The sequence below is a fragment of the Cervus elaphus genome, chromosome 12 (assembly GCF_910594005.1).
Source record: "Cervus elaphus chromosome 12, mCerEla1.1, whole genome shotgun sequence".
Classification (NCBI taxonomy): Eukaryota; Metazoa; Chordata; class Mammalia; order Artiodactyla; family Cervidae; genus Cervus; species Cervus elaphus.
Genome location: NC_057826.1, coordinates 74,116,835 through 74,188,923, shown reverse-complemented (window position 1 = coordinate 74,188,923; position 72,089 = coordinate 74,116,835). Strand labels below are relative to the sequence as shown.

The window sequence follows — 72,089 nt, the reverse complement described above, 5'->3', positions numbered from 1 at the left end:
TGGCACTCTACTAGAATGCCTGCTTGTTTCAATCTATTGATGTTGGGCAATATGCCGGTTCAGGCTCCATCCATAGCAGGTACCGGCGCCCTCTAACCGGGATGGTACCTGGTTTGAGTTCCATTATCACTGGGGCGTGATGTTCAGCCAGCCTGGGGGGAGGGGGTGTTGTCTTCCACCCAGACCTCAGGGAATAATTGAGTTAGCTCCCTCATGCTCTTCTGGCCCACCCGGTTCTGCCTTTAGAGGCTCATGCAACCTCCACTCATCTTGGGTTGGTATTGAGAGAGAGGGCAAATAAGTCATAGAGTCCGTCCAGAAGGTGGGCCTCTCCTCAGGGGAGAAAGTCACCTGTGCTCCTAGTTTGGAGAGCAAGTCTCCTCCCAAAAGGGGTACTGGGCACTCAGGAATGTCACTTGGTACCCCCCCCCCCATCTGACATTTTCTGGGCTGGCAAAACGATTTAATCATCTCTTCTCCCGATACCCCAGTAACAGCGGCAGTCTTTTTGGACAGTGGTGCCACAGGTTTTGTTACTACCGACAGTTCTGCTCCTGTATCCACCATGAAGTCAGTGTTTTGGTCCCCCACTTTTAAGGTCACCGTGGGCTCTCAGGGACCTGATATCTCTGAGCCCTAGCAGCCCTAGTTAATTTCCAAGTCAGCAAGCCCCACAACTGCAGGAGCTTCCTCTTCCTTCCTTGCCTTAGGGCATTCATTCTTCCAGTGGCCAAAAGCTCAGCACCGGGCACACTGGTTTGGCTGTAACGGGCCCAGGGCCTCCCTTGGGACCGGCTGAAGGACTGTCCTGTCCCTGGGGCAGATGAGGTTTTCTGGAGGGCCCGAGTTAGACTTTCCCAGAGCAGCAGCTTGCACTGTAAGTCTCTTGTCTGTTCTCTTTCATTCCCTCCAGCTCTCTGGCAGAGCGCGGTCTCTGCTTAATTCCAACGTCTCCCTCCCCCTCTTGTCAGTACTCACCGGGAGAGGCGGGTATAGCTTGGGCGGTTCGGTTGGAGCGGGATCCTGGAAGTGTTGGCCAGAGGCTTCTGTCACCGGGATCGGAGCCTGCCCAAACAGCGGCTCTACGAACTCCGGGAAAGCTGGCGGAGTTGTAGCGGCTGTTGCAGAAACTTCACCTGGCCCTGGATCGGGCATTAAGGCGGCCTCCGGTCCTGGTGAAGCACTGGGAGGCAGGCGTGTCATTATCCAGCATGGGGGAGGGGTCAGGTCATCCCCGTCCAAATCCTGTAGAATTTCCTTTTTTATCATCAGTCAATTTTTGTGCCCTTAATATTTTTCCCTTTCCCTTCTGGATACAGAACCTTGTCCAAGCAGGAGGGTCTCAAGCTAACCCTAGCCATGAGTCAATAGATGGATATTGATCCAGGTGTCCTGGCTCTCCTGTGACTACTGTATAGATTGCTTCCACTATTTTTAAGTTCATGGTGTTTTCTGGTGGCCATCCTGCTCCCATAGGGGGCCGTTCGACCTCACAGAGTATGTGGAGGCAGTTAGGCTTCATCTTCACCCCATAGTCTCCTCCTAATCCCTTCTTTAAATTTTTAATCATGCACTCCGATACAGTTGCCTTAGATTCACTTTCCCCCATCTTGCTTACCTTCTCAGACCTTCTTCTACTTTTCCTTTTCGTTCTGTCTATGAAGTTCTCAGTACCCTATGTACTTCTGATATTTCCACTCAGTGACACTTAAATTGCCATTCTGCCTCCTTCCTAATTGGGGTGAGAAGAGCCTTACCTGCCATATCCCAGAGGGAGAAGGGGGATCAGCGTGTCTTCACCTGCCAGTCAGCACAGCTGAACCAGAACATCACATGGTCTGAGACTGTTTCTCCCTTAAAGTCCATTCTGCCTTGGTGGGCTTGATCAGGTGTGGATGAAAACACAGATGGGTTAAATATCTCATGTCCCAGGCCATCTCTGGAAAAACCAATTCATACTCACTTCTGTTTCCCCCTCCTTCTAGCCTAACAATTCCGGGGGAGGGGGGGTCAAGAATTTCACAGCAGACGGGACACCTCCTGGGGGAGGGCAGAATACGAGCATACAAGGACCAGTTTCCTATCCTAAAAATCCCCTGGCGATCGCTTGGTAATAATTTTCCCCAAGACGGCATGGACACACCTCCTAAATGTCCTTCACAAATTTCCTTCCTAAACCCTAGCACACTCGTCGACCTGTGTACCAAGCAATCGCCACCTGCCTATTCCAGGCTCCTGTGGGTCCCCGCTCCTTCTAGTCCCTCCCAGGGGGGTGATCAGGCCCCCTCTTCCACCCTGCTGGGTGGGCTCCTCCTCACCTGAGCGCTCAGTTCCCTGCTGCCGTCCACTACCTGCCAAAGCGAAGAAACCGGGCTTTGAAAGGCTGAATTCTTCCAGAGGGGCGAGGCGCCTTCCCCCTCTAGGAGATTCAAGCCACAAAGCCTCGGGGTGGCCTCAAATGAGACCTGTCTCCTCAAAGTGAGGAGTTTCCCGGCCAGTGCACCAAATGTTATAGCCACGCTTTCCGGGAAACAGACTCACTCAGAAGGACAATGCAGATAGTGGAGTGCAGTTTATTACACCAGCGGGCCCAAGGCACAGTCTCCTCTTAGCCAAGGACCCCGTCCAGCATTTGTGAAAATCTTTTATACCCCATGCGAACGTGTCCAGACCCACCACCTTCCCCATGTGTACGTGTCTAAACCCACCACCTACCCCATGTGTACGTGTCTAAACCCACCACCTACCCCATGTGTACGTGTCTTAAACAGTCAATAGTCAATAAGCCCGCAGTTACATTCCAACCAGTTAATAATCGATAAGCCTGTGATTACATCTTGACAGATACGAAAAAAGTTTATGACCTGTCTGGAGACAGGTGTGATTACGGTATGCTTCCTCTTAGGCAATGAGTAGCCTGGATGTGATCTTCAAGAATCCTCTGTCTGGAGGGGGTCTTATCCTTCCATTGTCGTCCTCACAGGCACTAAGCAGAGAGTTCAGAGTCCACTGGAGAGGCAGTCGAGCACAGCCAGCACGGACAGGCCTGAGATGGAGTTCAGGCCCTATGAATTCCTTCTTCAAGGGATTGAACCCTGGTCTCCTGCATTGCAGGCAGATTCTTTACTGTCTGAGCCACAAGGGAAGTGGACAAGGGTGAGATGGGAGACCTTTTAGAAGAGCCAGAGGTCAGCAGACATGACTGAAATTCTGAGAATTATAACCTAAAGGAAAAGTTAAAGGCTTGGAGAGGGTAAAGTTTTGCAACACTAGAGAGTCAACATATAGTTTGTTTTTATGTTCTACCTCCTCCAAAACAAGAACAAGCTGAATAGGGTCATAATTGCAGTACGTTGGTCTCAAAGGCATGCAGACCTATGAGAAAGCATTCTCCAGCAGTGACTGTGTAGATGCCAGAGCAGAAATCTGGGAGACCAAGAAAGAGCTCTACAATAGGAGAAGCCCTGTCATCACCCTATCATGCTGTAAATGGCTAGATGGCTGAGATGTCTGTTTTAGGGACTCAAGCATTTTCCTTTCACTTAGCTGGTGGCTCCATTTCATTTGGTAAAGATTTTCTTAGCAAGAGCTATGCAACATGTATCATAAGTGAAAGTGTATCCTTTACTTCAGTTTTCCAGATGAGGGATAACGATTCTTGTCTATAGGCCTGTGGCAGATCAGAATGGGGTCTGAACCACAGGGGTAGCCCTGAATCTAAGAATGAGGCCAATCAGGGCTGAGTGGTCAGGTTGAAAGAACCAACTAATAGAAAAGCAAAGACCTGGCTGAGTGAAGGGATGGCCCAGCAAGCAGGCTGCAGTGCGTAAGGCTGATGAGGCATTTGGAGAGCTGACCCAGAGTGTGGACTGTGAAAAAAGAGTCTCAAAACCAAAGCTCTGGCTCTCATGGTGAAAGGAGAAAAGTACTAGGGCTTTTCTTCATGGAGCCTGGGAGAGCATTAGAGGGAGCAGGATTGCCCATATAGTCAACATCAGTCTTTTCCTCAGATCTCAGCTCCTCCTCTTGATACTTTCCATCCTCAGGCCCTCTTCCCTTCCTTCCAGCTGTCTCTGAGAGCCTCTTCCTCACTGGGAATCTATGAATATTCTATTCTCCAGACCCATTGATTTCCTGGCTTCAAATTAGAGAGCCCCAGGGCTATTTAGGGGACAGGACAGTCGGTCTGGAGGCTGACTTGTTGCTCAGACTGGGTTGCATTTGGCCAAAGGATTTATGCTTCCTAGTTAGGCTCTCTTCCTCTTTACCACTGCCCTTCCAGATGACATGAACAATCAGACTCCTTTCCCATATAACCTGTGGCAACAAAGAGGCCCAGGAAGAGGAGAACAATTACCTGGAGAGCCCAGAAACTGGGGCTGCCTTCCATTCTTTCCACCCTCCAGTCCATGCCTGGGTCTGATTTCCCCAGAGACCCCTGGCCTCCTGCTATACAGTCTCCGCATATATTGCTTGAGGTCCTATTATTTGAGTATCAAGACTGAAAGTCTCAACTTTCATCCCTGGAAGATATGGGATAGTACGCTTTCCTCAACCCCACTGCACCCAGTTCCTCCCTCCCCCGGTGATATAACAATACACTTTGGAAGGAGAGCCCCTCAACATCTCTCCAGCCACAGACTCCTCAACTTTAACTGCCAGAACCTCAGCCCGGGGCCAAGTAGAAGGGGCTGCAACGTGTGAGATCAAGACTGTGGAGGGGAGGACTCTCATTCGAGGGTTGGCAACAGTTGTGACCCTTCTGTGGTCCTGGGGAGAAGAGTGGGTAAGGGGGTGAGGGAGGTAGTTAGAAATAAGGCTAAGTGAGCGTGAGAGGAAGAGGAGACTGGTCAGGCTTTCTTAGTTTGCAGCATGAGGCAGGTTTCTTTTCGTGGGGACCTTTATTGAATTTGAAGTGTTCATCATTATTCTAGGCTGTCTCTCACCTTTTAGCTGACTTTGGGCAGGTCACAAATTTCAGAGAGTCATTTATCTCTTTATAATATGCGGTTGTAAAAATGCTTGCTTTAACTCATAAGGTGGTGGTAAGGATCACATGGGGGGAAAATGCTTTGTAATCCCTGTGGCACTTCACAAACGTAAGTTATGGCAATTACTGAAGAGGGGTTAGGTGAGGATCATAGATCCTTTGGGATAAGATGGAACCTCTGCACCAGGTCTAGAGGGAGGGGGGAACTTGGCCCTTTACGTGTGTGACAGCTCCCCCCACCTCAGTTCCTTGAAGAAAGCCAGACTCCAGCACTATGATCAGGAATGTGCTGGGCCATGGACTTCCCTGGTGGTGCAGTGGTGAAGACGCCTGAGATTCTACTGCAGGCGTTGCTGGTTGGATCCCTTGTGGAGGAACTAAGATCCCCCAAAAAGCTAGGGGAAAAAAAGCTGGGCCAGATGTCAATACAGGAAGGGGAAGCCCCAGAAAAGAAAGGAGATGGGTCAAGTAGAAGAGGGTGTGGCCAAGCCAGTGAGCTGATGCAGAAGAGGGAGTGTCAGAAAATTCCCTTAGAGAGTTGTGAGAACTTGCAGTACTACATTTCTTAACTAGGAGAAGGGCAGGCATTCTTATCTCTGGAAAGAGACTAGCCCTCACAGTGTGTCCTTCACGGAAAACATAGTTATCACATGGACACTTCTCCAGGTTTCTGCTGCTCCATCAGACTGTTTTCTGGATTCCCCAGCATCCACAGGACTGCCCCAGGTCCAGGATCCCATATGGGTCAAGTTAGTACCACCACGTGACGATGCAGCACAGGGGGATCGTCTCTAGGGTCTGCAAGTCCCTCAAGACCTTCTTTCACTAGAGCTTGCAAGGGATAAGTGACATGCAGCGCCAAGCCTACCAGGTGCCCGGAGGAATAACTGGTACGTCCACCTCTGAAAACTCATCACCCAGTGCATGGTCTCTCTGGGGTCCGGGCCCTCTGACTTTCCTTAGAGGTCTAGGATCTGGTCCTGGTATATGTCATCACTCAGCAGCTGGCCTCCCAGGTCACCAGGTCCTCATGGACGCCCTGAGGATCTCAGCACACCAGCGCCTTAATTGGGGTGCCTTCTGTGGTGCTCCCTCCGGTTAGACTCCTTCGGAATCTGCACCCATCACTGACCCGGCCCGCCATCTCTCGCACCCTCAGGGCGCCTCATGTGACAGGGAGTGGGGTGAGGAGACGTGGGTGCACGACGGGAGACGGGTTATGCTGTCTCCAGCAGGCGTGATTGCCCTTCCTGCCAGATGAGCGCAGGGGCCCCGCGACATCCTAGGCAGACATTGCTACTTTCCCAGCTTTTCTTGGTCCCCCTTTCACCTGGGGACTCCGCAGGTTCGCAGTGCGTGGGGGTGGGAGTGGGGCAGCATCTACTTCGGGAAGCCCCAGGGTAATGCTGAGTCATGCAGCTCTTTTGTTCACGAACGGTTCTTACAAATCTGTGGTCCTGGCTGGCAGCCTTTCTTCCGGCGGCTCCACCCTCTTTTGCCGCTGAGGCGCCTCTCGCTGCACAAGCAGGCAGGGGGTGCCGTGTTGCTTGCTCTCCGCGAGTCAAGAGCGCGATAGAGCAAATTGACCTTTTGGCTCTGCTTAGCAAGGCTGAGACCGGCTGTATCTTTTAAAAGCGTTTTTGAGCCCGAAGGGGAACAACAGAGAAATAGACCCATAGGATTTAAATATCTTAAAACAGATCAGCTGCCAAAGTACAAGATTTTCACCTTTCCGCAGCGACCTGGCTCCAAGCTCTGTCTCCTTCTACCTTCTGCATAGTCACAGGTTTTCAAAACAGAGAAAGGCAGCAACAGACACATCTATTGAGCCTCCCTCGTTACCGTGCGCCTCCAGCAGTGGAGAGAAGATGGAAGAGGACCAGGGGAGGGGGAAGAGAGCTCAAGAGAGCGCTTCTCTTCTCTGTTCCGAGAGCAAGCGTTCTCTACGATGGCCTGTCCCTATCGACTGTGTGTCTGTCTCTGCTAGTGCGGAGCATATGGTAAAAATGTAAACTCAAGGGTCTTCTCTGGTGGCTTCAGTGGTAAAGAATTCACCTGCCAATGCAGGTAACACAGATCCATCTCTGGTCCTGGAAGATCCTATATGTCGTGGAGCAACTTAAGCCCCTGGGTCACAACTACTGAGCCTGTGCTACAACTGTTGAGCTTGTGCTCTAGAGCCTGAGAAGGACAACTAAGGATCCAGCAGTTGGAAACTGCTCAAGCTGAGTCCTCTAGAGCCCCTGCTCCGCAACAGGAGAAGCCACTGCAATAAGAAGCCACACGCTACACCTAGAGAGTAGCCCTGACTCCCTGCAACTAGAGAAAAGCCTGCACAGCAATGAAGACTCAGCACAGCCAAGAATAAACACATAAATTATATATATACTCAAATATATATATATATGCTCAAACTTAGTGATGTGTATCCACTGGAAAAAGTATCTTCCTCTAATATTTGTCTTTTAGGCACTAGTTTCTTTTCTAAAAGCAACAAGTATTCAGTTTCTTTGTATCCTTTCACAGTCTATACATAATACACACAGGTATATAAGTATGTAAGTTTACCGGCGTGTATAGAGGTTCGTGTGATTCTCCTCCATTGACATCACACATAGCAGTATCCTTTACAGTGTTCTGCACCTTATTTTTTAATTACTAACTATGTTTTGGCAAAGAATATACCTCACTCTAGTTAATGGCTGCATGGTATTCTGATCTATGGCTATTTAATCATAGAAACAGTCGAACAGCTTGTTCCAGTCTTTAACTGCTATCAATAAGATGGAATGTATATCCTGGAACAAAAGTGCAGGAACAAACCATATGTATTTATCTGTTGACAAATTCACTCCCATACATGATGAATGTTCCCAGGATCTGAGCATTAATGCTCCTGCACGTTGTGGGGTTGGGGGAAGTTGTGAGTTGGCAATGTCAAGTCCAGGTGCATCTGGCCTCACTGGCCCCAAGGAAGCCTGGGAGACTATTATTCTTCAGAGCATAACAACAAGCCCAAGGGATGTTTCCTTGTATTGAGAGCCCAGTAACGTATCTGCATATGGAAGTCAGCATTATTATTTCAAAGTTCTGGTCCTTTAATACTAGAGAAAGCACATGCTTGTTTGATGTGTTAAATAAATTAGATACAAGTAAGAACAACAAATTTAATTTCATATGGAGAAAATTTTAGAGCAAATTGCAAGCTCTCATTTTCAAGCAACTTCTATGGGGTAAGCACTTCACTTAAATTGACTCATTTAACCCTCAGGAGAACCCACAAGATAGATAGTATTATTCTCACTTTAAAGATGATCAAACAGAAGCCCACACAGTTAACAGTGGCAGAACCAGGAATGTCTTTCTCAAAAGTCAAGTGTTTCCATTTATTTCGGGCTGCCTCCTAGAGGGAGCTGGGGTGCACAGTATACTAAGGTATCTTCTTTGGCAAAAACCTTTGTTAAAGAGAGCAAGCTGGTTTCAGAAGAATATATATTTTAAAAAATCTGGCTGGGTAGACACTGCCAAGTATCTCTACAGATGTGATACAAGGGAGCAAAGGGACCTCCAGTCCATGTAGCATCACAGAGCAACTCAACTCTGCATGGATGGCTTGAATGGATCTCTGACATCCACAGAACATGAATCTTATACATACAGGAGCTTCTCTAGAGGTGAAAAGGATTGGACACCCAATGGGAGTATCCCATTTCTCTTCTGAGAGCCTGGGACTTTGACATGGGCATTAGAGTGGCCATGGCAGTGAGTGGATATAGAAGTCTTCCTGTTATCAGTTCATGACTCTTTGAAGGAAATTTTAAAATTATCCCAAATGTAGTCATCTGGGTCAGGGGCCTCCTTTGTTCAACAACTTATTTAGCAGTTTCCATTCCAGATTCAGGAGAGGAATTCCAGATTCAGGAGAGGAATCCCAGGAAGGAAACTTGCCTTCTAGAAATACTGTCTCTAATATACTGCCCTGCAAGAGGAACTAAGTCAAGAGAGAACTTTCTGGAAGGACCCATCAGTGTTTTTGAGAATTACTAGAAGCCAGCTTGGCAAACATATCTATCTAGCCCATAGCCTCATAGCCCAGGAGGTTGTCCAGAAAATGAAGAAGAAATGGGTGAAGAAAAGGAATAAAAAGGAGAAAAAAGAGAGAGAGAAAGGTGTATAATGAGAAAAGGTATTTATTTATGATATAAGAATTAGTTTTAATTTCTGAATTAGTGGAATCCTTTACTGACTGCATTAAATGTGCCAAGCCTTGTGTTAAGGGCGAAAACCAGGAGAGGAGTGGAATATGTTATGAGAGGTGCTGTCTTCTTTTTCTTGTACAATCTTGTTCCAAATTTGTATTTTGAACTCACTAAGGTGTCTCAATTCAAACTCTGAAAGTACTATGGAATCAGATATCAGTAAAATCTCCTAAGATTCTACTGGCCAGTTCAGACTTCCCCCACCCCTCTCCAACTTTTTAATCCTACTTCAGCCCACTAAAGAGCCATGTCATATAAAAAGAGGGGAGAATTCCCTGGGGGTCCACTGGTTAGGATTCAGCACTTCCACTGCTGAGGCCCCTGGTTCAATCCCTGGTCAGGGAACTAAGATCCCACAAATGTGTCCAAAAAAAGAAAAAAAAAAAGCCTAATACCCAGGAGAAATAGAGCCAGGGAAGGCTGTTTGCAAAGGAGGAACCCAGGTTCCTTTTTATTTTTAGTAATGTCACTTGTTTTTAATTCACTTAAGCTTTCTCCATCTCATCATTTCCCGATGCTAGAAACTTAAGTCTTTAAACTTCTTGCTGTTCAAAATCATGCAGAGGTTAGAGGTTTGTTAAGTGCTTCTTGAGCTCTTCCCTCTGTTTCATTTGTATTGGATTTATTAATTTTCAGTCTGAACCTGATTATTGCTCCTACTCTATGTCAGCCAACAACCTGAAAAAACGCAGAACACTTTCTGTAAAAGAATACAGTCTCGGTTTCTAGAATCTTGCATTTATTCACATTTGTGCTGTTTTCTGGTCTTCCCCAGTGGCTCAGCGGTAAAGAATCCACCTGCAATGTGAGAGATGCAGGTCTGATCCTTGGGTTGAGAAGATCCTCTGGAGGAGGGCATGGCAACCCACTCCAATATCCTTGCCTGGAGAATCACATGGACAGAGGATCCTGGTGGGCTACAGTCCATAGGGTCGCAAAGAGTCACACGCAACTGAGCACGCACGCACAGGCTGTTTTCTGCACAACTGTCATGTACATTCCCAGTGCTTATATTTCATTATGTAAATTGGGAATTTTCTTTTTGAATATCAGTCATTTATGGACAGTGCACTCTTCCTGAAACTGTGTTAATCACAGGATATATCAAGATACATGAAATGTAGTCTAGATTCCCAAGTAACCTATGGGAAGTAGAGAAACTGAATTTGTGATAGAAGTACAATAATATCACTTGTGTAAGCAAGGTTTAGTGGGAGTTCAGGAGGTGGAGGAAGCTACTTTCCCTGATGGGTACAGGAAGGCTTCTAGGAGGAGGCCGGAAGCCTCTTCTGTGCTGGGTCATGAGGATGAGCAGGAGTTTGCTGGGCGTTAGGGAAAGGATGAGCATTCTGGACAAAGGAATTGGTGTGCAACAGTGCACAAACATATATATATGGAATTTAGAAAGATGGTAACGATAACCCTATATGCAAAACAAAAAAAGAGACACAGAAGTACAGAACAGACTTTTGAACTCTGTGGGAGAATGTGAGGGTGGGATATTTCAAAAGAACAGCATGTATACTATCTATGGTGAAACAGATCACCAGCCCAGGTGGGATGCATGAGACAAGTGCTCGGGCCTGGTGCACTGGGAAGACCCAGAGGAATCGGGTGGAGAGGGAGGTGGGAGGGGGGATCAGGATGGGGAATACGTGTAAATCTATGGCTGATTCATATCAATGTATGACAAAACCCACTGAAATGTTGTGAAGTAATTAGCCTCCAACTAATAAAAAAAAAAAAAGAAAAGAGAAAAAAAAAACCAAAAAAAAAAAAACCGTGCACAAAGGCAGGGAAGGCCTAAGTGCTGAGAGACATTAAGTCACTGGTCCAGCTTCCAGGTGAGAAAAATTGGAATCAGACTCTTAAACTGGCATAATATCATCTTTCAACAAAGTGAATTCATGTAATTTTTTACTCCCTTTCTGTATTCTCATCTGCAAATGTGTTCTTGTTACCACTGATGTCCTTCTATAAATATGGACAAAAACGTTGACCTGGATAGGACTGAAGGCCAAGCTATAAGCACTATGCTCCGTCATCTTGTTTTGTGGAATTCCTTAATTATTTTGAGTATCAAGTAGCTTTATATACACATACTGGGTGTGAAATATTTCTATAGGTGCGTGCATGTGTGCTGAGTTGCGTCAGTCATGTCTGACTCTTTGCAACACTATGGACCATAGCCCGCAGTCTCCACTGTCCTTGAGATTCTCCAGGCAGGAATACTGGAGTGGATTGCCATGCTCTCCTCCAGGGGATCTTCTCGACCTAGGGACTGAACCTGTGTCTCTTACGTCTACCTCCATTGGAAGGCAGGTTCTTTACCACTAGCACCACCTGGAATGCCCTTTTTATAGGTGTTCAGCTCAGTTCAGTCACTCAGTCATGTCTGACTCTTTGCGACCCCATGAAATGCAGCACGCCAGGCCTCCCTGTCCATCACCAACTCCCAGAGTTTACCCAAACTCATGTCCATTGAGTCAGTGATGCCATCCAACCATCTCATCCTCTGTCGTGCCCTTCTCCTCCTGCCCTCAATCTTTCCCAGCATCAGGGTCTTTTCAAATGAGTCAGTTCTTCACATCAGGTGGCCAAAGTATTGGAGTTTCAGCTTCAACATCAGTCCCTCCAATGAACACCCAGGACTGATCTCCTTTAGGATGGACTGGCTGGATCTCCTTGCAGTCCAAGGGACTCTCAAGAGTCTTCGCCAACACCACTGTTCAAAAGCATCAATTCTTTGGTGCTCAGCTTTCTCTATAGTCCAACTCTCACATCCATACATGACTACTGGAAAAACCATAGCCTTGACTAGATGGACCTTTGTTGGCAAAGTAATGTCTCTGTTTTTTAATATGCTGTCTAGGTTGGTCATAACTTCCCTTCTAAGGAGTAAATGTCTTTTAATCTCATGGCTGCAATCACCATCTGCAGTGATTTTGGAGCCCCCCAAAATAAAGTCAGCAACTGTTTCCCCATCTATTTGCCATGAACTGATGGGACCAGATGCCATGATCTTAGTTTCTGAATACTGAGCTTTAAGCCAGCTTTTTCACTCTCCTCTTTCACTTTCATCAAGAGGCTCTTTAGTTCTTCTTCACTTTCTGCCATAAGGGTGGTGTCATCTGTATATCTGAGGTTATTGATATTTCTCCTGGCAATCTTGATTCCAGCTTGTGCTTCATCCAGCCCAGTATTTCTCATTATGTACTCTGCACATAAGTTAAATAAGCAGGGTGACAATATACAGCCTTGATGTACTCCTTTTCCTATTTGGAACCAGTGTGTTGTTCCATGTCCACTTCTAACTTTTTCTAAGTTCTAGTTGCTTCCTGACCTGCATACAGATTTCTCAAGAGGCAGGTCAGGTGGTCTGGTATTCCCATCTCTTTCAGAATTTTCCACAGTTTATTGTGATCCACACAGTCAAAGACTTTGGCGTAGTCAATAAAGCAGAAATAGATGTTTTTCTGGAACTCTCTTGCTTTTTCGATGATCCAGCTCATGTTGGCAATTTGATCTCTTGCTCCTCTGCCTTTTCTAAAACCAGCTTTTATAGGTGAAAAGGGTATAAAAGTGAATTAAGAATAACATACCCCTTCTGCAATGATTTAGAGTCTCAGTGGGTAGCAAGGCTGTAGAAAGTGAAAGTTGCTCAGTCCTGTCTGACTCTTTGCAACCCCATGAACTTTACAGTCTATGGAATTCTCCAGGCCAGGATACTGGAGTGGGTAGACTTTCCCTTCTCCAGGGGATCTTCCCAACCCAGAGATTGAACCCAGGTCTCCCACATTGCAGGCAGATTCTTTACCAGCTGAGCCACAAGGGTACTCAAGTGTCTATCATATGAGGCAAACCTATATACTCCAGTTATAGGGGTCTGTCTGGTTCAAAAGCAGATCTGATTGGCTTAGTCAGTGGGTTTTGTTGTTGATGTTATTTTTTAATGTTTAAACTAATTTTTGGAGTTTTTCCAAAGAAGGATTTTCATATAGAAAATATGATCCTTGGCTTGCCTTAAAATAGCCTCAAAGTGTGGCCATTTACCATCAGCTAGAGCTGAGTATAAACGGCCACTTCTAAAAAGCTCAAGAAGTCTCCCCTGGCTCTCTTCCTCCCTCCTGACTGCCATCCTGTCTGTTCACTCAGGGATGATACCTATCTGACTCTTGCACACATTTGTGTTTATGAGCCATCAGACTTGTTAAGTGTCCCAAGGGGAGTCTGGCTGATACTCTGCCTGATCCTTGACTGTTCTTCTTTAGATTGTGTTCAGAGAATATCCCCAAACATATTTTCTGATAGTTTCTTCTATAGATTTTCTCTGCACATTTTTAACTGCCCTCCATTTCTGTCAAATGAAACCCAAATCATTCAGTTGACAAGAAAGATCTTGGGCTGAGGATTTGTTAATTTGAGAAGGGATTAATACAAACCCATAATTAAACTGGAATTCTCAGCATGATTTTTCTTTAGTATCAAAAGACTGCTAAATGTGAGCTCATTCTGTTATTTCGTTAGCTTAATCGCCCCATCTGTGTAACAGCCACTGAATTAGCAGCCAGTGTCATTATGCTATTATTTGTAATTGAGGGACATTGTAAGATATAGTCTTGGGAAAAAGGTCTTTTGCATTGTGGTCACAGGGTTTCTCAAAGCCATCTTGATGTGCAGTACTTGAAATTTCTTCAGCCCTAAGGAGCTCTTGCAATGTGTGCCCTTAACCTTCTGATAGGGAGTTGCCGACTGTTAATACATTCCTGGACACAGCTTTCCTAATGCAGTGGAAGTTACGGGGGCAACAATGAACACTGCTTGCTGGCAACACATGAAGGACTGTGGTAATAACATTTTATAATTATGAACGCTGCTTGGAGTAGCTTTTCTTTTGAACAGAGTTGATTAAATATGACCAAATCTTTGATTTTGGGGTTCGTTTTTTCCTACTGTGCTTGGGTTTTTTATTCTTCTGTGAAAGCATTTTTTCCAGGTAGAATTTTTCACTTCAACCTCAAGGTACAGCTGTTTGTAAAAATATGAAATGTGTACAATTGGTGAGAAGTGAGCTCACTGATGTCAAGGAGTACACAGATAAATATTTAAGATGCTAATTGTTAGGGATTTATTTTAATGTGATGAATAATCAGCGTGTCAAATTTGTGTTTTCATATGTATTATTGCTTAGAACAAAATTGTGTGAAAAACTGAGTTGATAAAAGGGAAATGTTAATGAGTAATACAGTTGGAATGGAGCTATCGTGCAAGATATCTGAAGTCTGGGAAAGCTCAAGATAAAGTCAGGCTTACCTGGGTCTATGCCCTAATTGTCTGGCTTGTCAGTTTGAGCTAGTCCACTTGTTTTTCAATAATAGATGTTACTGCTGATAATTTTTAGCAGTTAAGGCTTTCCCTTTGATGCCATTCAGAGGAATTTGGGGCTCTTAATTGTTAAGGTATGTTCTTCCTCCAAAGCCAGGATATTTTCCTGTGTGGGCTGTTATCCCATGCTTCCTCTTGGTCTCACATGAGAGGAACAAGCTTGTTTGTCTGTTAAAGTGCATGGCTTTTTAAAAAAAGAGAGAACAAAGTTTGACTCACAGCTCTGCCCCTCACCAACCATGAGACCTCAGCCAAGGAGCTTGCCTTCCCTTATCTACCAGAGAAACAGTAAAATTCCTTCTGGATACCGTCCACAGACATCTAGGTCTACTAGTGGGTCATGCTGGGTCTTGAGTACAAGTGAGAAAACACGAGAAAGCATAGGGAGCGTTACCTATTGGGCAGCCTTATTGGGAGGCTTAATTCCAACTGCCATGTATGAAACGGGTGCATCAAAGAGGTGGTGGCTTTCTTATTATTTTCAACATATTTTGCTTTTATTTTCAGCACTCCATAAGTCATAAAAATTGTGAATGATGCAGAGATATTTTACAGTGCATAGCACCCATCAAAGCTCCCTGTTAGGTTTAACGAGTTTCAGGCCTTTTGCTTTCCTATTAGACTAGAGACTGGTGAACCTCGCTGGAGACAGCCAAGAATGGAACTGCTCTGCTAATCTGTGCTGACTGACAGCAAACTATCCAGGCCTTCACTTGACTGGATGAGGGCTACCCACATTAGGGTGAGGAATCTGTTTTACTCAGTCTACCAGTTTTTAATGTTTTTAACACTTATTTTTATTTATTTGGCCATGCCAGGTCTTAGTTGTGGCACATGGGATGGTCAGTCTTTGAGAGACTGACATGTGGCACATGCGGGCTCTTTAGCTGAGGCATGGAGACTCTTAGTTGTAGCATGTGGGATCTAGTTCCCTGACCAGTGATCAAACCTGGGCCCCCTGTACTGGGAGCACAGAGTCTTAGCCACTGGACCACCAGGGAAGTCCCCCTAGTCTACCAGTTTAAATATTAATCTCATCCAAAACCATCATCACAGAAATACCCAGGATAGGGTTTGACTGAACATCTGCGCACCTCATGGGCCAGTCAAGTTGACAGAAAATTAACCATCACATATACACACATGTATGTATATATGATTATTTTATTTCAGGTAGTCGACCTATTTCCTATGGGTTTAGGCATAATCTTTTAAGAAAATAAAATTTACATAGTAGAAAAATTCAGAAATGAGGATTGTACTTTCTGTAGATATTCCTCTCCACACATACACCCTTACTCCTTTATCAGGAATTCAGAGAATTACAAGAGAACTTGTTTTGTTCCAAATCCTTCAATTAACATCTGAGAACTAGAATCATGGAGTGATTTATCTAGCGGACACAGAAAAGTAGAGATAAAAGTGGGAATTAAACACATGGCTTCCCTCGTGTTTCAGCTGGTAAAGAATCTGCTTGCAATGCAGGAGACCCAGGTTTGATCCCTGGGTTGGGAAGATCCCCTGGAGAAGGAAATGGCAACTTCAGTATTCTTGCCTGAAGAATTCCATGGATAGAGGAATTTGGTGGGCTACAGTCCATGGAGTCACAAAGAGTTGGACATGACTGAGTGACTAACTTTGACTTTCAAACACATGACTCCTTGATAAAAGGATTCCATTAGTACCATGTGGCTATTTAGAAATGAGGTAGATCGGTGTGCTACCTGTAGAGGTCTCTAGGAGAATGTGCAGAGTCAAGGTAGTGGGATGGAGGGAAGAGAAGAGGGAGGAGCTTGAACTGGATGCACAAGACAAAGGAAGGTAAGACAAAGTGAGCCTATCAAGTGACTACTCAGACAAGAGAGGAAATAGAGAAGGGGAGGTGCTGAGGGTCTGGGGTCTGAGGCAAGAAGGACTGGTAACTTGGGGGAAGTGAGATAGAGATCCCCTACTCTCTGTCTCTTCATTTTCTCCTCTAGGATAGAGGAGGATCCTTTTCCTCGTACCTGGACAAGACAGTCTTCTTCTGGGCCAAGAACTTTGTCAGTCTCCTCAACTGACTCCTTAGCTCCATAAGCAGAAGTTAGGGGCCTCCTTGCACTTGAAATGAGACCTCCCCAGCCCAGTCGGGTTGATTCTCCAGGCTCAGCAGCATCAAGTATGGCCAATCACTCCCTCCTCCTTGATGATTCTGACCTGGCAGTCGGGCTTCTTGTGATAGAAACAAGGGTGAAAAGCCTTTGAGATCAGTCCTGGTGCCCTCAAGACAGATAGACATGCCAATCTGCATGTTGGGTCTGGGACACCACTGTCTCCTGGCTCTCATGACCCTTATTTTAAAATGCTACTGGTAGCTTCGCCTCATTGTCCTTCTTGCTGTATTTTCCCCACAGAGCTCACCATCCTGTCTATACAGGTTACATACTTTATTATGTTTATTGTCTCTCTCTCTCCCTCTTTTTGTCTGCTGTATTCTCTGATGACTCCCACATACCTCTAACAGCGTCTCACACATAGGTACTCAAGAAATGTTTGCTGAATAAGGCTCTTCAAATCAATTGCCACTACACCACATTCTTAAGATGCCAAGGTCAATGATGGATAGCGGCTCCATGCCAGGCTTTACCATCTATTGTGCAACTAAAGCTCCACGCCGGTTACCCAAGAGGCCAAATGGGGGGCTGGTATGGACTCCCCCTTTCCTAGTAGGACATGTGCTGCGATACAAGCCCCTTCTTATCTATGGGGATCCTCAGTCTGTTATAGTGCTTCCGCTCCCAAATCCGCACCCCTCGCGGACCCCATGCAGCTGACTGTCTCACAGCGTAAATCAGCCTTCCGCCAGCAGAGGGCAGGAGCTGCTGCGAAATTCTGTGCTGGGCTTGCGCCTCGCTCCAGCCTGGCCCGTTTTCTTGGTTGGCTCTCCCCTGTTCCTCGAATTCCTCGCCCTCTTCATGGGCGGGATTGAAGGACACAGGGGCCCAGAGAGTCAGCAAGTTCTTGCGTGCGCGCGTATGTGGTGATAGGGTGGTGGGCATCTATACGGGAAAATCATGTTCCCACACTGGGATGATGTTCTCCGGGCTCACTGACAGATCGGCCCACGGCAGCTCTAACAGGACTCCGATGGCGCTGACCCAAGGCCCGGGTGACCGGACCCACAGCGTTTTTCTTCGGGTCTCTTCCGCCACTGAGGCGCAGATCAAGGGCTTCTGACAGGGGTTTCGACGCTCTACCCATAGGGCCTCCGCTTCCTTCTTAGAAACAAACCCCGGACTTGCACTGCTAGAAGAGGAGGGGGCCGGGAGCTGCGGGGACCCCACCTTCCGGCTCAGCGCCTTTGCGCTCCGAGGGTTCCCGCGGTCGCCGCCTCGGTCGGCAGGAGGCGCTGCGCCACATGGAACTCGCGGGCCGAGAGGGACCCGAACTTTTAATGACCTCCTGGGTCTTCGGCCTGGTTTCGAACTTTGAAAAGCCTCTTTTAGATAGCAGCCATCCTGACTGGCGTGTAATGGTACCTCATTGTGGTTTTGATTTGCATTTCTCTGATAATGAGTGATATTGAGCATCTTTTCATGTGTTTGTTAGCCATCTCTATGTCTTCTTTGGAGAAATGTCTGTTTAGTTCTTTGGCCCATTTTTAATGTTCATCGCAGCACTGTTATAATAGCCAGGACATGGAAGCAACCTAGATGCCCATCAGCAGATGAATGGATAAGGAAGCTGTGGTACATATACACTATGGAATATTACTCAGCCATTACAAAGAATTCATTTGAATCAGTTCTAATGAGATGGGTGAAACTGGAACCCATTATACAGAGTGAAGTAAGCCAGAAAGATAAAGACCAATACAGTATACTAACGCATATATATGGAATTTAGAAAGATGGTAATGATAACACTATATGCAAAACAGAAAAAGAGACACAGATGTACAGAACAGACTTTTGGACTCTGTGAGAGAAGGCAAGGGTGGGATGTTTCGAGAGAACAGCATCGAAACATGTATATTATCTAGGTTGAAACAGATCACCAGCCCAGGCTGGATACATGAGACAAGTGCTCGGGCCTGGTACACTGGGAAGACCCAGAGGGATGGGGTGGAGAGGGAGGTGGGAGGGGAGATCTGGAAGGGGAATACATGTAAATCCATGGCTGATTCATGTCAATGTATGACAAAAACCACTACAATATGGTAAAGTAATTAGCCTCCAACTAATAAAAATAAATGGGAAAAAATAAAAAAAATAAAATAATAAGTGAAGCCAAAAAGTGTATACAAAAAAGTATAGTCTTTAGAAAGGGCCACCTTGTATGAATGGTGAAGTGGCTTATTTAAGGAATTCCCTTGCTTTTTATGATAGATACCCATGTAGAAATAAAACTTATTTTAGGAGGTGACGGAATTGGTGATTTTCAAGAGATTTGCCAGTAGTAGTTACTTTTGTGAATTAAATATAATGGAATTTATCTTGAAAATAAAGATTCAGTGACCAAAAAAAAAAAAAAGCCTCTTTTAATCACTGAGGAAACCCTCAGGATAATAAGCAAGTAGGTTTCAGATTATGAGCGCCTACTGTGTACCAGGAACTCTCCATCACGAAGGAGGCTGATGTGCTGAAGGAGGCAGGTGGAGGAAGGAGAGAATATCTGCAGCTTCCCAGCTGGGTTTTCCGAGGTCAGCTCTGTGCTGCATCACCATGGTAGTTTATGTTTTATTTCATAAATATGAGTTATGAGCTTTGAAAACAAATAGAAAGCTTTGTCTGAGCTTTCTATTACCAGGGACCCTTCATTACTCGACTGAGAAGGGGCTATAGTGAAGTAGTCTATTTGACTTTTTCCTTTAAAAACACAGATGCGTGTAAATGACAGATGTAAATTCAAACATACTAAGAGAGCAAATCTAGTAAAAAGAATGTTGTCCTCTGGTCCTTGTCTAATAGGTCCAAATTTTATTTTCCAGATGCAAGAAGTTTTCAGTTTTTGGGGTATACTTTTACAGTCTTTATATCATCTACATGTTACACACATTTATAAGTTTGTTGACATGTGGATAGATGCCTCTCCTCGCCCCCCCCCCCCATAAGTAGTAACATTTTATATTCAGTGTTCTACACCATTATCTCTTTCCCACTGACAATATGTTTTGGACATATTCCATGCCAGTGGCCAGAGTGTTCCTCATTCTATTGGATGCACTGGTTGCTTCAGTTGTGTCCAACTCTGTGAGACCCTATGTATGTATTGTAGCCCCCCAGGCTCCTCTGTCCATGGGATTCTCCAGGCAAGATCACTGGGGTGGTCTGACATGCTCTTCTCCAGCGGATCTTCCCAACCCAATGATCAAACCCGCATCTCTTAAGTCTCCAGGTGGCTTCTTTGCCACTAGTGCCATCTGGGAAGCCCCTTCTATTTAATGGCTGACTAGTATTCCTTTGTAAGGATACACTATTGTGTTTTACACAGTCCCATATTCAGGATACCCTGTTTATTTTCAAAGTTTTACTAGTATGAACAAATTGGAATGAATATAGTGGAACAAAGCAGCAATATTAAGCATCATGTGTTTATTTATAGTGCACGTGCTATTGGCGAGTTACCCCAGGTACTATGGGTTTTCCTAGAGCCTTATGTTCTGAAGCTCCTGTGTGGGTGTAGGGTGGGAGATGCTGTGGCTTGACAACAGAAAACCCTTCCAAACACACATGGTGTTGCTGAACCTAGTGAAGCCTGGGAAAAGTGAACATTTTGGGCACAATTCAGTTATTTTTTTCTTGTAACAGGAATCTGAGAAATCAGTATCAATTGGGTCAAACTTTGGTCTTTTGTGAGAATGACGCACTGCCCACTGCACTAAGAAAGCACTAAAGTTTGGTCTTTTAATACAGAGAGCGTTAAAACAATAACCATGCTTATATATGGAGGATAAACAAGATACTGGGTTTCCTTGGTGGCTCAGACAGGAAGGAATCCGCCTGCAATGTGGGAGACCTAGGTTCGATCTCTTGGTTGGGAAGATCCCCTGGAGGAGGGCATGGTAACCCACTCCAGTATTCTTGCCTGGAGAATCCCCAAGGACAGAGGAGCCTGGTGCGCCCCAGTCCATGTGGTTGCAAGGAGTAGGACATGACTGAGCGACTAAGCACAAACTAAGATACCAGGATAGATAACTTATTTTTATATTCACACTGAACATATTTAAGAGCATATTGAACGTTCTCATTTGTAAAAGAATTTTAAAATTTAAACCGACCCTCACAATATTCCATCAGGCAGGTATAATTATCCCCATTTTAGAGATTATACTGAGGCCCTGAGGGTGACGCAATAGCAGGTAGAAGCAGAGCTTGATGTTCTCCTTCGTTGTGGCTGCTCCTTAGAGGGAGGCAGGATGCATAGTAGGTTTAAGGTAAGTGTCATCCATGTGGGTTGCCTCTGAGTCTCTTGTCTAAGGAGGGCATATCATCCAGGCTGAAATACCTGCTTTATTAGGGTTTTGCTTTCGAGGTAAGAATGTTGTTTCCTTAATAAAATGTATTTATAGGAATATATTTATATTCCTTAAGGACTTCCTTTTCCTTATAAAATGTGAGTCTTCATTCTAATGGTTTGCTCACGTGTTACACACCCAAGGATCTGTCATTCTCCCCTCAAGCAGCAGAAGCTGTGTTTATAAATATGAGTAATAAAATTATTTTTTCCATTATAATTGATCACATAAATACATATATGGTATAGTATGTATAATTATTATGTGATACTTTTGAGTACCCTAGTTAAATGATTTTTACCACAGAACAGATACTTTCTGTTCAGCTATTTTCATTAGCCTCTGCTATTCATCCTTAATAGGTAAATGTGTATTTCTTTTTGGGTGTTTGCAATGTCATATGGTATACTACTTGTTCTCTAGTAAAGCAGTTGTTAAAATTTGGTTCAAGGACCCTGATGGTTGCAAGGAAATAAATTCTGCCAGCAATTTGAATGAATTTAGGAATATATTCTCTGTTAATCAAGCTTCTAGATGAGAATGCAGCCTGGCCCCACTTGGACTGCAATCTTGAGAGACCCTGAGCAGAGGACTCAGAAAAGCTGTGCCTGGATTCCTGACCCACAAGAACAGTGAGATAACAATTATATGTTGTACTTAAACGTCTAAGTTTGCATTAGTTTATTATGTAAAAATTAAAATGTATACTATCTATGTGTCTTCATTCATTAAAAAAATTTACTTAAGCATCTGACTGTTTTAGGCACAAGTACAATGAACTGAGGCCTTCTATTTCACATCGTGGGTCTCAGCCAAAACCTTTTGATCATTTCTCCCTTTATTTAATGGGAAAATGTCACAATGACAGGAGGTTAATTGTGTGCACTCAAGTGATGATGGGGTCAAGTTAACACAGGCTTATCCTAAAACACATGTCCCTGATTAGAAGTATTTGTAGCTGAAGTTGTCTTGGGCTCCCAAGGCAAATGGCACCTCCACTTCCTCTCACCTTGGAATACCCCCAATATGGAGACACTATCAATTTCCATCATAGGCTTATGAAGTCAGAGTCAGTTAAACTGAGTCCCAAATGCCAGAGTGGGGACAGGTGATGACAAAATCACCTGAAGGAAGATTTGGAAGTGCTGACTCCTGAGCTCCCAAATTCTGTAGTTTTCTAAAGGCAATAAAGGCATAGGCAAGATCTGCTTTGTGACCGAGTGGAACACAAAGACTAGGTGTTGGTGATCACCAAGGTGCCTTAGTTTCTTCTAGGGCATCTTAATAAAGACCATGGAAAGTGCCCACTGAATTCAATCTCATTTGACCTCTCAGTAAAACAGTCCCCATTTTGAGACTCTGCAGAAGTCATGATGACTGACCAAACACAATTTTCTGTTTTGCTAGATCAGCTACAACCAATATCCACCTCCCACTGCCTAGAATAATAGCTTGATACCAGAAAAATCATGGTTGGATTTCTGGCCTCACAAAATGTATGGGAGAGCAGCAGGGTGGGTATGAACCCAGGTTTCATATGACACAACCTCACCTCAACCACACACCCTCTGCCCAGTATTCCATAACAGCAAGACTCAAAAATGTTCACTCTCAGTATCACTAAAAGTTATTGAAGGAGCTTCTTTGGTGGCTTAATTGTCAAGACTCTCTGCTCCCATTGCAGGGGGCCTGGGTTTGATCCCTGATCAGGGAACTAATTCCCACATGCTGCAATTAAGAGTTTGCCTGCTACACTAAAGATGCACTGCAACTAAAGAGGGAAAATCCCATGTGCAAATAAGACCCAGTGCAGCCTAAGTAAATAAATATTTAAAAAATAAACAAAAGTTATTGAGAAAGCAAAGAGCTTTTGTTTATGTTGATGATCTCTCTATATATTTACCTTATTAGAAATTAGGACCAAGAAATTTTAGAATGCTTAATCATTAACTCAAAATTCATTTAATAATAGCAATAGTGAATCACTAAATGTTGATATATATCATATATTTTTTAAAAGCCTATTTTCTAAAACAAAAAAAATATTTATAAGCAGAATACCATTGTTTCACATTTTCTTTACTGGCTGACTCTGTTGACAGTTGGATTCTATATCTGCTTTTGCATTCATCCATTGTACTATAATGTTTTGCTAAATTATGTAAAGAGAATCTGGCCTCACATAGGTAATGGTTTCAAAGGTAAGAACCTAATAGATACTGCAAAATGGTTTGTGGGACCATGAGGGTCCTTGAACCATTCTTGACCTAATCAGTGCATGCATCCCATTTCTCAGGTCACAGGTGTTGATTCTGAGATCAACCTTTTACACAAACAGATATATTTGATGGAAATGTTGGCAACTGAAGACAGGGCTATCTTCTGCTGGACTTATTCCTGAGATGGTATAAGGTTTGGAGTTGTTGCAGTCATCTTAAAAAAATGTGAGAGAAATTTGCCTGATGTGTGCACCAGAACCTTGGAGAGACAGAAATGGAGAAAGAGAGGGAAACTTCGGTTTTCTTTTCATCATTAGAGTTCTGATAAGCTGCACATTAAGCCATAACAGTTCCTTGTTTCTCAGGACAGTGTAACTGTTCTTTCAGATTGTTCGGACATCATCAGCAAGGCCAAGTACGTGGAGGGGAGGGCCCTCAGCACACCGTTGTGGCCGGAGGAACTCCTGAACAGTCAAAGCTGTGGAGGACCCTGTGGGTCAGAAGCTGGTCAAAATCCGGGGAAGGTGTAGAGAGTATTAAAATAGATGAATGAATGAATTTATTTAATCCTACACTTGGTTTTGAATCTCTGTTTTTGAGATAACTGCTCACAGCGAAAGAACTGTGGCAAAAGATTCTCACATTTTGTTAAAAAGGAAATGAAGAATTCATTCTTTCTCATTATCAGTTGCCACTAAGGCTCTTGATTCCCCTCCAGACAAATTTCACCTTCCAGGTGAGCTGAATTTCTGGCAAGTTCAGAAGTGCACTGACCTGCTAGAGGTGGATCCTAGTGTCTTGTATCCATATGGTGCGCCGCAGGTCAAATTTTTTAACTCAGTGGAATGTGTGAACGATTTGATCTTCTCAGTATTCTTGTCCATTTTAATCACCCTGCTGTTCCTGTTCACTAAGTTCTCTCATGTCACCCGTTTTGAGTTCAATATACCTTGAAATACTAAGAATTTTGAAGTAAGCATTGTCCTTATGAAATGATTATAACTCAGACTTCAGACACAAATAACAGTTATCCATTAAACAGTTATGTTTAATAATATAAGTAAAGTTTTAGTTTCAAAAAAGGCTGTTTTTCATAGGTAATTTGAATTGGGGATGAGAACAGGATTTCTGTGCTCTCTTCCCTACTCCTTGCCTCACTCTTTTTTATTTCTTCAAATTTTATTGAGGTACAATTGACACACACCACTACATAAGTTTAAGGTGTACAGCACAATGATCTGACCTACAAACATGATGAAGTGATTATCACAATAAGTTTAGTGAACATTCATTATCTCATATAGATACAAAATTAAGGGAATAGAAAAAACTGTTCTTTTTATGAGAACTGTTAGGATTTACTCTCTTAACAACTTTCCTATGTAACAGACAGCAGTGTTAATTGTATTTATCATGTTGTGCCTTACAGCTGTAGCACTTATTTATCTTTTAATCTGAAAATAGTTTAACCTGAAGGTGAAGATTGACTATTTTCATTCAATTCCTCCTCCCTCTCATCCCCTACCTCTGGTAACCACAAATCTGATCTCTTTCTATGAGTTTGTTTCACTTGTTTGTTTGTGAAGTATAATTGACCTACAACACTGTTAGTTCCTGATACACAGCAGAGTGATTAGATATTTCTATACATTTCAAAATGAACACCATGACATCTAGTTGTCATCTGTTACCAAAGATATTACATACTTTTTGACTATATTCCCCACACTGTAAATGTGTACCTGAGACTCATTTGTTTTATAACTAGAATTTTGTACATCTTAATCTCCCTCACCTAGTTCTTTCATTTCCTTACTGCACTCCCCTCTGGCAAACACCTGTTTGTTCTCTGTATCTATGACTCTGATTCTGTTTTGTTATGCTTGCTCATATGCTGTTTAGATTCCCCATATAAGTGAAATCATACAATATTTGTCTTTCACTGTCTGATGTTTCACCAAACATAATACCCTCTAGGTCCCATGTTGTCACCGTCTCTCTCCCTTATGTGATTGAAACGGAAACACAGTGCGTAAAATCTCAGTTACAGACAAAAACCACTCACAGGGTTTAGATCAGATTCCTCTCCTCTCACATCTCCTGACCTGACCTTGGAACTTTCTTTCCCTGATCCGAGGGTCATTTGAGACAACCCTCTTTGTACTCTCCAGAGGAATTTGCTTTGCATTGTTCCTGATGTTAGAACATAAAGCACAAGCAGTAACAATGTCAACTGCCTGTTCGCTTCACGCTGGACCTTACAAAGTGTGTTGCAACCACTAATGACTTTCACTCCTCCAAGACTTCTTTGAGATTGGGTACTATTGTGAGCACTTTATGAAATCGGAAATGGAGGCTTAGGGAAGAGAAGTGGACTCCAAGGAATGTGTCCTTGGAATATGCTGATGTGGACAGTGAACTTTTCTAATAGTGGCCACCGTGCTGCTGGCCTCAGGTTTAATGCAGCCAGATCTTGAATGTCTATCACAGAGGGTGGTGGGAGCCAAGCCACGGATTCGCCATCACGGAGCACAGAATCTTCCTTGCTCTGCGTTGAATCCTCATACCTCCTGGGAAAGATGAGCTACTTTTAAGCTTTAGGGCCACCAGCTCCCTCTGACCCCAACCCAATCTTCAGTGCAGGAACTGGGGAAGCTGAGGAACAGGGAAATAGCAGGAAGAGGGTGGGGAAACCTAAGGGCAGGAGGGAGACCATGGCCTCAGGAAAGGAGAACAACAGGGGCTTCGTGAGAGGATGAAGGTACATTTTCCTGACACGTAGTCTCCTCTGTTCCCCTCTCCCTCCACTTTGAATCCTTCATTAAAATCTGATCATTTGAAGTTGAAAACATAATCCCAAATCTGCACTTTTTCTTCTGCTCGGTTGCCATTACCTTACCCCTTGCCTCCGGGATTTGGGCTGGGCGGCAGAAGTTCCTGACTGTCCCACAGTGCCTGGACGGCTGACAGACTCATCCTCAGGTCACGTTATTGGAGTATCTGACTTGTTCCATTGGTACCCCGTAAGAAATTGCTCTTTACCTGTGTCTTCACAGGTATGAAGCACCTGAACCTCATTTACCTCCATCATTAATGCTCATGATTAAAATGCTGTTATCCTGCAAGACTAATTTTAATTTTTCTAACATGACTAATCTATATTTATGTCAGGCCCTTTGAATGCTCTCTCTCTTTCTCTTGGTATGACTATCCCCTTAGTTTCTGAATGACCAACTTCTCATATTGCTCAGAATTTACTCCTTTTTGGGTCCCTGACAACCACACTGCAGATTCATTTCTATGAACTGAAACCCACTACAGGTGGCCTTCTGTGTGGATGTGAGACCTGTAGATGTGGAGGGCCAACGGTACTACCCTTTTTAAACAAGGGACTTGAGCATCTGAGAATTTTGATATCTTCTGGGCTCTAGGAACCAATTCCCTGAAGATACTGAGAGATGGCTGTACATTGTATTCCTCAGTATAGTTTTCCTCCCTGACACTTATCACCTGAAAAAAATAATTTTGTAAGTTCAGTTCTTCCCAGTAGAAAAGGCACCATAAGGGCAGAAGTGTATCTTTGTTTATATTGCATCTGCATGACCTTAGAAAACTACCTGGAAGACAATACCTGCACATCGTTTATCTATTGCGTGAATGAAGGAATGAGTGATGGGAGAGGGGCAGACGACACAAGGCAGAGTGATGGGGCAGCTGAATTAACTATTAGAGATGCTGTGTCCATGTTTGGGAAGAAACACATAATCTGTAGAGACAAGGAAGGTTCACTGCACCCTGCATCGTGGCCAATGTGACTCTAGCCTTGCGGTATTCCAACTCCTCCTTCTGTTACTCCAAGGCATTTGGAAGAGTGAGATCATATCTTTCCACTGTTTATTAACCTGAAGTCAGTGGTTTCTGCTGAACCCCAGAATTTTCCAAACCTAGGGTCTCCATGCAATAGCTCCAACCAGAGGAACAAATCTTCCAATGGCTTCTCCAGAGAAGAGGCTCCAGTGCAGCTGGTGTGTGTAGTACTACCAAGAGCAAGAATGAATGATCATATTGGGGGTGGGAGGAAAGAAAGTTGCTATATATCTGGACCTGGAAAAGGGGCTGATATAAAGGAAGTCAGGAACACCAGACTCAAGCACAGAGGTACAGATTTGATGACAAGTCACCTCTGTTTTATTCTGAGGGAAGTCCTTCAAAAGATTCATTCTGTCTCCCAAGCAATCACTTGAATGCTGCTCCTGACCACAGTGTGTGAGAAGCTTTCCCTTCCTGTTCCTCACTGATTCCTGAGTGCAGCTCTGTGATGGAGGGAGAGTAGGAGCTATCATTATTTGCCCCCTTTTCCGTCAGTCTGTTTCCAGAGTCCTGGAGCTTGTGCCCCTTCCTGATCTGAATGTGAATGAGCCACTGACCCATCCTTGGGAGAGGGTCCCATTCCAGGTCTCCTTCCTCACTTTCTCCACCACATGACAGGCTGCTCCCTCCTCCAGGACATAGAAGTTCTCAGAAAAGACTGTCACCCCTTCTCCAGGTAGTACCAGAATCTGATCATGTACTACCCGAACATTTTATATTGTTCCACATTAGACTCAAACTCTGGATCCACCCCTAGGATGACCATACATACCTGAAGATTCGATATACTAATTTAAAAATGAATCTCTGAGACTGAAATTTGCTTTTTTTCTTTTGGCCTTATCACAATTATGATAGTCCCCTTTCATTTTTGCACCATATAGTTTACCGCTCTCATTTAGCATATGATTCTTAGATCAGAATAAAATACATTTGCTTCTAGTTACTGAGGACTCTGTGCCTCCTGGTGTTGGAATAGTCAGCTATGAATGGAGGCCTCAGTTTCCTGCCCTACAGCAGAGAGAAGGAAAAGTCTGCGCAACTTCAAGACACAGGAACCTCTTATCCTTATGTCTCTCATTTTCCCACAAATCTCTGTTGAGAAGGAGAAACGCCTCTAGGCCAGGATGTAACCACATGACAGAAGGACACAAGCAGACACAAAGAAACTTGTGTATAATGTTGTAAAGTTTATTGTGGGCACAGATGTAGCTTCAGCTGAGCAAAGCGTAAAGGGCACCGGGGAGGCTGGTGCCATGAGGACTGATGTTGATATCCCAGGAGGATTTGGGGATAGGACTGCAGCTATGACCATTGTGCTTGGTAGCTAAGCATGGGCCAAAGTGCTGACCCCAAATCTAGATGATCTTATCCAAGTGAACTGGAACCACAGGGTACCTGGGACTGTCTCGGGATGATCTGTTCTCACAGGCAATGATGAAGATCTTCTGTGTCGATGTCTGTTGGTAATGACAGTTTGTGTAATTCATTGCATTTCTTGTGAGGTTGCAGTGGGTTATAGGCACTTGGACTGAGCTATTATGACAGTTCATCTTGCCTTGTTGAGAGCAGGTTACATTTGGGGTGTTACAAATACCAGCTACATAAGCAAATGTTTTGTGGAGAAAAGTATTTCTATCTTTACATACCATTCTGTAACGGTTAACCACTTGCATTGCGGCATTGCATTGAGGGTAGGCGATATTTATGTGCTGAATCTCAAACCATTGAGCCCAGGTTAAAGTATCAGGTGGGGCATGGAGTGAGATCACCATTCCCAAGAGCCCCAGCAGCAAAATGAGACAAAGCCGAGAATCCTGCTGTATTGGAACCATGTTTCCTGTGAAAAGAAGGGTATATTTTGCATCCCAGCAACTAATAATACAGTCCCTCCTCGCTCACCCAGCAGACCCTGGCTGTCACTATGTTTCTAGCTCCTTTCCCCTCTGCTCCCCAAAGTCTTTCCTGTGCCCTAACTTCAGCTCTAGGGCTTCTTGTCTTACCTGGTACCTCTGCTATGGCTCCTGTGAGAACAGATCCAGCTGGTGGTCCTGGGGCTCAGGGGCAGCTGGTCTACCCCCATTCTTGGGATTGGCGATATAGAGCAGTCCCTGTGGGTGGGGCCAGCAGAAGCACGAGGGTTCGGAGTCTAGGGCATGAAGAAACCCACAGACTGGCACAGGGCCCACTTATGCAATGAGCCTCTTTGTTTCATCATTTGCCAATCCACGTGTCCCCAGGGACACACCACTCTGCTTCTCTTGTAGCAAATCTAATTCTAGGCATCCTGTGCAGGGCACAGCTCTGTCACTGGGTCTGGCTTTCAGATGAAAAATATCACTGCCTGCAGAATGGCCTTAGATTTTGTACTCAGCTTGGGGCAACACATTGAAAGACTAAAGTACATAAACGCAGGCCCAGTACTCAGCAAATAAGAGTCAGGGAGGCTTGTATGCACAAGAGGAACTCAGGTCTCTGTTTAATTTTTAGTAATCGTTCCGGTTCCCTCTCACCCAAATGTTCTTTATCGCCTCACCTCCCTGTGCTGGAAACTTGAGCTTTGAATTTCTCATTGCACAAAATCCTATAAGCAATTAGTTTGCATCTATGAGTTTTTGTTCTTACTGTCATTTTTTTTCCTGCTTCCCATGCACTGAATTCACTTTTTCTTGTTTTTACCCTGGCCCGATTTTTGCTCTCACTTCCTGTGAAGTAGCATAACCTAAAACACCCAAAAGAAAGTCTGTAAGATCTACCAGAGAATGAACATTTAGTATCATAGAGGGGATTCCAAGCTAGAGCTTGAATTCCTGCATTCTTTTCAATCTGTGCTATTTTCTACAAAACAGTCTGCCTTAGAGCCATCATTTATCTTTCTAGTACATTTCATTTCTCAATGTTAACAAGAAAAAACTTTTTTAACTTAAAATGAGCATTAGTTGATAAGACATTGCATTCCTGGAACTATGGAAGTCATAGCATGTAACTTGATGTATGAAACATACTCTTGGTTCTCAGAGAAGCAGAACAAAATTATGGTAGACCCATGATTTTATTACAGTGTGATAGAGGTAAAAACATTGTGTGAAGACATTTTTTGAGAGGCACTGTGGACAAAGGGATAGGAAGGTTTCCAGAGGAAATGTCCATTTGAGCAGGGTTATAAAGGATAAATAGAGTTTAGGGACTTTAGGGAATAAATGAGCATTCTAGCCTAAGAAGATGGTGTGGGACATTATACAGACAGGAAGAGTGTATTAAGGTATGAAGAGCCTTTAGCTAAGAGATGTTAAATCTCTGGTCTAACCTCTAAGTTAGAAGACTAGATTAGGTCCTTAAATGGTACTGTACAGTCTGCCATAAAAATTAATCCATGTTATTTATTTTTACTGCCTTTCTATATTTCTGTCATCTGGAAATGCAATTATTTTACCATTGATGTCTTTAAGTAAACATCGACATAATGGTGACCTAGATAGGACTCAGTGCAGTGCTAATAGGATTCTGCCGGAAATCATGTTCTGCCTAAAATGCATTAATATCTTTTATCATGAAACAAGTTTTTTTCCATGTTATTTTGTAAAAAGAATTTTCATGAGAGATGAAGATGCCCAAATGAATTAGATGTAGTTTAGCCCTTCTGTGATGCTGACAACCACACTGGCTAGAAGGACCCGTACTTAAGTGTCTATAATGTGAACTAAATATCATACACTGTGGTCACAGGGGATGCAGCTGGCTCAAAAACCTGCTCTGGACTGGCCTATACAATTTTACATTTAATACTGGGTTTTAGATATTAACTCTTCAAATTGGGATAATTCACATAAAAATCTGCATTCCTGCGTTATCCTTAAGAATAAGGAGATGTTGGTGCACTGAGTCTCTTTCACCACAAGGGATCAACTAGAGGGGAATAGTCCCTGACTCTGGTGAAGGTGGCAATAGTTCAGGGGTTTTCACTCACTCTCATACCTACTGATCACATCCTGTCTGCTCAGATACTGCCCATCGCACTTGCTACAAGCGTCCTGAGAGGTGACTCAAACAATATCATGACTGATTTGCAACCATGCTTCCCACCTTTAAAATTGTATTTGGAGTACACATCTATGATTTTCCTGATTGGTTCATCCACAGTTTTCCGCTTGTGCACCTTTACCTTACAATAAATCTCTTTTATTTTTTTTTTAATTTTTTATTTATTTATTTATTTATTTTTTTAAAATAAATCTCTTCATATAAATTTTAGTTGGTTAGTCTGCATGTCGTTCAGTAACTGCCTCTAATCAGTCAGTCAGTTCAGTCGCTCAGTCATGTCCAACTCTTTCCAACCCCATAAAACTCAGCATGCCAGGCCTCCCTGTCCATCACCAACTCCTGGAGTTTACCCAGACTCATGTCCATTGAGTCAGTGATGCCATCCAACCATCTCATCCTCTGTTGTCCCCTTCTCCTCCTATCCTCAATCTTTCCCAGCATCAGGGTCTTTTCAAGTGAGTCAGCTCTTCGAATCAGGTGGCCAAAGTATTTGAGTTTCAGCTTCAGCATCAGTCCTTCCAATGAGTACTCAGGACTGATCTCCTTTAGAATGGGCTGGTTGGATCTCCTTGCAGTCCAAGGGACTCTCAACAGTCTTCTCCAACACCACAGTTCAAAAGCATCAATTCTTTGGTGCTCAGCTTTCTCTATAGTCCAACTCTCACATCCATACATAACTACTGGAAAAACCACAGCCTTGACTAGACAGACCTTTGTTGGCAAAGTAATGTCTCTGCTTTTTAATACGCTATCTAGGTTGGTCATAACTTTCCTTCCAAGGACTAAGTGTCTTTTAATTTCATGGCTGCAGTTACCATCTGCAGTGATTTGGAGCCCCCCAAAATAAAGTCAACCACTGTTTCCCCATCTGTTTGCCATGAAGTGACAGAACTGGATGCCATGATTTTAGTTTTCTGAATGTTGAGCTTTAAGCCAACTTTGTCACTTTCCTCTTTCACTTTCATCAAGAGGCTCTTTAGTTCTTCTTCACTCTCTGCCATAAATGTGGTGTCATCTGCATATCTGAAGTTATTGACATTTCTCCTGGCAATCTTGATTCCAGCTTGTGCTTCATCCAGCCCAGCATTTCTCATGATGTACTCTGCATATAAGTTAAATAAACAGGGTGCTATGAATCACAACTTCTAATTTTAGGTAGTGTGCCTTTTCTTCTTGGTTGTTTTCAGAGAACTAGGTTAGTTTCACACTACAAAGGTATCTTTTTCCTCTACAAAAAGACAAATTTTTTTCATTGAAAATAAATTTCTAAACCTTTTTTTGTCCTGAGGCCTGCAGCATACCCTCTTCAGAAAGTTAGGGTCAGGGACTTCCCTAGTGGTCCAATGGCAAGACTTCACACTTCCAGTGGGGCCCTGGTTCGATCCCTAGTAAGGGAACTAGATCCCAGGTGCCAAAACGAAGAGCTGGCACCACCAAATAAATTAAAAGAAAAAAAGTTAAGGTCAGGTAAAGGATCTTGATTTGAATCAGAGCTCTACTACTTCTGAGAAATGAGATGCTCTATGTATTGACACTGTGTATTGCTCTATGCATTGACACTTGGCCATGTGGAACACACCAGAGGGTGGGATGCTTTAAGCCATATGGCCAGTTATGCAGGGCCATGAACACACGAAATTGTGAACTCTGTAAATAATAACATACTTATCAGAACTATTGTGTGAATTAAGCAAGAATAGCTAAGGATAGTAAAGTTAAAAAAGAGACAGTTCCTCTTTTCTTGGCTAATGATCAAGCAGAAGTTAAAGGATGTTGAAATCTAGTTATGATATCCCAACTGTTTCCTGACTGCTGTCAGTTAGCTCTTGCCTTGTTGCCGAAATAGACAAAAGGCTTTTGAGGCTTATCTACCAAGGAGAACTATCAATATAAGATCTATGAAATCTACTTACACTACAACTTGCAGGTGCCCCTCCCCCCACACTCATTATCAAGTCTGGTAGCCTAGCTGATTTTGGAGTTCTGGACGGTGTGTATACTGATTTCTTCCCTTCCCTTATTAAAATGTAGATCCAACTCTCAGAAAGCTTCTCCCACAATAAGAACATTCACAAAAATTTAAATTGTGGAGACAAAAACAATGTAATCTTTACATAAAAGTGATTGAAAACTTTTTTGTTTCACCTAAATTCACTAGCAACTGTTTTTCAGAAAAATTAGATTTATTGGGATTAACAAATCACAAAGGGAAACTCAATTTGCAAACAAAATATTTCTCCCTACCTGAACATGTATGAGCCAATAGGGTACACAGAGAAAACCACATATGGACTCATACACACAAGTAATGCCTTATTAGGGCTTGAAAGACAGAAAAAGACTGAACTGAAAGAGCTCTTTAGTCTATAATCTTCACTTTAGAGATAAGTAGGATGAGGTGATTGGCCCATCTCCAAAAGCAAGTTTGTGACAGACAGGCACCAAACTGCAGGTTTCTTTCTTCGTATTTGTAGTGATGTCATAGGTACTCTGTGTGATGCTGATAAAGATTCTGGCTGTGAAATAGTAAACATGAAATGAGTCCTATGAGGCAGTCTGTTTAAGATCATTGACAGACCTGAGAGTTTTCCAAATGGCCTTCCCCTTACGGTCTGGGAAGAAAATGTCCATAATATAATTCCTATAGGATTAGAGGAAAGAGGGAAGGCAATGAGGGTTCCATTTCTGCTAGAAATATCCACCACTGAGAGGGACATGTTTGTCTCCTTGGATGTCATCTGCTCTGCAAAAGCCCTGCCCTGAGACTCTCAGGTATTCAAGAAAGGAATCAGCATATTAGGCCCAGAAACAGGAATCTGACACCCAGTCCTTACTCCTTATACATAGAGAAGCCAGAGTCTTTATTCTGCCTCCACGAGGCAGAGGACTTTGAGAGGGAAACATGAAATTCACTCTCTTAGAACTGAGTACACCCACTTTCTTTTAAACAAAATTTAAAACAGGCATAAATAATTTAAGAAAGTTGAAATATTTTCTAAGATGCAAGGCATATGGATTGTCAATTACCCTTCAAGCTCACCAACTGTAGAGAAGGTTTGGCAGAGACACCTGCTTCATTCATAGGCTGTGGAGTCAGGAGGCTGATATATGCAAACACTTCAGAGATATACGTCTTTCGGTTAACTACTCGAGTGAGGAGAGAAATCACTGGAGAGTTTGGAAATACCTGTGTATGTCAAACCCATAAAGGGGTGAGTGGGTGAAAGGCACCTTCTTTCTTGGCAAGTCCTTCCCTTCTCTCCTTCACTTTCTCAGAGAAAAGAAGGGGAGGGGGTGGTGAGGTGGAAAGGGGATGTGAGAATAGTAGTTTCTGTGAGTACAAGAAGAGTAAGTATAGCTAGGGGCCTGTCTACAATGCAAGAGATGCAGGTTTGATCCCTGGGTTGTGAAGATTCCCCTGGCAATCCACTCCAGGACTCATGCCTGGACAATCCCATAAAAAGAGGAACCTGGAGGGCTATATAGTCCATGGGGGTTACAGAAGAGTTGGACACTTAGTGACTATAAAACAACAACGGGGGCCACCAGGAACATTAAGTGTTTGGGCCAAGAGTTCTTAGAAATAGTTATCTTGAGGGAAAGGGTTAGAGATCCAACCAGTCCATCCTAAAGGAGATCAGTCCTGGGTGTTCATTGGAAGGACTGATGCTGAAGCTGAAACTCCAACACTTTGGCCACCTCATGTGAAGAGTTGACTCATTGGAAAAGACCCTGATGCTGGGAGGGATTGGGGGAAGGAGGCGAAGGGGACGACAGATGGCTGGATGGCATCACCGACTCGATGGACATGAGTTTGAGTAAACTCCTGGAGTTGGTGATGGACAGGGAGGCCTGGCGTGCTGCTATATTCATGGGGTCGCAAAGAGTCGGACACGATTGAGCAACTGAACTGAACTGAACTGAGGGAAAGGGACCAGAGCCTGCTCCTTGACCCCACCCTTCCTTGACCTGCTTTCACAGGGAACATGAATCTGACATGGATCCTTCTCCTCCTCCTCCTGCTGGAGCTAACTGTCTTCACTCCAGGCCTGCCCTTCTCAAGACGGCACATAGATAACCCCAGGTCATGGGTTCCTGGGGGACAGCACCGATACTGTGATGTGATGATGAGGCGACGGTGGCTGATCCACAGGGGTAGATGCAAGCAGATCAACACCTTCATTCACGAGGATCTGGCCACCATAGCGGATTTCTGCACAACTCCAGCTGTGCCCCGTACCAGCAGCCGCTCCTTGCAGAGCTGCCACAACAGCTGTCACGACGTCAGCGTCACAGACTGCTTTGCCAAGGCAGGAACCCGGCCCCCCTACTGCCACTACCAAAAGAAGGACTCCATCAGGCCCATCCGTGTGGGCTGTAAGGACGGGGCCCCTTGTTCACTTGGACAGCTAGGTTCCTCCCAGCTCTGACATGGGAAGCCGATTGCACTCTACACCTCCGGAGCTTTGAGGCTCTGCCAAAGCCTTCCCTGTAAATGCTGCTTCTCTTGCCTTCGGATCCCTTATTTTTCCTAGCAACGAGAATCTCTCTCTTGAAACCTCTCCCCAAACCCTCACTCCACACCCGACCCTTGTTTTTTCTTCTTGACTGAGCAGCCGGGGGTCACAGGGCATGTGGGATCTTATTTCTCCCACCAAGAATGGAAGCTGAGCCCTGGTATTGGGAGCAGCGTCTTAACCACTGGACCACCAGAAAAGTCCCCCATGATGTAGGGTTTTGGGTGTAGGACAAGATGGGGGTGAGCGGAGTTGGGGCGGAGGTCGCAGGGAGTAAGCCCTTTTAGCTCAAAAGGCATCTACCCTGGAAAAGCCTTGCTGCCACGGAGCGGCTACACAAGGCCGGCTGGTTGGGCTGACTTGCTCACAGGCAACTCTAAAAAGAACTCCCGATGGCGCCAGCCCAGGGCACCCCCGAGTGGCCCGGTTCGCAGGGTTTTCCTGCCGGACCTTCAGCTCCTTTCTTCCCAATGGGTTCCTGCGGAGGGGATTCGGGACTACTCGGCTTCCTTTACAGAAACAAATCACTGATGCGCGGGACACAGCCAGCGAAGGAGCCGCTGCCTGGAAGAGAGGTGGCCTAGCCGGGCAACTGCATACCGCGCGGCCCCTTCGGAGTCTCCTGCCGGTGGCCTCGGCTGCCTCAACTGGCCCGCAGTGGGCGCTGAGCCACCCCAGTCCCGGGGTCAGTCAATCAGTTCAGTCGCTCAGTCGTGTCTGACTCTTTGCGACCCCATGGGCTGCAGCACGCCAGGCTTGCCTGAACATCACCAACTCCTGGAGCTTACTCAAACTCATGTCCATTGCATCGGTGATGTCATCCAACCATCTCATCCTCTGTCATCCCCTTCTCCCACCTTCAATCTTTCCCAGCATCAGGGTCTTTCCCAATGAGCCAGCTCTTCGAATCAGGTGGCCAAAGTATTGGAGTTTCAGCTTCAGCATCAGTCCTTCCAATGAGTACTCAGGACTGATTTCCTTTAGGATAGACTGGTTGGATCTCCTGGCAGTTCAAGGGACTCTCAAGCGTCTTCTCCAACACCACAGTTCAAAAACATCAATTCTTTGGCGCTCAGCTTTCTTTATAGTCCAACTCTCTCATCCATACATGGCTACTGAAAAAACCATAGCTTTAACTAGATGGACCTTTGTTGGCAATGTAATGTCTCTGCTTTTTAATATGCTTTCTAGGTTGGTCATAGATTTTTTTCCAAGGACTAAGTGTCTTTTCATTTCATGGCTGCAGTCACCATCTGCAGTGATTTTGGAGCCAAAAAAAAAAAAAAAAAGTCTCTCACCGTTTCCATTGTTTCCCCATCTATTTGCCATGAAGTGATGGAGGTGGATGCCATGCTCTTAGTTTTCTGAATGTTGATTTTTAAGCCAACTTTTTCACTCTGCTTTTTCCACTTTCATCAAGAGGCTGTTTAGTTCTTTTTCTCTTTCTGCCATAAGGGTGGTGTCATCTGCATATCTGAGGTTATTGATATTTCTCCTGGCAATCTTGATTCCAGCTTTTGCTCATCCAGGCCTGCATTTCGCATGATGTATCAGGAAAGAAGTACATCTACCCTGTATATTGTCCCAGGGTCAAGCAGAGACCAAGGCTTCTTTCTGTGTTCCTCTCAAGATGGAGAGAGATGGGTTGGAAGTTTCTTGGTTACCCACACAGGAATGGAGGATAACAGATGATTAAATAGAAAATTCAGGCAGCATAAATATTAATATAAACTAACTTTCAAAAAACCCCCAGAGATTTATGAGTTTACCATAACTTTCCTGCTCTTGTGCTTCTTAGTATTTAACATCCTAGTGCCATAGGTATAAAGGAAGATCTGCACAGAACATCTGAGTTATAAGCTTTGCAGTTTGGCTGCCTTGGGAAAAAAAAGTCTATGTGTTTCTTGGAATCCATCATATATATATTTCATTATATATAATTATATTTTTATATATAATGGATACATATATATGTGTGTATTTTATATGTGTTGTTGTTTATTCACTGAGTTGTCTGACTCTCTTGCAACCTTGTGGACTGTAGCCAGCCTGGCTCTTCTATCCATGGAATTTTCCAGGCAAGAACACTGGAACAGGTTGCCATTTCCTTCTCCAGGGGATCTTTCCAACCCAGGGATTGAACCTGTGTCTCCTGTGTCTCCTGCATTGGCAGGCGAATTCTTTACCACTGAGCCACCAGGTAAGCCCATCATACATATGTATATGCGCATGCACACACACACACACAATCCCCTTCTGAAGGAAGTGTTTCTACCCATAAGAAAGAACAGTGATAGGTGACCATGTTCTCTGAGACTCCCTCAAAATGGCAACAGGGCTTTGCATCAAAGGAGGGCACTTGACTCTAGGCAGCCATCCATGGACTGACTGGGTAGGTGCTCATGGTGTAAACTGATGTGGGGATTTTACCCTCATGGGATCCTGGTGACAAAACTGGATATTCTTATTTTTCATCTTTTCCCCTGAAGTCAGGACCTGTAGTCATGTGCTACCCTTTTGTGACCTTCCTTACTTAATACTTGCTATAAAAATGTTTTCAACAGAATTTAACTTGCTAATATTTAAAGATTTAAAAAAAACTTATATTCATGAATGAAATTGGTTGGAAAAATTTTTGGTACTATCTTCTTTGATTTTGGTATCCAGATTCTGTGTTCACCTTCAGAAATGAGTTGAGGCATATCCCTTCTTTCTCTATTTTCTATAACTGTAATTATATGTTATTTTATTATTTACAGAACTCATCTGTAAAGGCCATTTGGCCCTAATATTTTTTTTTCTAAGAATATGTCATTTAATACTGTTAATTTTATAGCACAAAATAAAACAAGCTATGATCCCCAAAAATAATTTTAAAAGCTTACACAGAAAATATTATTGCCTGAAGTTTCTGGTCTTTAAGTTACAGGTCAAAGAGTCTGTGTTGTGTAGCTGTCTCTTTATTTTTTTTTTTTAATTTTTATTAGTTGCTAATTAGAGGCTAATTACTTCACAACATTGCAGTGGGTTTTGTCATACATTGACATGAATCAGCTATGGACTTACATGTATTCACCATCCCGATCCCCCCTCCCACCTCCCTCTCTACCTGATTCCTCTGGGTCTTCCCAGTGCACCAGGCCCGAGCACTTGTCTCCTGCATCCCACCTGGGCTGGTGATCTGTTTCACCATAGATAATATACATGCTGTTCTTTTGAAACATCCCACCCTCGCCTTCTCCCACAGAGTCCAAAAGTCTGTTCTGTACATCTGTGTCTCTTTTTCTGTTTTGCATATAGGGTTATCATTACCATCTTTCTAAATTCCATATATATGTGTTAGTATGCTGTAATGTTCTTTATCTTTCTGGCTTACTTCACTCTGTATAATGGGCTCCAGTTTCATCCATCTCATTAGAACTGATTCAAATGAATTCTTTTTAACGGCTGAGTAATATTCCATGGTGTATATGTACCACAGCTTCCTTATCCATTCATCTGCTGATGGGCATCTAGGGTGCTTCCATGTCCTGGCTATTATAAACAGTGCTGCAATGAACATTGGGGTGCACGTGTCTCTTTCAGATCTGGTGTCCTCAGTGTGTATGCCCAGAAGTGGGATTGCTGGGTCATATGGCAGTTCTATTTCCAGTTTTTTAAGAAATCTCCACACTATTTTCCATAGCGGCTGTACTAGTTTGCATTCCCACCAACAGTGTGAGAGGGTTCCCTTTTCTCCACACCCTCTCCAGCATTTATTGCTTGTAGACTTTTGGATAGCAGCCATCCTGACTGGCGTGTAATGGTACCTCGTTGTGGTTTTGATTTGCATTTCTCTGATAATGAGTGATGTTGAGCATCTTTTCATGTGTTTGTTAGCCATCTGTATGTCTTCTTTGGAGAAATGTCTGTTTAGTTCTTTGGCCCGTTTTTTGATTGGGTAGCTTATTTTTCTGGAATTGAGCTGCAGGAGTTGCTTGTATATTTTTGAGATTAATCCTTTGTCTGTTGCTTCATTTGCTATTATTTTCTCCCAATCTGAGGGCTGTCTTTTCACCTTACTTATAGTTTCCTTTGTTGTGCGAAAGCTTTTAAGTTTCATTAGGTCTCACTTGTTTATTTTTGCTTTTATTTCCAATATTCTGGGAGGTGGGTCATAGAGGATCCTGCTGTGATTTATGTTGGAGAGTGTTTTGCCTATGTTCTCCTCTAGGAGTTTTATAGTTTCTGGTCTTATATTTAGATCTTTAATCCATTTTGAGTTTATTTTTGTGTATGGTGTGTATGAAACTAGAACACTTTCTAACACCATACACAAAAATAAACTCAAAGTGGCTGTCTCTTTAAAACACACAGTGAAGGTCGGCGAGAGGTGAGGTCACTGTTCCTCCTGCAGAGACCCGGTCTGGCTCTGAGGACGCCCCTCGGCCGCGGGTGCGCCCAGCCCTGGGGACGCGGGTTGATATTTTCTTTAATACTATTTTAAACTTCTGTTTCATTTTCTTTAAAGATTACAGACATGCTGAGTTTTCTAGTTCTTCTTTTTTAAAATTGAGGTATAGTTGATTTACAATATTAGTTTCAGGTGTACAGAATAGTGACTAAGTATTTTTTCAGATTGTACTGTGTAATAGGTTATAACAAGATAATGGCTACAATTCCCTGTGCTGTACAGTATATCCTTGTTGCTTACCAATTTTATACATAATAGTTGATGTCTGTTAATCCCATACCCATAATTTGTCCTTACCCTCCTTCCCTTTCACCTTCAGTAACCACAAATTTGTGTTCTATATCTGTGAGTCTGTTTTGGTTTTGCATATACATTCATTTGTCTTATTTTTAGGATTTCACATAAAAGTGATATCTCTAGTTTTTCTAGAGATAATATTTGGCAAGTTGTTTTTTCCTCTAGGAATTTATCCATTTCATTGAAAATACTTAAGTATATTGGCACAAATTTATTCATATTCTTTTTAAAAAATGTTTGTAGCATCTCTATTTACATCTTATTTCTGACATTTATTTATACCTTTTAAAATTGATAAAGCTTCTGAGAGCTGTTATTTTATTAGACTTATTAAACAAAGATTTTCTCAAACATACAAAAGCTAAAAGAACTCATTGCCCGAAGGAAGGGAGAAGGAAATGGCAATCCACTCCAGTGGTGGGCTTCTGTCTATGGGGTCACACAGAGTCGGACACGACTGAAGCGACTTAGTAGCAGCAGCAGCAGCCTGAAGGAAGTCCTTAAGGCAGGGGAAAAATAATAACAGGTGGAAACAGGAACCTACACAGAAATGAAGGACACTGGGAATTGTAATTACATCACAGTATATATATTAACTCCTGGGAATAGGGCATTTAAATAACATTGAAAGGTTTGAGTTGTAACTCTAAAATACTGGGTTTTGTTCTCCATAAAAGAGTAAGTTTATTTTCTAAAGCAGAAGCTCTGAAAACATAGTTGTTTTTTTTTTACCCTTCTAATAAAAGTCGAAGAGTAAAACTGCCTCCAAATTAAAAACAAATTCTTAAAATAAATAAAATTCTTGCTTTAAAACTTTTTCCCTTGACTATCTTAAATTTTTTTTTCCATGTAAGTCACATTTATTTTTATCTGCTCAAATGATTTTTTTCTTTTTCATTAATTTTGTCATTTCACTAAACTATGTCTTGGTATTGGTCATTTTACATTGATATTCTCAGTTATAGTGTATTCGCTTTCATTTTGCACTCACAAACCTTTTTTTAAATGTTCAGTTGTTTTACTGAATTATAGCTTTTAGTATTGGCTTCCATCTTTACATATGTTTCACCTTCAGAAATTCCTGTTATCCATATGTTAAATATTCTTTGCTATGTCCCATCATTGTCACTTTCTTTTGTTACTCAATTGTTTCATCAACTGGGGACCACAGCCTGGGTTCACCAGATTCCTTAAAAGGAACTGAGTTAACATCCTCTGCTCCCTGTCACTAACCTAAAGGAAGCAAGGTGATGGGATGTGAGTGACTTAGAGCAGTGACTCACCAATCAGAGAAAAATTACACAAGGAGTACTTCCTTCAATGGGAGGGATGTGCCCTGTAAGAATGTTTCTACACTGTGGGACACCACCCACTGAAGCAAGCTGTGCTGTCATCTCTGGAATCTGGCAGAAAGTGAAAATAAAGACCATTAAAAAAAAAAAAGGTAGTAGAAAATTCCGAAACAGTCATCCATTTTGTAATATGCTCACTGGGAGCTGATGATGACTCAGATCATGAACTCTTTATTGCAAAATTCAGACTTAAATTGAAGAAAACAGGGAAAACCACTAGGACATTCAAGTATGACTTAAATCAAATCCCTTGTGATTATACAGTGGAACTGACAAAGAGATTCAAGAGATTAGGTCTGATAGATAGAGTGCCTGAAGAACTATGGATGGAGGTTGTAACATTGTACAGGAGGCAGTGATCAAAAACATCCTCAAGAAAAAGAAATGCAATAAGTCAAAATAGTTGTTTGAGGAGGCCTTACAAATAGCTGAGAAAAGAAGAGAAGCGAAAGGCAGAGAAGAAAAGGAAAGATACCCATCTGAAAGCAGAGTTCTGAAGAACAACAAAGAGAGATGAGAGCCTTCTTAAGTGAACAGTGCAAAGAAATAGAGGAAAACAATAGAATTGGAAAGACCAGAGATCTCTTCAAGAAAATTAGAGATATCAAGGGAACATTTCATGCAAGCATGGGCACAATAAAGGACAGAAATGGTATGGACCTAACAGAAGCAGGAAAGGTTAAGAAAAGGTGGCAAGAATACACAGAAGAACTATACAAAAAAGGTCTTAATGACTGGGGTAACCACGATAGTGTGGTCACTGTCCTAGAGCCAGACTTCCTGGAGTGTAAAGTCAAGTGGGCTTCAGGGAGCATCACTATGAGCAAAGCTAATGGAGGTGATAGAATTCCAGCTGAGCTATTTCAAGTCCTAAAAGATGATGCTGTTAAAGTTCTGCACTCAAACTCAGCAGTGGCCACAGGGCTGGAAAAGATCAGCTTTCATTACGGTCCCAAAGAAGGGCAATGCCAAAGAATGTTCAAAGTACCATGCGATTGCACTCATTTCACATGCTAGCAAAGTAGCAAATGCTCAAAATTCTCCATTCTAGGCTTCAGTAGCAAGTGAACTGAGAACTTCCAGATGGTTAAGCTGAATCATAGGGAAAGCAAAGGAATTCCAGAAAAATATCTATTTCTGCTTCATTGACTATACTAAAGGCTTTGACTGTGTGGACCAAAACAAACTTTGGAAAATTTTTAAAAAAGAGGGGAATATCAGACCACCTTATCTGTCTTCTGAGAAACCTGCATGCAGGTTAAGAAGCAACAGTTAGCACCGGCCATGGAATACAGACTGGTTCCATACTGGGAAAGGAGTATATCAAGGCTGTATATTGTCACCCTGCTTGTTAAATTATATTCAGGGTAGATCATGCAAAATGCCAGGCTAGATGAAGTCCAAGTTGGAATCAAGATTGCAGGGAGAAATATCAATAACCTCAGGTATGCAGATGACATCACCCTTATGGCAGAAAATGAAGATGAACTAAGAGCCTCTTGATGAAAGTGAAAGAGCAGAGTAAAAAAGCTGGCTTAAAACTCAACATTCAAAAATCTATGATCATGGCATCTGGTCCCATCACTTCATGGCAAATAGATGGGGAAACAATGGAAACAGTGACAGACTTTATTTTGGGGGGCTCCAAAATCACTGTAGATGGTGACTGCAGCCGTGAAATTAAAAGACGCTTCTTCCTTGGAAGAAAAACTGTGACAACATATTAAAACCTAGACAACATATTAAAAAGCAGAGACAAAAAAAAATAAATAAAAAGCAGAGACATCATTTTGCTTACAAGGGTCCATATAGTCAAAACTATGGTTTTTCCGGTAGTTATGTACGGATGTGAGCAGTGGACCATAAAGGAGGCTGAACACTGAAGAACTGATGATTTAAAATTGTGGTGCTGGAGAAGACTCTTGAGAGTCCCTTGGACTGCAAGGAAATCAAAGCAGTCAATCCTAAAGGAAATCAATCCTGAATATTCATTGGAAGGACTGATGCTGAAGCTGAAACTCCAATACTTTGGTCACCTGATGCAAAGAGCTGACTCATTGGCAGAGACCTCCTGATAGGAAAGATTAAAGGTAGGAGGAAAAGGGGATGACAGAGGATGAGATGATTGGATAGCATCATTGACTCAATGGACATGAGTTTGAGCAAACTCTGGGAGATAGTGGACAGGGAAGCCGGAGTTCTGCAGTCCATGGGGTCACAAGGAGTTGGACACGACTGAGCGATTGAACAATAGCTTGAGAAAAATTTTAGAAAAATGAAATTGAAAGTAGATGCAGTCAGCAAGCACATAATAAGTCCAGGATTCTTTTGCTCCATCCATCCTGCACTTTCAGGGTTTCGTCTGTGAAATGCCAACAGGCATTGAGTCTAGCCCAAATCTCCCTCCATGGGTTGGTAAATAAGAGACTTAGGTTAGAAAAGTATGTATTTTTGTTTCACCAGCAGTGAGGTGTGTTATTAACACTCTAAACTGAAACAAAAATCAAGAACTTCAAGGAGAACAAGTCCCTACCTTTCTCCTCAGGAAAGGCCACCACCTCTGAGGGCAACATTTCAAAGAGCTATCAGCTGTCAGGCTGCTGGCCTCAGAAGGGAAAGTCACAGAAATACTCAGCAGTAGGAGAAAGGTTAAACAAGGGATGGTACCAATGTGGGATGACAAACTATACTGCTATAAAGTCCACCCAGGAGAAACTATATGGGAGTGGAAAACATTCCTTTTATATTGCTGAGTGCAAAAGCAGAACATACCACACGTTCACCTTTTGGTTGGTGAGATTACAGCTGACTAGACTTGAGATTTTTCCAAATTTTCTCACATTTCTTTATAGAATATATGTTACTTCTTTAACTAGAAAAAAATTTAAATGTCATTTAAAATAGTTGTCCCTTAAATCAGACATTCTGAGGTTCTTTCCAGCCCTCTGCTTCCTGCTGGGGGGACTGCACCTTTGTCTAGAATCTTGGACTTCTCAGGTACATGATATTGATGGGGGACTAGTTGCAATTCCAGGGCTGCTCAGAGAATTCTTGACTACTTTTTATGGGGTCAATACCCCTTTCTCCTAAGAATCCTCCAGGTAAAATGCTTTGCCCTGGGAACAACTGCAATTTCCCCTTTGTTGTCCTTCAGAAGACTGATTGGTAACACACACCACCCAGGGAATCCCTATTTTGATGCAACAATAGTTTTTCTTAGAAGAATTGACTTCTCCCTTGGCCTCCTGCCATTCTTTCTTAAAAAAAAAAAAAAAAAAGGCAAAGTTTGAAGTCAAAAAGAAAGCAGGAGCTTTGTGTGAATACAGATAGAGGTATAATTAAAAGTTCCATAAAGGATTTCCCTGGTGGTTCAGTGGTCAGGAATCCACCTGCCAAAGCAGGGGACTTGGCTTCCATCCCTGGTCCAGGAAGATTCCACACGCCAGGGTACAAATAAGCCTGTGCACCACAACCCTACCTACCATACCCTCTAGAGCCTGAGAGCCGCTACTACTGAAGCCCAGGCCCTAGAGCCTGTGCTCTGCAACCAGAGAAGCCAGTGCAGTAAGAAGTCCATGCATGACTACTAGAAAGTAACTCCTGCTTACTGCCACTGGAGTAAGCTCGCATGCAGCAACAAAAAACCAATGCAGCCCCCCCCCACCTAGTAAGTAAATAAATAAAAAATTTTAAAAAGTTTCATGAAAAGCTCTGATACTTTAAGCTGTGTGACCTCAAGCCAAGTGCTTATACCTTCTTCTGAGTCACCCAAGAGCAGCTTGTATTAGCTACAGAGGGGTCCTTGCAGACAGTCTTTCAAGCACTGCAAAAAGGAAGGGAATTTGTTAAGTTCTCCCTTAACAAATCCAGATAACCTTCCTTTACAAGTTCTATGGCTATATGGAAAATAAAGCCATACATGCAAACATCACATTATGTGATGGAATCAGCATTATGCCTGTGAAAAAGTAAACATGACATTAGCTCTTTTAAGCAACATGGCTTAAAATTATTGTCAGATTTGATGTATTTTCACGCTTAAACACTTATGGAAAAAAAAAAGAACTTTCTCTTATGTAGGATTATGGGACAGAGAGAGGTAACTACAAGGTCTGTCCATTACTCTATGGAAAATACACTCTCATTAGGTCTGTCACATCCAGACCCTCAGCTTCGGTTTAATTGAGAAACCATCAGGAGAAAGGTCCATGCATATTTGTACATGTTATCCTCTGTACTTAGATCTGTGATTGACACAGGGCAGACTTCCACATTTATTTACAGAAGTGAATTTCCCTATATTCCCATCCAGCTATAGAGCCAGTCTTACCTCAAACCACATGCACACACACATATGCACACATACACATGCATATGCAAATGCACATGCAAATGTATACCAAACTGAGTGCCCAGAGGAAATAAACTTGTCAGTCAGTTAACCTCAACCAGGACACCAGACACCTGGAGTTAGGTAAGCTCATGGGGACAAGGGTATGGAACATCTGAAGGAAGAAAAGGAGTCAAGAAGAAGAAAAAAGGAGGAGGAAAAGGCGGGGGTATAAGGGAACACAAGTGAAGACTTCAAGAGAAAATGAAGTTTCCAGAAGCTTCTCTTTCTACCCCCAGGGCGAAGAGTTGGCCAGGCATGGAGACAGATGAGTGGTCATATCTGCTGGGGGCTCCCTGGGACTGGTGTGTCTTTGAATCCCCAATACCTGGCACAGAGTCCATGCTCAGAAATGTTTGATGGATGAATGGAAGGACATCCTATCCTTACAAACACCGAGTTTGCTAAAAGTCATTAAATATATGGGTCAGAATATTCTACCAATCATATGTTATCCTACTTTCTGTTATGATCTCAATGATTGTCTGTCTGGGTTTTCTGCTTTGAACTCTAGCTGTCCTCTAGGATCAGAACCATGACTGGAACCCCAGAGATTCATATGTCTCACCGGTGCTCTCCCATTGAGAGCTGGCTCGTTTCCTAGCCCCTTTGGCTGTAGACAGGAGCCTTCTCTCCACTGTTCATGCAAACATTACCACCTGACTAATACAGCCAGTGGTACCTGCTTTCTGAGGTGGCACAGTGGTAAAGAGTACCCCTGCCAATGCAGGAGACACAAGAAAAGCGGGTTTGATCCCTGGGTCTGGACGATCCTCTGGAGAAGGAGATGGTAACCCACTCTAATATTCTTGCCAGGAAAATTCAGAGGACAGAGGAGACTGCAGGGCTAAAGTCCATGGGGTCACAAAGAGTCAGGAGCGACACATGCATCTGCCTTTCTACTGGGTTGACTCTTTTAGAATTTTGACATCAGCCTGAAACGACTGGGCATTTCACTCTGGACTCCTGGTGCCTCTCCTTGGGAACCAGCTCTTTAACCAGCTTAATATATTTTGAAAAACATCAGCTTCTTCTTTTATTCAGTGGCCTAACTCAGGGGTTTCTGTGTGACTGACAGTCAAATAGGGGCATGATAGAGGGAAAGGTGGCAAACGTAATTAGATTATGGATCCCCTGGAAACTGGTGCTGTGACGGAATGTTTGATTGTAATCCATATTAACGCTCAGTTCCTGTGGTTAACAAGGCTTTAGAGAGGGGTATCTAAAAAGTAGAAGCATCCAGGGGAGTTAAAAATGGAACCATCACTTGTAATACATTTGGTTTGCATTTCTTTTCTTCTCAATAACTGATCTCAAAGGTCTTTAATTTCCCATTATCTTAGATGATCAATAGTGCAGGAAGGAAGATTCCACAGGGTGCTCTAAGGAATCAAACACATTTACTGATTCACATTAGTCAATGGTTACTGGTTAAGACTTTATAACTGAAACCATTTTTAAGTCCATTCAGAGGAGGTAAGAGTAAATAAAGCCATTTCTCTCTTTGACCTTCATTTCTTTTGCTTTTTGTTGTCTTGATAGTGACTTGTAAGGATCTCTAATCACTTTGTACTTTCGAAGATCAGTACTGCAGAAACATTAGTCTTATCAGATACTTTCCTGGGCAGAAATAGTAGTTCCTGTGGGTTGAGGAGAGTTTAAGAAATCTGCTTATCATAGTCGGTTCTTAAATATTTGCAATACGTGTTAGGAAACGAAAAGCTGTTATAAGGGGCTTCCCTTGTGGCTCAGCTGGTAAAGAATCTGCCTGCAATGTGGGAGACCTGGGTTTAATCCCTGGGTTGGAAAGGTCCCCTGGAGAAGCGAAAGGCTACCCACTCCAGTATTCTGGCCTAGAGAATTCCATGGACTGTATAGTCCATGGGGTCACAAAGAGTCGGACATGACTGAGCAACTTTCACTTCACTTCACTTGTTCTTTATCCCCACATGTTTATCCCCTTTCCCCATGGCTCCTGACAAATTTTGGAAAATGCTCTTGAAATATTTTATGGTCTCCTTTGGGTGCTGGGAGTCTTCACCTTCTCATGTTTGCTCTAAGTGTCACTGTAGTCTTGGTCCCACTAGGCAGTAAACCTGAAAATTAGGAACAGTCACAGTTCTGAAAAGAACGATGGTGCCCATAGGTCACAGAGCCTTGCTGGACAGAAGCTTTCAAATACTGATGGAAAGGGCATGCCATTCACCTTGATGGCACAAGGACCTACAAAAAAAGCAGGAAGAAACTTCCTGTAGCCTTCCTTCTCCAGGATCAATGCAAGAACTTATTCCCACTCCTTTCCTCATAAAAGCCTCATGCTTCTGACATGTGGATTGTTGGAACGATGGAAGAGTCTGAACTGAGGGTGCTTGTGAATGAAGTTGCAGAAGGAAAATTTGAGAAAACCTTCTTTCTTAATGTACATCTATTCCCTGATGCCACTGAGAATTCTGAGTCCAGAAAGTGTCTCTTTAAGGTTTCATAGCCAGAAGGGCCTCCATTTGGGAATTCCCAACAGATATCCACTCATTCTTCCCTTTAGCATTTCACTTCCAAGGAAAATTTTAGAAAAAGACATTGACCCCAGATCTACTCTTTTGTAAAGAGTGGCTGTATAATCTTCACTTTTCTGATAAAAATTTCTGTGTCTTTTTGTTTTCTTGAAGGAAAGGTAAGGATATTTTCCCCTTAGAAAAACTAGCTTCTTTTAGGGCAGGAATGAATCAGCACATTAAAATATGTGTGTGGTGGGGATGGGGGTGGCGCAGGGAGATCATAAAATCTCAGAAAGATTTCTAAGGCTGCCAAGCCTAGTGAGGCTTGTGTAATAATTGAAAAAACAAAGCAAAACAAACAAACCAAAAAACCCCCTCTGTTAGTTCTACCTATTACTGAATGGTTTAAATTATTTTAATTGTGGGATTCATGTACACTATTATGTTTATGTGAATTAGATATAATTCCTGACTTTCAAGCACTTACCTCTAGTTCAGTAAGAGAATATTTTAAGTAGATGTATAATCAAGACTTGATTGAGTTATATTAATGCATATATATGGAATCTAGAAAAATGGTACTGACGAACCTACTTACAGAGCGGGAATAGAGGTGCTGCCGTAGAGAACAGACTTGTGGATACAGCAAGGGGAAGAGGAGGGTAGGAAAATTCAGAGTAACACTGACATATATACACTATGACGTGTAAAGTAGATAGCTAGCAATAGCTAGCAGGCAGCTGCTTTACAACACGGGGAGCTCCGTCTGATGCTCTGTGTTGACCTAGTTGGATGCCATGAGGGTGGCAGGGTGGGAATATATTCCCCTCCTCAATAGGAGAATATATAGGGGAATATATTCTCCTATTGAGGAGGGGAATAAATTTATATATATATATATATGTCTGATTTACCATGTTGTACCGGAAACTAGCAAAACGTTGTAAAACAATTATATTCCAATTAAAAAATTAACTGTAAAATGCCAGAGAGTTAATGGAGGATAATTTTTTTATATTCATTTATTCATTCATCCATCAACTATTATTTAAATGCCTAATATTGGCCAAAAAATATGGGAAGTGTGCTAAGCAACGGGAACTCAGTTGTGAAAAAGACAAAGGGCCATATTCTTTTCTTTTTCTTTATAATTTTAAAACACTTTTTACTTTATATTGGAGCATAATTGATTAACAATGTAGCAGGGCCCTACTCTTTTGAATATACTTTGTAGTAGAGGCAGAGAAATGTTAAAGAAGTAACAAATAAATAGTTGAAGATTCTAATAAGAGCTATGAAGGAAAAGGTAAGATGAGTGGATTGAGGAGCTGGTGGATGAAAAGAAGAGAATTGCTACAGACTGAAGGTTTTCAACCTCCCCCAATTCCTATGCTGAAATCCTAACCCAAATGGGATAGCCTTAGGAGGTGCAGCCTTTGGGGTGATTGGTCATGAGGGTGGAGCCCTCATGGATGACACTAAGTGTCTTTTTAATTTATTTTTATATTTGTGTCCTTTTAAAAGATTTTGGAGAGCCCCCCAGCCTCTTCTCCTATGTGCACAATGTGCTTAGTTGTTCAGTCATGTCCAACTCTTTGAGATTCCATGGACTATAGCCTGCCAGACTCCTCTGTCCATGGGGATTCTTCAGGCAAGAACACTGGAGAGGGTTGCCATGCCCTCCTCCATGGATCTTCCCAACACAGGGATCGAACCCAGGTCTTCAACCCAGGTCTCCCGTATTGCAGGGAGATTCTTTACCGCTGAGCCACCAAGAAAACCCTGGCAAAAAGAGCTGTCTATGGACCAGAAAACAGGCTCTCCCTAGACATTAAAGGTGCTGGTGCCATGATTTCAGACTTCCCAGCCTTCAGGACCATGAGAGATGAATTTCTGTTGTTCATAAGCCGCCCAGTCTATGGAAGTTTGTTGTAGCAATCTGGAGGCCCTAAGACAAGGACTATAGAGAGGGTGGTCAGAAAAGAACCTCTAATGAAGGGAAATTTAAACTGAAACCTGATGTCATAGAAAAGAACATTTCACGCAGAAAGTGCAGAAGTCCAGAGCCAGGTAAAGGCTTAACATTTTTCAGGTGCCTACAGAGACCAGTGAGGCTGAGGAGAAGTCAGTGGGTGTGAGATGATGAAGAAGATATGAAAAGAGAAGACATAGGTAATAGAAGAGTCAGCAGAAGAGTTAGCAGGGGATTCTCCAGGGAATAGATTTCCTGTCACAGAGTTGGCTTGGCCTCAGGAAAATGATAGAGAGAAATTCCCATTTTCTTAAAGAAAGAGACAATGTTGACTGTAGACTATCATTGGAATGAATTAGGGATCAGCTCACAAAAAGGAGCTATGAGAGATCTGACCCAAACTAGTGCACAGCAGCTGAGGAGCTGTCTGTTCACAGGGACAGACAAAGTTGGGAGTGTATCTGCGAGCTTCTGAGGTTCTTCTGCAGAGGAGAGAGTGATGTAATAAGTCTCATTACTAGACAGAGAAGTTGAGTGATACTTTCCATGGAGGACCATGCTAACATTTCTAATATCAGTGGCCGTCGTGAGAAGTATTCATTGAAATACCAGCAGCAGCCACACAACAGACTGTGTTAAGTAATAACGAATTCTGTTCAGATGTTACTTTCTCATAAGTAGTAAGAGCAGAGGAAATTCCCTGGCAGTCCAGTGTTTAGGACTCCATGCTGTCACTGCAGAAGGCACAGGTTTCATCCCTGGTGAAGGAACTAAGATCGTAGTTCTTGGCCAAAAAGAGAGAGAAAGCAGAATGCAAGCACAGAGATTTAGCATCATTATTATCGAGCTGCAAAGAAGGGGTGTGAAGTGATCTGCTGGATTACTAAGGATAGATGTTGAAACTCATTTCATTAGTTTTCTATGTAGTTTTCCTTTTTGCAAAAAAAGAGGAAGAGTTAGACCAATCTCTAAATTAATCAATTATCCCATACATTAATGGCAATGAGAGATCACTGATAGAATAAAGAACTTCCATTTGATTTCTCCTTTCTCTATCAGTGGTCTAATTTCCTCCTTTATTGGCATCATTTATCATGGTCTAATCAACCTATCTGTGCAGAGAGCAGTAAGCCCCTCCTCTCTAGGTGCATGGCTACTGGGTTCAGCCTGCCCAAGAGCCTGATGGCTTGTTCTCAGGATGGATTCATTGAACCCTATGGATCTCACAGACCTTTAGGCTTCCTTCTCATTTCTCTGCCTGGTGCAAACCCTGAACCTGCCCCTGCCCCCACTGTAGCTTCTCCAGCAAAGGCTTCAGTCTCCTGAGGTCACCCACCTGCTCCTCTCTTTTTTTCATTTATTTTTATTTGCTCCTCTCTTTTGTGTGCATTTTAATTGTCTCCAGGGCACAGCCTGAGGTTCTCGTTTCACTCATGCAAAAGTCTGGAGTCGTGGACCTGGAGGCTATACAGATTCCTTTCCTGTGCCATCCACCCTCTCTCAGCTGTGTATCACAGGGAGACCTGTCCACCTGTGAACACCTACACACATTCCAAGTCTCAATTTAAAGGTCAGCTACTCCGTGGAGCCTTCTTTGGCACAATTCCTCTTCCTTTCCTTATGCTCCTTGCACATTGAAAACTTTTTGTAATAGCTTGGCTCTGCCTGTAGAACTGTCAGTGCCTTGAGGGCAGGTACTGTGTCTCGTCTCTGTGTGGTAATAAGAACCAGTGTGTAGTAGATGCCTGGTAAATAATTGTCAAAGAAGTTAATTATAGTGAACATCTATCATAAGAGAAGTCAATGAGGTAACCGGAAGTAAAATACAGTACCCTTATGTTAGTTTGCTTCCTGTTTTTGTATACAGATTTATAAGTTGGCCCAATAATAACCTTGAGAGCATAAATGTTTCTACAGGTAGCCCTCACCTTCAGCCTGTAAAGGTTCCTGCCCACTGATTGACAGTGGGGGAGTCGGCCTTTAGACAGATGTCTGCCCTCCCCACCCCCAGTTGCCAGCATTGGCAACAGAACAAACTTTCCTTTCACCAACCTGGGCCTCTTTAATGCCTCTTGGGCGGTGAGCAGCCCAATCCCACTTTTTGGTAATAGTACTTAAGGATGGCTACGTGGTAGGCTATTGAAGACTCTTCTTTGGGTTTTAGAAAGCTTATTCATATTTGAACTGTGACCCTGAAATCTTCTTGTTGGACCAACTCCTTGGAATTCTTCTGGCACTGAAAAAGTGCCCCAAGAATGACTTTTCATGCAGCCATGCCCAACACATTGGTGGGACTCACCTGAGGAATGCAAAGCATCCTATGAAGCCCTTTTAGGGCAGGCCCTCTAACTTATTTCTGTACTCCCATTGTTGAATGAATGAATGATCAAATTCTAAACTGCTTAGTGTGGGTACCCACTCAGGTCTGCAGAGTTGATATGAAGGTTATTTTTCTTTTAAGGTTATTTTAAACAAGATATTTGAGACCCAGCAGATGCAGAAAGCTTTTTTGGAGCATCTCTTATCTGAATAAAAGCAGAGTCTTCTGAGGGTAAAGTTGCTATAAATCCACTTATGAGAGTTTTACAGCCTGGGAAAAGATAGATCACTCACATTTGCATAGACAGACATTATCACAAATTATTTTCCATCCAGTTTATTCCCTTAAAAATCTCATTTATTTCCTGTAGAATCCCCATTTGCTCCCCTCACACACATTAAGTTCAGTTCAGTTCAGTCACTCAGTTGTGTCCAACTTTTTGTGACCCCCATGGACTGCAGCATGCCAGGCTTCCCTGTTCATCACCAACTCCTGGAGCTTACTCAAACTCATGTCCATTGAGTCAGAGATGCCATCCCATCTCATCCTCTGTTGTCCCCTTCTCCTCCCACCTTCAATTTTTCCCAGCATCAGGGTCTTTTTTAGTGAGTCAGTTCTTTGTATCAGGTGGTCAAAGTATTCGAGTTTCAGCTTCAGCATCAGTCCTTCCAATGAATATTCAGGACTGATTTCCTTTAGGATAGACTGGTTGGATCTCCTCGCAGTCCAAGGGACTCTCAAGAATCTCCAATACCACAGTTCAAAAGCATCAATTTTTTGGCGCTCAGCTTTCTTTATAGTCCAACTCTCGCATTCATACATGACTACTGGAAAAACCATAGCTTTGACTAGACAGACCTTTGTTAGCAAGGTAATGTCTCTGCTTTTTAATATGCTGTCTAGGTTGGTCATAGCTTTTCTTCCAAGGAGCGGCTGTCTTTTCATTTCAGGGCTGCAGTCACCATCTGCAGTGATTTTGGAGCCCAAAGAAATAAAGTCTCTCATCGTTTCCATTGTTTCCCTGTCTATTTGCCATGAAGTGATGGGAGTGGATGCCATGCTTTTAGTTTTCTGAATGCTGAGCTTTAAGCCAACTTTTTCACTCTCCTTTTTCACTTTCATCAGGAGGCTCTTTAGTTCTTCTTCACTTTCTGCCATAAGGGTGGTGTCATCTGCATATCTGAGGTTATTGATATTTCTCCCGGCAATCTTGATTACAGCTTGGGCTTCATGCAGCTCACTGCACGACAGGCCAATGAATCCAAGAGATGAGGCATTGAGTCAAAGAATATGACTTTATTTGAAAAGTTGGCTGACTGAGAAAATGGTTGACTATTGTCTCAAAATAATTATATTCCTTTGATCAGGATGTCAGGTTTCTTTATGGATCAGAGATGGGGGAGGGTGAATAAGCAAGGTAAAAAGGCCATTAATCTTGCAAGTATTTCTAGAATGGCAAGTCTCAGGCAGGGCGATGTGTTAATTTCTTCCTTCCTGCCATTTATTGGTAGACAGGGTTCTGAACAAGGCACTTTATTCTAACAGTCAGGCAGAGGGGCAGGATTCTCTGAGGCAGGCCTTTATATATGATCATAATAACAAAATCAAGTCAAAGAAACAGTTCCTACATGGAGTCGGAATTGACTTCTCCCTGCAATATATGTGTTTGTGTGTGTGTGTGTGTGTGTATACATGGATGTAAACATGGATGTCACAGTCACCAGTGATTTTAGCTCTCCCATGTGAGCTGGTGAGCCCTAAGGGCACCCAGCAAGGAGAAGAATAACTGCTGTCTGGCAAACTGTGGAAAATTCTGAAAGAGATGGGAATACCAGAACATCTGACCTGCCTCTTGAGAAACCTATATGCAGGTCAGGAAGAAACAGTTAGAACTGGACATGGAACAACAGACTGGTTCCAAATAGGAAAAGGAGTACATCAAGGCTGTATATTGTTACTCTGCTGATTTAACTTATATGCAGAGTACATCATGAGAAATGCTGGGCTGGAAGAAGCACAAGCTGGAATAAGATTGCCAGGAGAAATCTCAATAACCTCAGATATGCAGATGACATCACCCTTATGGCAGAAAGTGAAGAGGAACTAAAAAGCCTCTTGATGAAAGCGAAAGAGGAGAATGAAAAATTGGCTTAAAGCTTAACATTCAGGAAACTAAGATCATGGCATCTGGTCCCATCACCTCATGGGAAATAGATGGGGAGACAGTGGAAACAGTGCCAGACTTTATTTTTGGGGGCTCCAAAATCACTGCAGATGGTGATTGCAGCCATGAAATTAAAAGACGCTTACTCCTTGGAAGGAAAGTTAGGACCAACCTAGATAGCATATTAAAAAGCAGAGACATTACTTTGCCAACAAAGGTTCGTCTGGTCAAGGGTATGGTTTTTCCAGTGGTCATGTATGGATGTGAGAGTTGGACTGTGAAGAAAGCTGAGTGCCAAAAAATTGATGCTTTTGAACAGTGGTGTTGGAGAAGACTCTTGAGAGTCCCTTGGACTGCAAGGAGATCCAACCAGTCCATCCTAAAGGAGATCAGTCCTGGGTGTTCATTGGAAGGACTGATGCTGAAGCTGAAACTCCAGTACTTTGGCTACCTCATGCGAAGAGTTGACTCATTGGAAAAGACCCTGATGCTGGGAGGGATTGGGGGCAGGAGGAGAAGGGGCTGACAGAGGATGAAATGGCTGGATGGCATCACCGACTCAATGGGCATGAGTTTGAGTAAATTCCGAGAGATGGTGATGGACAGGGAGGCCTGGTGTGCTGTGATTCATGGGGTCACAAAGAGTCGGACACGACTGAGCGACTGAACTGAACTGAACTGAACTAAAAGAGCTGCATGAGTGTATTTTATCTTCCAAATATATTTCATATCAAAAAACTTTCTGTATTCAAAGACAAGACTGCTAGGATTTTAGGTCATTTCTGAGGTCACCATCTAGAGAGGAGGATAACCCCTCTGTAGGAAGTGGGAGTCAAATGTTTGTGGGAAGAGTATATGTGAGTGTCTCCTTACCTAGAAAAGCTCTTAGGAACAGGGACATCTTTCTGGTCGACTGTAAGCCAGGGAGGCTACAGGTGGGAGCTGGGGTTCCCTTTCTAAGGCGATGCTTTCCCTCCTCTCCCCCTTTTCTCATTCCAGTTCCTCCAGGGGAGTGAGGTCATCATGGCTCTGAAGTCTCTAGTCGCGTTACCACTGCTGGTCCTGGTGCTGCTGCTGGTGTGGGCCCAGCCTTCCCTGGGCAAGGAATCTGCGGCCGCCAAGTTGCTGTCTGGAGGCAGTACACGGACTCTGGCAGCTCCTCCAGCAGCAGCTCCAACTACTGCAACCTGATGATGTCCTGCCGGAAGATGACCCAGGGGAAATGCAGGCCAGTGGACACCTTTGTGCACGAGTCCCTGGCCAATATCAAGGCCGTGTGCTCCCAGAAGAAAGTCGCCTGCAAGAATGGGCAGTCCAGCTCCTACCAGAGCAACTCCGCCATGCACGTTACAGAGTGCCGAGAGACTGGCAGCTCCAAGTACCCCAACTGTGCCTACAAGACCACCCGGGCGGAGAAACACATCATAGTGGCTTGTCAAGGAAAACCATACGTGTCAGTCCACTTTGGTGCTTCAGTGTAGAGCAAGATGCAGCAAGATTTGCCACTTCATCACAAAGGCATCTGCCTCTCCCTCATGTTTGCTTGCCCTGGGAGCAATAACTCAAGTTAGTTAAGGCTTTTATCCCTGCAACTCCCACCACACACACACCACCCCCCACCCCCCACACCATGTTTCCCTGGCATGAGGGTAATAACTCAAGCTAGTTAGGGCTCTTATCCAACACACACACACTCCCGTGGCCTGAGGCTTGCCCCTGTGTAGTTTGGGGGGTGAGGAGTGGGTTGTAATAGGGGACCCATGTTAACCAAATCACTGCTACTTTCAATAAAACACACTTGCAACCACCTGAATTACTGATGCTATCCCCATGCATAAGGGCTTCAGTGGTTGTGGTGCATAGGCTTAGCTGCTCCAGGGCATGTGGAATCTTCCTGACCCAGTGATCGAACTCACATCCCCTGCATTGACAGGAAGTGCCACTAGGGAGGTCCCCATTTTCCTTTTTTTGAGGAGCTATTGCCAAATCAGAAAGATGGTTCTCTCTCACTTGGAAACTTGGAACTCTCTTTTCAGAGGCTAGAAAGGACTTCAGAGATCACCAAATGAGGGGCTGATAAGTAGATTTCAGCTTGTGGACCAACTCTAAGTGGAAATGCCTGCCTAGAATGCTGTAGAAAAATGCCTAAACAGTGATGTGATGGAGCAGTGGTCTCCACCAAAGGCTTGAGGGAGGTGATGTGAGGGTGTATGTGTCATCCAATGGCCATCCCTGACCTAATGAAACCCCTGCCTTTTACAGGAAGGCACCCTGAGTCTTAGAGAAGTTAAGTGACCGGCTCCTGGCATCTGTTAGTGTCTGACTGAGACCAGACCCTGGGTGTCCGGGCCACTCAGTTGTTGCTCCTTCCACTACTGGAGTCTGCCACAAGGGGGAAATCACCCAGTCTCCCTCCTTCATGGAGAGCTGTGGAGTCATCACTTTCTCTGCCTGAGTTGTTGGTAGCTCTCACAGGTTCCCAGTGCACTTGGCTATGAGACTGCTTCTTTTCAACCCTTGCTTACATCATTGAAAGACTAGACTCAGCTTCTGGCAGCATGCAATCATTTCAAATGATCCTCTGTGCACCCTTGCATCTGGCTCTAGACGAGGTCATAAAGCTAGAGAGAGATCCTACTGCCAACCAGTCTAACCAGTTCTGTCATCATGTGTACTACATTTCTAAATAGTGGAATCAATTGTGTGTTTTTAGGTAAAGTGAGTGCTTAACCTTGGAGTCTGTGGTGTGAGGGGCGGACAGCTGATTCAGTGGTAGTAGGGAATCTCACTCCTTACAGTGAGGATGGAGGAGGGGAAAAAGGGAAACTGTTTCTAGATTTATTTTCTTTAGATAGAATTTTCCCTAAGTTCGCCTAACTCTTGCTTCCAAACTGGAAGGTCCTCATTAATCCTCCTGAGCTAGAGCTAAGAGAGCATTTTAGTGGAGGTTCAAACACTCACTTGGAGTTTTGCTCCACCTACTCTATAGAGTCACCAGCTCTGGCTACTGGTTCCCCGCATGTTCTGGGCCAGGGGACCATGTGAGCCGTCTTTGGGCTCCACTTTTCCACTGCAGGGGGCAGTGTTCCCTCCCTGGTTGGGGAACTAAGAGGCCACAGGGTGGGACCAAAAAAACCAAACAACAACAGCAACAAAAACCAGAGGTTTCTCTTCTGTGGAGGGAGTATTGCTGCCTCACAAATAAAGGAGTACTAACCTCTTCCAGAGTAACTCAAGGAGATTAATCTTAAAATTGAGGTGCTAACTGTGAAGATGAGCATCTGTATAAAGACAGAAATGACTATATCCTGTGACTCTTCTAAGATCCCTCTGATGGGAGGGATTGCCCCGCAACAATAATGCTACACTGGGGGACACCACTCACTGAGTCAAACTGTGCTGTCATCTCTGGAATCTGGCAGAAAGTGAAAAATAAAAGCCATTTGTATAAGTAAATAATAGAAAATTCTGGAACAGTTATCCGTTTCATAATTTGATCACTTTGAGAAAAGTTTTAGAAAAATGAAATAGAAAGTAGGTGAAGTCAAGTCTGTGCTTTCAGGGTTTTGTCTGTGAAATGCCAACAGTCACTGAGGCTGGCCCAGATATCCCTCCATGGATTGGTAAATAAGGGGCTTTGGTTAGAAGAATGTGCATTTTGTTTCACCAGCAGTGAGATGTGTTAACACGCTAAGGTAAGGTAAGTGAAGTCGCTTAGTCGTGTCCAACTCTTTGCGACCCCATGGACTGTAGCCTACCAGGCTCCTCCATCCATGAGATTTTCCAGGCAAGAGTACTGGAGTTGGTTGCCATTTCCTTCTCCAGGGGATCTTTCCAACCCAGGGACCGAACCCGGGTCTCCCGCATTGCGGGCAGACACTTTACGGTCTGAGCCACAGTGGCGCTTTAGAGTTAACGCTCTAAACTGAAACAAAACCCAAGAACTTTAAGGACAGCAAGTCCTACCCTTCTCATCAGGTGCACTTGAAAGGGCTCATCAGGATAGTTCACCACCACTGAGGGCAACACTTCAAAGTTATCAGCTCTCAGGCTGCTGTCCTGAAAATGGAAAGTAACTGAAATACTCAGCAGTAGGACAAAGGTTAAACAAGTGATGGCACCAATGTAGGATGGCAAATCTTGCTGCCATAAATGCTACCCTAGGAGAACTATATGGGAGTGGAAAACATTCCTTTTATGTTGCTGAATGAAAAAGCAGAACACGGACTAGTATGTATCTCACCACACATTTTAGTTTTAAATATAATCAGGAAAAATACTGGATGGAGCATTTGTCCTTTGGTTGGTGAGATTACAACTGACTAGATTTGGAATTTTTCCAAATTTTCTAACATTTATTTACTGAATATGTGCTACTTTTTAAAACTAGAAAACAATTTTAAATGTCATTTAAAATAGTTGCCCCTTAAATCAGACATTCTGAGGTTCTCTCCAATCCTCTGCTTGCTGCAGTGAAGACTGCACAAACTCCACTACCTGGAATTTTGGACTCCTCCTCAGGTAGGTGATATCGATGGGGGAATGTTTGGAATTCCAGGGCTGCTCAGAGAACTCTTAACTACTTTTTATGTGGTCAATCCACATATTTCTCCCAAGAACCCTCCAGGTAAAATGTTTCCCCCTCCTTATAACTACAGTTTCCCAATTGCTGTCCTTCAGAAGTCTGATTGGTTACATACACCTTCCAGGGTATCTCTATTTTAATGCAACAATATTTTTTCTAAGAAGAATTGCCATTGACTTCTCCCTTGGTCTTCTGCCATCCATTCTAAGAAAAGTCAAAGAAGCTTGCTGTCAGCAAGAAAGCAGGATCTTTGTGTGAATACATATAAAGGTATAATTAAAAGTTCTATTAAGGACTTCCTGGTGGTCCCAGTGGTTAACAGTCTGGCTGCCAAAGCAGGGAACACCACTTCTATCCCTGGTCCAGGAAGATTCCACACACCAGGGTACAAATAAGCCTGTGCACCACAGCTATAAAGCCTGCCCTCCAGAGCCCGAGAGCCGCTACTACAGAAGGCTGTAGAACGTGTGCTCGGCAACAGGAGAAGCCAGTGCAGTAAGAAGTCCATTAACGACAGCAAGAAAGTAACTCCTGCTTGCTGCAAGTGGAATACACTCACTGCAAGCCCACGTGCAGCAACAAAAATTCAGCACAGCTAAAAAATAAGATGGTAAATAAAAATTTAAAGAAGTTCTGTTAAAAGCCCTGATACTTTTAAGCTGTGTGACCTCAAGCAAAGTGCTTGTACCTTCTTCTGAGTCACCCCAGAGCAGCTTGTATTAGCTACAGAGGGGTCCTTACAGACTACCTTTCAAGCCCCAAAGAAAGGTACAAGCACTTTGCTTGAGGTTAGGTTAGACATTATAATGGATCCTCTGAAAACTGATGCTGTGATGGAATGCTTGATTCTAACCCACATTAATGCTCAGCTACTATGGTTAACAAGGCTTTAGAAAAGTATCTAAAAAGTTAGTAACACCATTCAGGGGAGTAAAAAATGGAACTGTCACATCCATTTGGTTTGCATTTCTTTTCTTCTCTGGAAGAGTTTATCTCAAATGTCTTTAATTCCCCCATTATCTTAGATGATCAATAGTGCACGAAGGAAGATTCCACAAGGTGCTCTAAGGGACCAAACATATTCACTGATTCACGTTAGTCAATGGGTACAGGTTAAGGCTATTCAGAGGATGTAAAGGAAATAAAGTCTTTGACCTTCACTTCTTCCACTTTTTGTTGTCCTGATAGTGACGTGTGTGTCTTAGTCGTTTAGTTGTGTCTGACTCTTTGTGACCCCATGGACTGTAGCATGCCAGGCTTCCCTGTCCATTACCAATTCCTGGAGCCTGTGCAAACTCATGAACATTTAGTCAGTGATGCCATCCAACCATCTCATCTCTGTTGCCCCCTTCTCCTCCCACCTTCAATCTTTCCCAGCATCAGGGCCTTTTTTTTAGTGAGTCAGTTCTTTGCATCAGGTGGCCAAAATATTGGAGTTTCAGCTTCAGCATCAGTCCTTCCAATGAATATTCAGGACTGATTTCCTTTAGGATTGACTGGTTGGATCTGCTTGCTGACCAAGGGACTCTCAAGAGTCTTCTCCAACACAGAAGTTCAAAAGCATCAATTCTTCAGTGCTCAGCTTTCTTTATGGTCAGACTCTCACATCCATACATGACTACGGGGAAAACCATAGTTATGACTTGATGGACCTTTGTCGGTAATGTCTCTGCTTTTTAATATGTTCTCTAGGTTTGTCATAACTTTTCTTCCAAGAAGCAACTGTCTTTTAATTTTATGGCTGCAGTTACCATCTGCAGTGATTTTGGAGCCCAAGAAAATAAAGTCTGTCACTGCTTCCATCGTTTCCCCACCTATTTGCCATGAAGTGATGGGACCAGATGCCATGATCTTAGTTTTCTGAATGTTGAGCTTTAAGCCGACTTTTTCACTCTCCTCTTTCACTTTCATCAAGGGGTTTTTAGTTCCTCTTCACTTTCTGCCATAGGGTGGTGTCATCTGCATTATCTGAGGTTATTGATATTTCTCTTGGCAATTTTGATTCCAGCTTGTGCTTCATCCAGTCCAGCATTTCTCATGACGTACTCTGCATATAAGTTAAATAAGCAAGGTGACAATATACAGCTTTGACAGACTCCTTTCCCATTTGGAACCAGTCTGCTGTTCCATGTCCAGTTCTAACTGTTGCTTCTTGACCTGCATACAGATTTCTCAGGAGGCAGGTCAATCAGTCTGCTATTCCCATCTCATTAAGACTATTCCACAGTTTGTTGTGATCTACATAGTCAAAGGCTTTAGCGTAGTCAATGAAGAAGAAGTACACGTTCTTCTGGAATTCTCTCGCTTTTTCTACGATCCAACAGATGTTGGCAATTTGATCTCTCATTCTTCTGCCTTTTTTAAAGCAGCTTGAAAAATCTGGAAGTTCTTGATTCACGCCTGTTGAAGTCTCGCTTGGAGAATTTTTTTTTTGGAAAATCCCCTTTTTTTTTTCTTTCTTTCTTTATTTTTTCAGTGGGTTTTGTCATACATTGATATGAATCAGCAATAGATTTACACGTATTCCCCATCCCAATCCCCCCTCCCACCTCCCTCTCCACCCGATCCCTCCGGGTCTTCCCAGTGCACCAGGCCCGAGCACTTGTCTCATGCATCCCACCTGGGCTGGTGATCTGTTTCACCATAGATAATATACATGCTGTTCTTTTGAAACATCCCACCCTCACCTTCTCCCACAGAGTTCAAAAGTCTGTTCTGTACTTCTGTGTCTCTTTTTCTGTTTTGCATATAGGGTTGTCGTTACCATCTTTCTAAATTCCATATATATGTGTTAGTATGCTGTAATGTTCTTTATCTTTCTGGCTTACTTCACTCCGTATAATGGGCTCCAGTTTCATCCATCTCGTTAGAACTGGTTCAAATGAATTCTTTTTAATGGCTGAGTAATATTCCATGGTGTATATGTACCACAGCTTCCTTATCCATTCGTCTGCTGATGGGCATCTAGGTTGCTTCCATATCCTGGCTATTATAAACAGTGCTGCGATGAACATTGGGGTGCACGTGTCTCTTTCAGATCTGGTTTCCTCAGTGTGTATGCCCAGAAATGGGATTGCTGGGTCATATGGCAGTTCTATTTCCAGTTTTTTAAGAAATCTCCACACTGTTTTCCATAGCAGCTGTACTAGTTTGCATTCCCACCAACAGTGTAAGAGGGTTCCCTTTTCTCCACACCCTCTCCAGCATTTATTGCTTGTAGACTTTTGGATAGCAGCCATCCTGACTGGCGTGTAATGGTACCTCATTGTGGTTTTGATTTCACTTGGAGAATTTTGAGCATTACTTTGCTAGTGTGTGAAATGAGTGCATTTGTGCAGTAGTTTGAACATTCTTTGACATTGCCCTTCTTTGGGATTAGAATGAAAACTTACTTCTTCCAGTCCTGTGGCCACTGCTGACTTTTCCAAATTTGCTGGCATATTGAGTGCAGCACTTTCACAGCATCATCTTTCAGGATTTGAAATAGCTCAGCTGGAATTCCATCACCTCCACTAGCTATGTTCATAGTGATGCTTCCTAATGCCCACTTCACTTCGCACTCCAGGATGTCCGACTCTAGGTAAGTGATTACACCATCGTGTTATCTGGGTCATTAGATCTTTTTTGTAGAGTTCTTCTGTGTATTCTTGCCACCTTTTCTTAATGTCTTCTGCTTCTGTTAGGTTCATACAGTTTCTGTCCTTTATTGTGCCCATCCTTGCATGAAATGTTCCCTTGCTATCTCTAATTTTCTTGAAGAGATCTCTAGCATTTCCCACTCTATATTTTCCTGTATTTCTTTGCATTCTTCATTTAAGAAGCCTTCCTTATCTCTCCTTGCTCTTCTTGAAACTCTGGATTCAGATTTATATATCTTTCCTTTTCTCCTTTGCCTTTCATTTCTCTTCTTTTCTCAGCTATTTGTAAGGCCTCCACAGACAACCATTTTGCCTTTTTGCTTTTCTTCTTCTTGGGAATGTTCTTGATTACTGTCTCATGTACAATGTTACAAACCTCTGTCCATAGTTCTTCAGGCACTCTATCTATCAAATCTAATCCTTTGAATCTATTTGTCACTTTCACTGTATAATCGTAAGGGATTTGATTTAGGTCATACCCACATGGTCTAGTGGTTCAACTTCAACTTCTTTGGCATTAGTGGTTGGGGCATAGACTTGGATTATTGTGATATTGAATGTTTTGCCTTGGAAACAAATAAAGATCATTCTGTCATTTTTGAGATTGTACCCGAGTACTGCGTTTCGGGCTCTTTTGTTGAGTATGAGGGCTTTTCCATTTCTTCAATGGAATTCTTGCCCACGGTAGTAGATATAATGATCATTTGAATTAAACTCACCATTAGAAGTATGAAAGATACTCTTGTGACTCCGTGGACTTTAGCCCTCCAGGCTCCTCTGTCCATGAGATTTTCCAGGCAAGAACACTGGAGTGGGTTGCCACTTCCTTCTTCAGGGAATCTTCCTGACCCAGGGATGGAACCTGTGTCTCCTGCCCTTGCAGGTGGATTCTTTACCACTGAACCATCTGGGAAGCTCACAAAAGAAACACTTTCCTGAAGAAATTTCTTCCAGGTTTAATCAAATCAAGCTTGAGGCTCATGAACTCTGCTGCAGATTTATCTCTGTCTCATTTTCTCTCTCCTACATTAAACTCCACAGGCCCCAGTGTGGATGAAAAGTCCATTTGGCAGTTTGGGAACTATCTTTACTAACAAAAGGGAAACAGACACTTAAACATAACAAACACAACACAGGGGATTCTCCAGGGAATAGATTTCTTGTCACAGGGTTGGCATGGCCTCAGGAAAATGATAGAGAAACTCCAGTTTCTTAAAGAAAGAGACAGTACTGATTGTACACTATCACTGGAACGAAATAGGGATCAGCTCACAGCGAGAAGCTATGTAAGATCTGACCCAGGCAAGCGCACAGCAGCACAATCTCAGGTGAGCAGGTCTCTGCCCATAGGGACCCTCAAAGTTGGGAGTGTATCTATGAGCTTCTGAGGTCCTTTTGCAGAGGAAAGAGTGTTGTAATGAGCCTCATTACTAGATAGAGAAGTTGAGTGATACTTTCCCTGGAGGACCACGCTAACATTTCTAACATCAGCAGCTGTCATTAGGAGTATCCATTGAACTACCAGCAGCAGCCACCAAACTGTGTTAAGCAATGATGAATTCTGTTCAGATGTTAATTTATCGTAAGTAGTAAGAACAGAGGAAATTCCCTGGCAGTCCAGTGCTCAGGACTCTGTGGTCTCACAGCAGAATGCACAGGTTCCACCCATGGTGAGGGAACTAAAATCTTGCAAGTTATATGGCCAAAAAGAGAGAGAGAGAAAGGATAATGCAAGCACAGAGATTTAGCATCATTATTACCGAGCTGCAGAGAAGGGATGTGAAGTGATCTGCTGGATTACTAAGGATAGATGTTGAAGCTCATTTCATTAGTTTTCTGTGTAGTTTTCCTTTTTGCCAAAACAGGGGAAGAGGTAGACCAATCTCTAACCAATTATCCCATACATTAACGGCAATGAAAGATCACTGATAGAGTAAAGAAGTTCCATTTGATTTCCCCTTTCTCTCTCAGTGGTCTAATTTCCTTCTTTATTGGCCTCATTTATTGTGGTCTAATCACCCTATCTGTGCAGAGAGCAGCCAGCCCCTCCTCTCTGGATGCACGGCCAGTGAGTACAGCCTGCCCAGGTGCCTGACAACTTGTTCTCAGGATGGGTTCATTGAACCTTACCAATCTTACAAAACTCTACATGTTCCTGATTAATATCAAGTCTTCCTTCTCATTTCTCTGAGTGATGCAAACCCTGAGCCTGCCCCTGCCCCCACTGTAGTTTCTCCAGCAAAGGCTTCAGTCTCCTGAGGTCACCCACCTGCTCCTCTCTTTTGTGTGCATTTTAGCTGTCTCCATGGTGCAGCCTGAGACTCGTGCCACCATGCAAAAGTCTGCAGCCGTGGACCTGGAGGCTATACAGATTCCTTTCCTGTGCCATCCACCCTCTCGCAGCTGTGTATCACAGGGAGACCTGTCCACCTGTGAACACCTACACACATTCCAAGTTTCAGTTTAAGTGTCAGCTACTCCGTGGAGCCTTCCTTGGAACAATTCCTATTCCTTTCTTCATGCTTCTTGCACGCTGAAAACTTTTTGTAATAGTCTGGCTCTCCCTATTAACTGTAAGTGCCTTGAGGGCAGGTACTGTGTCTCATCTCTGTATGCTAATAAGGCCTAGTGTGTAATAGATGCCTGGTAAATAATTGTCAAAGAAGTTATTTATAGTGCACATCTATCATAAGGGAAGTCAACGAGGTAAAAGGAAGTATAACATCATATCTTTATGTCAGTTTGCTTCCCATTTAGCTGGGAACTAAATTTATATAAGGAGACAACTGGAAGTGCAAGGCCACAGAAGCAGAACATAAGCAGGGCAGAATGAGCTTCTGTGAGTTCAGAGGAGGACGAGACCCCTCAGGGCTGAAATATGGAGTGTCATGGGGTTGTTATTTGGAGTTTGGAGGGGAACAGAATGTAAATGGATGGGCAAGTGCACCCTAGGCGGCAGGAAAGGCAAATGATTCAAAAGGAAATTCAGAAAATGGTAAAAGACAACTTTGGCTGGAAGCAGTATATTTACGCTTGATGCAATACTTTTATCAATCTATTTTGTATACAAATTTGTCACTTAGCCCAATAATATCCTTGATAGCACATTTCCCTCTAGTGCAGATTCTAGCCTGATGTGAGTGTCACATTTAGTTGTATGTCTCCTTAGTCAATTTTACTCTGTTACATTTCCATACTTTTTCTTTGTCTTTTAGGTCTTCAAAATTTTTGAAAAAGTCATCATCTCCTTTTAAAATATTTCCTTTTAAATACGCCTCCTATTTTGGAACAGTTTTAGGTTCACAGCAAAATTGGGCAAAAAACACTGAGAATACCCATACACTAGCCCCACTCCCACCCCTGCCACATGTCGAGCATCCTCCACTATCAACGTCCTCCACCAGAGGGGTACATTTGTTATAGCTGGTGAACCAGGGGACACATCATAGTCACTGAAAGCCTAGTCCACATGATGGTTCACTCTTGGTGGTGTGCATATGTATGCAATTTAAATTTGCTTTATTTTCTTGTTAATTTATATTTTGTTTGATTTGCAGGTCTCCAGTCACTGAACCTTAATGGACAGAGAAAAAAATTTCTTTCTCTCCTGCGTTACCTTCCCATCAGGTTATCACATGTCCCTTCTTCCAATACACAACATTAACACTTGTACTCATTGTATTTGTTCATTTGCTTGTCCTCATTGTATAAAGAAAGGCTGAGTGCCGAAGAATTGGTGCTTTTGCACTGTGGTGTTGGAGAAGACTCTTGAGAGTCCCTTTGACTGCAAGGAGATCAAACCAGTCAATCCTAAAGGAAATCAGTCTTGAATATTCGTTGGAAGGACTGATGCTGAAACTGAAACTCCAATACTTTGGCCACCTCATTTGAAGACCTAACTCATTGGAAAAGATCCTGATGCTGGGAAAGATTGAAGGCAGGAGGAGAAGGGGACTGCAGAGGATGAGATGGTTGCGTGGCATCACCGACTCGATGGACATGAGTTTGAGCAAGCTCAAACTTGAGGACTTGGGATGGACAAGGAATCCTGGCATGCTGCAATCCATGGGATCACAAAGTGTTGGACATGACTGAGCTACTGAACTGAACTGAACTCATTTGCTTACTCTTGTAATATAAAGGAGTTTGAGAATTATTTGCCCCATCACTATAATAAACAAGACTACTAAAAATGTTTAGAATATGTTTGAAATTTCCCCCCTACCCTACCATACTCTGCTTAAGATGGAAGGGTCACAATGAAACAGCAAAATCAGTAGAGAGAATGAAAGGCAAACTTTCAGGTGCATAGTTTAGACATCTCTTCCTCCAGGCTTCATCCACTCCCTTTGTTTCCTTTTTTCTTCTCCATCCCATTCCCCCACCCCCCACCTCAGACTCAGGCATTACATGGCTCCCACCAGCACCCCTCTAGAGTTATGCTTGGTCTATACACAGGTCCCAATTCTCTCTCAGAGGCATTGCTTTCCACTTGTCAGTGCCTGCTGCACATTCCCCTGATATTAATCTTAATGTGTCTACAATGACTCATGACCTTCACAGGTGCTCCAAGCCTGGATCTGCCTGCCCTGCATTTCCTGACATGTCCCCTTTGTTTATGCTGCTCTCTGATTCTACATAAAGATAGAATTTAAAGGCCCGTCAGTTCATCTCTCCCTTCCAATGAAAAACAATCATTGTCACTTCTGTTAACTCAAAATTGAAAGTGAACTTGTGACCCTTAAGGAAACAGTATCACTACTGGTAATAACAACACTACCACAACATCAGTTAAGGGCTTACTATGGGCTCTAACTAGGGTGAACATATAATTTACTGTCCAAACTGGGACATTTTCAAGAATTGAAAGAAAAGGAGTACTATTATTAATTTTTCCAGGGAGCAGGCATAAATGGAGATAGTTGTAGGCAAACAGGGACATACAGTTCCATAGCTATGAACCACTGTTTCTTGTTATTACCTCACCTGAAAGAAGGAGGCAAGGGAGCTCTCTGGAATCTCTAATCCCATCATGAGGTCCCCACTCTCTTGACCTACTCACCTCCCTAAGGCCCCACCCATCTCCTAATGTCATCATATTGAGAGTTAGGTTTTAATACAGGAACTTTGAGGGAACACATTCAGTAAGGTACTTTAATTATCCCCAGTTTACAGGTTAGGAAACAAACTACAGAAGTTACAAAATGATCTTTTAAATAGTAAATTAGAACTTTTGTGCATAAGTCTACACTCACCCAGAAGAATGTCAATCAATTTTTCAGGAATCATTAAAAAGTTGAACCAAATCCATACCCCAAATCCATCCACATATATACATTTAATATATATTAGTATATAAACACACACACATGCACACAGGTATATGTTTAAATTATCCTTTATGATTTGGAAAAGACAGGGAACCAGAGCTCAGATTGCCAACATCTGTTGGATCATGGAAAAAGCGAGAGAGTTCCAGAAAAACATCTACTTATTGACTATGCCAGAGCCTTTGATTGTGTGACTCACAACAAACTGGAAAATTCTGAAAGAGATGGGAATACCAGACTACCTGACCTGCCTCCTGAGAAATATGTATGCAGGTCAAGAAGCAAGAGTTAGAACTGGACATGGAACAACAGACTGGGTCTAAATCAGGAAAGCAGTACGTCAAGGCTGTATATTGTCACTCTGCTTATTTAACTTATACCCAGAGTACACCATGAGACATGCCGGGTTGGATGAAGCCCAAGCTGGAATTAAGATTGCCGGGAGAAATACCAATAACCTCAGATACACAGATGAAACCACCCTTATGGCAGAACATGAAGAAGAACTAAAGAGCCTCTTGATGAAAGTCAAAGAGGAGAGTGAAAAAGTTGGCTTAAAACTCAACACTCAGAAAACTAAGATCATGGCATCTGGTCCCATCACTTCATGGCAAATAGATGGGGAAACAGTGGAAACAGTGAAAGACTATTTTTTTAGGCTCCAAAATCACTGAAGATGATGACTGCAGCCATGAAATTAAAAGACAGTTGCTCCTTGGAAGAAAAGCTATGACCAACTTATACAACATGTTAAAAAGCAGAGACATTACTTTGCAAACAAGGGTCTGCCTAGTTAAAGCTATGGTTTTCCCAGTGGTCATGTATGGATGTAAGAGTTGGACTGTAAACAAGGCTGAGTGCTGAAGAATTGATGCTTTTGAACAGTGGTGTTGGAGAAGACTCTTGAGAGTCCCTTGGACAGCAAGGAGGTCCAACCAGTCCATCCTAAGGGAAATCAGTCCTGAATATTCATTGGAAGGACTGATGCTGAAACTGAAATTCCAATACTTTGGTTACCTGATACAAAGAACTGACTCATCTGAAAAGACCCTGATGCTGGGAAAGATTGAAGGTGGGAGGAGAAGGGGATGACAGAAAATGAGATGGTTGGATGGCATCAGCGACTCAATGGAGATGAGTTTGAGTAGACTCCAGGAGTTGGTGATAGACAGGGAAATTTGGCGTACAGTAGTCCATGGGGTCGCAAAGAATCAGACACGACTGAGTGACTGAACTGATTGCTTTGCCAATTATCCAGTCTATCTATTTAACTCTGGTGTAACAGATCCAGAGAGATGAATATTCCCTGAAAACAGCAAAACAGTCATGAAGCTGCAATCAATATTATTTGGTCTATCCACTCTATTAGCTCTTTTCAAATTCTTCAGAGCAATTTGTAGAGATAAATATCACATTTTATGTATATAAAGAAACTGAAATGGATCGGGAATGTATGTCTTCAGCCTTCCTTTTATCTGTGGAAAAAATTTAGCCAAAGAATAAGCTAAATCACAGAAATGAGAAAATGCAGAAGCAAAGAATAGTCCAATAAGACTGAGAAAGTTTAGTCATTAAACACAGTCAAGGACTTTTAGCACCTTCTCAAGGGCTATAGATAATATTCTGAGCCACGTTTTGTGAGCTGTCCTTTAGAGACTGAAACTCCCGCCAAGTGGAAGAAATTAGCTACACGATGACCAGATTGTAGCCATGAAATAAGCTGCAAAAGTTCTGAAAATTTTTCCAAAACCAGACAAAGATGCCACAAAAAAAGAAAACTACAGGCCAATATCACTGATGAACATAGATGCAAAAATCCTTAACAAAATTCTAGCAAACAGAATCCAACAACATATTTAAAAAATCTTACACCATGACCAAGTGGGCTTTATCCCAGGAATGCAAGGATTCTTTAATATCTGCAAATCAATGTAATACACCACATTAACAAATTGAAAGATAAAAACCATATGATTATCTCAATAGATGCAGAGAAAGCCGTTGACAAAATTCAACACTCATATATGATTAAAACTCTCCAGAAAGCAGGAATAGAAGGAACATACCTCAACATAATAAAAGCTATATATGACAAACCCACAGCAAGTATCACTCTCAATGGTGAAAAATTGAAAGCATTTCCCCTGAAATCAGGAACAAGACAAGGGTGCCCACTCTCACCACTACTATTCAACATAGTGTTGGAAGTTTTGGCCACAGCAATCAGAGCAGAAAAAGAAGTAAAAGGAATCCAGATAGGAAAAGAAGAAGTGAAACTCTCACTGTTTGCAGATGACATGATCCTCTACATAGAAAACCCTAAAGACTCTACCAGAAAATTACTAGAGCTAATCAATGAATATAGTAAAGTTGCAGGATATAAAATTAACACACAGAAATCCCTTGCATTCCTATATACTAACAAAGAAAAATCAGAAAGAGAAATTAAGGAAACAATACCATTCACCATTGCAACAAAAAGAATAAAATACTTAGGAGTATAACTACCTAAAGAAACAAAAGACCTATACATAGGAAACTATAAAACACTGATGAAAGAAATCAAAGAGGACACAAACAGATGGAGAAACATACCGTGTTCATGGATTGGAAGAATCAATATTGTCAAAATGGCTATTCTACCCAAAGCAATCTATAGATTCAATGCAATCCCTATCAAGCTACCAACAGTATTTTTCACAGAACTAGACCAAATAATTTCACAATTTGTATGGAAATACAAAAAACCTCGAATAGCCAAAGTAATCTTGAGAAAGAAGAATGAAACTGGAGGAATCAACCTGCCTGACTTCAGACTCTACTACAAAGCCACAGTCATCAAGACAGTATGGTACTGGCATAAAGACAGAAATATAGATCAATGGAACAGAATAGAAAGCCCAGAGATAAATGCATGAACCTATGGACACCTTATCTTTGACAAAGGAGGCAAGGATATACAATGGAAAAAAGACAACCTCTTTAACAAGTGGTGCTGGGAAAACTGGTCAACCACTTGTAAAAGAATGAAACTAGAACACTTTCTAACACCATACACAGAAATAAACTCAAAATGGATTAAAGATCTAAATGTAAGACCAGAAACTATAAAACTCCTAGAGGAGAACCTAGGCAAAACACTCTCCGACATAAATCACAGCAAGATCCTCTATGACCCACCTCCCAGAATATTGGAAATAAAAGCAAAAATAAACAAATGGGATCTAATGAAACTTAAAAGCTTTTGCACTACAAAGGAAACTATAAGTAAGGTGAAAAGACAGCCCTCAGATTGGGAGAAAATAATAGCAAATGA

At 42.9% G+C, this 72,089-nt stretch overlaps 2 protein-coding genes across 2 annotated transcripts; one reads left to right on the top strand and one right to left on the bottom strand.

Annotated features, from left to right (window-relative positions):
* The first annotated feature begins 14,038 nt into the window (after window positions 1-14,038).
* LOC122704587 (seminal ribonuclease-like) lies at window positions 14,039-57,018 on the top strand. Its single transcript, XM_043919459.1, is given in 3 exon segments — window positions 14,039-14,093; window positions 56,229-56,348; window positions 56,351-57,018. Coding segments are annotated over 2 exon segments (456 nt in total). The 5' UTR covers window positions 14,039-14,093; window positions 56,229-56,243; the 3' UTR covers window positions 56,702-57,018.
* RNASE2 (ribonuclease A family member 2) lies at window positions 28,397-29,351 on the bottom strand. The gene is made up of 2 exons (XM_043919444.1): window positions 29,223-29,351; window positions 28,397-29,059 (listed from the first exon to the last, which is right to left on the bottom strand). Exon 2 carries the CDS (start codon window positions 29,052-29,054, stop codon window positions 28,578-28,580), a length of 477 nt encoding a protein of 158 aa, XP_043775379.1. The 5' UTR covers window positions 29,055-29,059; window positions 29,223-29,351; the 3' UTR covers window positions 28,397-28,577.
* Window positions 57,019-72,089: the final 15,071 nt, after the last annotated feature.

Excerpts from the sequence above, each read along its gene's own strand:
- RNASE2 (XM_043919444.1), bottom strand. The coding sequence starts at position 29,054 with ATGGTTCCAATACAGCAGGATTCTCGGCTTTGTCTCATTTTGCTGCTG.